General features: G+C 51.4%; 2 protein-coding genes across 7 annotated transcripts; one reads left to right on the forward strand and one right to left on the reverse strand.

Moving 5' to 3' along the window:
• Window positions 1–899: 899 nt before the first annotated feature.
• Window positions 900–24,165, reverse strand: TMEM63B (transmembrane protein 63B). 5 transcript variants are annotated; one of them, XM_017676271.3, is made up of 25 exons: window positions 23,417–23,527; window positions 20,071–20,206; window positions 17,348–17,530; window positions 16,994–17,073; window positions 16,604–16,642; window positions 15,597–15,687; window positions 14,161–14,198; window positions 13,144–13,286; window positions 13,007–13,058; window positions 12,446–12,554; window positions 11,777–11,847; window positions 8,774–8,854; window positions 8,180–8,303; window positions 7,558–7,691; window positions 7,277–7,414; window positions 6,983–7,136; window positions 5,934–6,040; window positions 5,605–5,691; window positions 5,335–5,400; window positions 3,921–4,083; window positions 3,229–3,334; window positions 2,076–2,243; window positions 1,706–1,821; window positions 1,435–1,515; window positions 900–1,140 (listed from the first exon to the last, which is right to left on the reverse strand). In XM_017676271.3, exons 3-25 carry the CDS (start codon window positions 17,504–17,506, stop codon window positions 949–951), a joined length of 2,499 nt encoding a protein of 832 aa, XP_017531760.1. In that variant the 5' UTR covers window positions 17,507–17,530; window positions 20,071–20,206; window positions 23,417–23,527; the 3' UTR covers window positions 900–948. The 5 variants fall into 5 exon arrangements, with proteins under 5 accessions (XP_017531760.1, XP_036869564.1, XP_017531758.1 ...); XM_037013669.2 differs by lacking the exons at window positions 20,071–20,206; window positions 23,417–23,527 and adding an exon at window positions 24,031–24,165; XM_017676269.3 differs by lacking the exon at window positions 20,071–20,206 and having other exon boundaries at window positions 23,417–23,549.
• MRPL14 (mitochondrial ribosomal protein L14) lies at window positions 23,641–34,251 on the forward strand. 2 transcript variants are annotated; one of them, XM_017676279.3, is made up of 3 exons: window positions 23,641–23,761; window positions 31,691–31,769; window positions 33,679–34,251. In XM_017676279.3, the coding sequence occupies exons 2-3, from the start codon at window positions 31,699–31,701 to the stop codon at window positions 34,103–34,105; spliced, it is 498 nt and encodes a 165-aa protein (XP_017531768.1). In that variant the 5' UTR covers window positions 23,641–23,761; window positions 31,691–31,698; the 3' UTR covers window positions 34,106–34,251. The 2 variants fall into 2 exon arrangements, with proteins under 2 accessions (XP_017531768.1, XP_017531769.1); XM_017676280.3 differs by having other exon boundaries at window positions 23,653–23,761; window positions 33,739–34,251.
• Window positions 34,252–69,320: the final 35,069 nt, after the last annotated feature.

Raw genomic sequence — 69,320 nt, forward strand, 5'->3', positions numbered from 1 at the left:
GGCCTTTCTCCCTGAACCTCTGTCCCATCGTGTGGCTCTCAGGGATTCAGTGTGGATCTGTGTCCCTGTCCTGCAGCCTGAGGGGTCCCACAGTTTCCTTAGTTCAGGGGGTGAAGGCAGAGCTGGCACATCAGGGGAAAGGGGTGGCAGTGTGAACACAGCAGGCCCCTCCTGCTTGACACCCCTCCTGAAGTCTCTCCTGGGCCTGTTCTCTCCTCTCCCTGATGGAGAAACTGAGGCTCCACACAATTAGTCTCTTGCTCAGGGTCATGTCACAACTATGAACAGGTCCTCCAGACCAAGAGGAGGGTGGGTGGTCCCCAGCCCATGTGTCCAGGGCAGCAGCACAAATCAGACACCGGGCACAGGGCTTTTCTTTCCATTTTTATTTTAAAGGAAAAAAAAACAGTGCAAAAACCCATTTTCCAGTGTCAGCCATGCCCACCCCAACCCTTAGGTCACCCCCCTGGCTTGGGGCCTGACTCTTCCTCCCATTCAGCACCCCTTCCCCTCTCATGCAACTGGCTGGAAGCTCCACTTCCCGGGAGTGCCAGATCCCAGGGGAACTTGGGGGGAAAAAAGAGCTGAGGGGTGGCTCCTGATCTGCCTGCCCCCCAGGTCTCCAGCCATGGCACCAGGTACCCCTCTTGGCTCTCATTAACCCTTTCCTGGCCATGTTACTAGCCTGGGGGGCCCTGATCTGGGGGAATCCTGTCCACATCCCTCTTTGCCCCGGGTCCTGCTCGGGGCTCTCCTCACTGAGGTTGGGGGTTCCCTCCCTCCCTCCCTCCATGGTGAGGGAGAGTGGGAAAATCCCCAGGTTTCAATACCTTAATGAAAGCAGGGGATGGGGGAGGAAGGCTTTAGATCTAATAAATTATTAGCATTTTAGTGTCCATGGGGGGGTGGGGTGGGGCAGGGCGTGGCCTCCAGGGCCCCTCCCTCCCCTTACTGGTGAATCTCATTCTCTATGAGGCTGTCCTCGTAAGACTGGAAGTCTGTGTCCGTTAGGCCATCAGGTGGCATCAGCAGCTCCTCATCTTGGGATGAGGATGACGGGGGCTCATCCCCAGAGCTCCCAGGACCCCCGTCCCCATCCCCATCCACCTCTGAGTCCTGCAGCACCTGAGCGATGTATTTCTGAAAGAGGAGAGAAGTGGGGTGTGAGGGTGGACAGCTGCCCTGTCCCAAGGAGGGGAGAGGGTGATGGGGGAATCTCAGGGACTGCACGGGGAGAGGCAGTGAACCTCCCTCCCTTCAGGGAGAGGCGGGTAGCCCCCAGGGAAGCCAGGTATCTCCCCACCCCACTCCTCATTGCCCCTGGGGGCTGGAACAGGCTTCCCTTTCTGGAGGACTTAATGGGACACTCAGCTTTGGGACTGAGTCTCAATCAAAGGCATCTCTCCACCCTTGGCCATGGACCAGGGCACTCACCGCGGATTTGGGGACAGCGGCAACAGCGGGGGGCCGTCCATTGCTTCTGGGGTCCACACTATCTGTCTCTGTGTGCTCAATCTTGAGGGGCCCAAAATGAGTCAGAGAGTGGGGGGGAACGTCCTCGCCCTCAGCTGCAATCATGACTCCACACCCCCTCGGCACCCCTGCGGCCCCGCCCTCAGCTCCTAGCCCTCCCCATCCCCCTGCCCACCCTGCACCCCCTGGAGCTTCTGCCCTCAGCCACAGCCCTGCTCCCCTCGCCCCATACCTTGTAGTTGTGGGCACTGAGGTATTTGAAGTGTCCGAAGCAGACGTGGCAGAGGCAGATGGCGATGGTGATGACCAGGACCACGAATGTGAACATGGACGTGGGCGCCAGGAACCCTGGTGAGGGGCGCAAAGGATGGGGCTGCTGCCTCTCCTCTGGGACTCCTACCCGGGGCCTGCCACCCCACTTCTGCCACCTTCTGATCATAGTCCCACACTCCCTCGTGCTATGGCCTCAGCCCAGCCTCTACCAGGCCCCTGGCCTGAGACCCCTGGCCAACACAGACCCTCCCGAGGCCTGCTCTGCCTTGACTCTGGATGGAGTCCCCTCTGCCCCTGCCCAGCTCCCTGAAGGGGGGGGTGGCCCTCACCCGTGCGCATGGTGGAGAAGAAGAGCAGCCAGAAGAGGCAGAGGATAGGCGCGGCCACCACCTGGTTCACAGCCCCTGAGTGGATCTTCTTGTCCAGCTTGGCAGGCAGGTAGGCGTAGTAGAGATTGTACCTGTCTACCAGGTGCTTCAGCAGCATGTACATAAGCCCTGGGGGAAGCCACATGGGCCCTGACCTCGGAACCAGAGCCGCCGGACCTCTATGTGTCTGTCACAGGTTGTCCTGGGCCTTCCGAGGTTGCTGAAGGGCTAGCTCCCTCCTGCCCCAGCCCCAATACAGGATGAGCCCCAAGCCCCCAACAAGATCACAGTATTTTGCTGCATCTGCTTCAAGCCCTTCCTTCTGAAGCCCCTCATCAGACCTATTAGAAATCCATTCATTTGGGTCAGTCAGCTTTCTCTTAAAACCCTTATCATTTTTTTCTACCCCTATCCCCAAACAGACAAGGTTAAGTTAGGTGGTAAGTTCTACTTCCCTGGAGACTGAGGGAATGGGAGCTTGCAAACGAGGACAAGGTTAGTTTGGAGCCTTCAATAACTAGGGAGGGTGGTAAAAAGTTTAGGATGTTATCAGGGGAAAAGTGGAGGCCACTAGTGGGAGTGATAGTTGGAGAGAAACTTGGCTAAATTTCAGAAAGAAGAAGGACTTTCCTACGTCACACAGCTGAGCAGTTGTGGGGTATCTCCACTGGTGGCAAGTACTCAACCCCACCCTGGAATCCAAAGGTCTTTCCTGAGTTTACAGGGCTATATACAAGTGTGTCCATGGATCCCGTCTATTAGTGTGTGTGTGTGTGTGTGTGTGTGTGAACAAACACCTCAGTGGGTATGTGATATGTGTCCAAGTCTACCCAGTTAAGTGAAGGCATTAGGTGTGGATGAGGACGGCCATGTTGGGGTGACATTGCCCAGGAGCCCAACACACCAGCTGGGTCTGGCCTGAGCTGAGATGACTTACCCCCTCCTCCCCCAAGGCCAGGCCCCAGATTGAGCCAGGGACCGGGCGGGAGGCCTGAGGGGCCAGTCTCCCAGCCGGGGCCCTGTCCACTCGGGGTGGCCTGCCTTACTAGAGTGAAGTGGGAGAGGTCCTGGGTCCCCCCGAGCAGGGCCCAGGTCCCGGCGCGGCAGAGCCTACCGAAGGGCACGATGATGGGGCAGGTGATACTGTAGGTCATGACCACCGTGAAGACGCACATCATCCAGGCATAGGCTGCGCCAAACTGGAACTCGTAGGCCTGATGCTAGGGGGGAGATGGGCAGGAGGGTGGCTCAGGGAGGGGAGGGACAGATGGGAGGACACAGGGTGGGTGGGAGAGGGCAGGGGCCAGGAACTCTGGGACCAGGAAGGGAATGATGGGGTAAAGGAACCCAATGTCCAGGGTAGGGCAGAGCAAAGCAGATAGAGAGGGCTGTAGCTGAGCCGGAGGTGGCAGGGGGAGCAGGCAGTGATGGGGCAGGGGAGGCGTCTTCGTGGGATCAGGGCTGGTAGTTGGATGGGCTTGGGAATGGGATACCCAGAGCCCTCATGTAGGGTCAGGGCACAGGGGCCCTAGGCTTAGGGACCCAGACCTCCCCTTGACTCCCATGGGAGAACACTAGATGGTCACAACTGGCAAGGGCCTTCAGGGCTATCTGTTTATCCATCACTGTACATATGGGAAAACTGAGGCCCCACCAGATGGGAAAGGGCTAGCCCAGGACCCTGGAACTGGGCTCCCCAAGTCCCAGCACCCCTGTGCCCCCAACACATTAGCACGGCTGCAGCTGTTTCTGGTTAGGCCCACCAGGGGGCGCTCTGCGGGCCGCTGCTGCCCCAGGCGGCCATACCCGCTTCACGTTGCGCCTCTCGGCGGCCGAGCGCGCCAGGCAGAGCCGGATCATGTACATGAGCAGGCCTGGGATGCGCAGCAGGTCCATGGCGTTGCCGATAAAGGCTGAGGCAATGACGTAGTTCACGAAGAAGGCGCCGTTGTCAGGCAGGAACACGCACCTGCGGGCACCAGGTGCTCCAGCACTGAACCCTTGGGGGACCCGGTGGCTGCCTGCCCACTGCTAGCACATCACACCTTCTTCCCCAGTGTGCCTTCCTCCATGTGGATGCCCAGTGCAGTCCTCAAGCAACTGTGCCCCAGCCCCTGAGCGTGAACCCCAGAGGCAGATGCCAGAGTGTCAACAGACACCTCCAACACCCACAGTGTGAGCAGACATGACCTGAGTGTGGCCCCAAAGGTACATGCAGATCTTGTGCCCCATAAAGGCCCACAGAGAGTGCTTGAGACCCCTAATGCGGCCAGAGGGCTCAGGGTATGGCTGCCTGAGATCCCCACCGCCGCCTCTGTGGAAGCCCAGAGACCCCCCCTCCCCAGGGGTGTAAGCCACAGGAATACGCAGAAGGTTCCCCATAGACCTCAAATTAAGCCAGAGTTACCCCCAGAATATACACCTCAGACACCTCCAGAAGACAAGCCCCAGAGACCCTCCCTCAGAGATCCTCAGAGTAGGGAGCCCAGGAATCCTTGCTAATGCCTGTGATGCCCCAAGTGGGAGGCCCAGATCACCACAGATGGCCTGGAGCAAGGCCCTAGCTTGTGCACACATATACAGCCATGGTGTGTCCCCCAAAACAGCCTCATAGAGAGCCCCAGGAAAGCTGTCCCATAAAGAACTCCAGTCACATCTTTGAAGAGCCCAAACTCTAGAGGCATTTCCAGACCTTGTGCCCCATAAACACCCCAAAGGGTGAGCCCCAGAGTTTACCAGGGATACTCTCAGAGCTGTGAGCCTCAAGGCCTTCCATAGACACTCAAAAGTGTGGGCTTCAGAGGCTGTCAGGAATCCCTCTAGGCATCCCCTAGTCACTCCCAAAGTGGGACTAAGACCCTACTACAGGCACCTCTCCAAACCTCCTGATGAAACTGCAGAATCCTTAGTTAGTCTCAGAAATGAGCCCCAGAGGCCCTCGTAGAAACTCCAAGTGTGGGTCCCAAAGCCCCAAATACACCGTGAGGATGACCTCAGAATCTGGTCAGCCCAACAGGCCCCGGGGACATCTCCTGTGCATACACCTCAGACCTTGTGGGTGCGACCTTCAGGATGCCCCTGACCAACCTTGGTGTGAGCCCCTCCTCCCGCCTGCTGCAAGGGTGAGCAGCTCTGCTGTGCCCTCCCACACGGGAGGTGGTGTCTCTCAAGCACACCCATCCACCACCCGGCTCTTCCCCTGGGGGCCCCAGTCACTCACTCAAACCGGATAGCTGCCTCAGCCAAGAATTTCTTATCAAAGAGCCAGCGGAAGAAGAGGTCCAGGCTGGAGAGGAGAGGAGAGTGTGGTGGGGGCTGGAATGGCCCGGAACACCCAGGGAGAGGAAGTCTCACCCATGAGCCTCTGGGGATGCCCCCAGACTAGAGGCCCCTTGCTCTGTAAGGGAGGGGGGGAGCCTGGACTGCTCCCTGTCGCCACCCTGCAGCACCCCCCAACCCCCCAGCTCCCATCCCACCCTCCAGAACCCACCTGCTCAGTCCCAGCGAGGGCAGGAGCAGCACCATGAAGATGAGGAAGGTGTAGCACTTGTGCATGGTGGTCCTGTTCTCCCCGGAGCTGGGCCAGGGGCACAGGGGCAGAAGCCAGGTGAGCCAGCTCCCACACCTGCCTCCCAGCCAGGACAGTGTCCCAGGAGGGCCCCTGGGAATTGTGGGGCTTCCCAAGGTGAGGATGCTGGCCCCCACCCCTTTCCAGTCAGTGCTGGGACAGCCCGTGGCAGGGAGCCTGCAGGGCAAGGGCTGCCCACTGGGGACAGGTGCACACCTAGGAGGGCCATAGTGCAGTGTGTGGGGTCTCACCGTGTCCAGTGGGCTTCAAAGAAGGCAGAGTAGTAGACAATGGTGGGGAGCAGGGCCGAGAAGCACCACAGCAGCAGGGTGGGGAAGAACTGGGTGATGATGGGGTTCTGCAGTGGGGCATGGGGGGACAAGTGAGGCGGGGGCAGTCTAGTGGGCCCAGTTTGTTTTGCTTACCTGCCCCTGCTCCACTGAGCCCTGGGCCCCAAGTCGGACAGTTTAGAACATCTGGGGAGGCAGGGACCAGGGTGGGGGTCATGGCTACATGTACCACACCAGGGTGAATTAGTAGTTAGCATTTGCTGAACACTGACTATATGCCAAACACCAGTCATGTACTGTACATGTGTTAGTCCTCACAACAACGTTATTACCCCATTTTATAGAGTAGCAAACGGAGGCAAAAAGAGACTTAATAGCTTACGCAGCTAGTCAGCAGTTGGGGTGGGGATTTGAACTGAGCAGTCAGGGTCTTATCTATTATGCTATTACCACTCAGTGAATTTCAAACTGTCTTCCTTCGAAATTTGAGGCCCCCTGGAAGTATGCTGTGTGCGTGGCAGGAGGGGTGAGGAGTGACCAGGTGGATGTGACCTCACACTATTGGCATCTGAGCAGACTTGCTTTTTCCCTATTGGGTTTCATGTAACGTTCCTTTTGATAAAGGCATCGGAACCTAAGTTTGGAATGATCTAGTCTGAACTTTCCACTCTTCTGTTGGAGAGACTAAGGGATGAGAAGCAGGGACTTACCCGAGGCCACACGGTCAGTTAGGACTGGACCCCGGCTGTCTTTCTTCCCTGGGTGTGTCTCTAGGTGTGTGCAAACCCAAGGGCATCCTCTCCCGGGGGGAAGGTGGCGGGGCTCCCAAGGGAAGTGAAGGGAAGAGTCTGCAGCCCATGGTTACGTGGGAGCTTCTGGGTGGGGAAAGGCTGGAAGAGCAGGACGTGAGCTAGAGGGGGCAGGAGGGCATTCTGGTCTTTCCCTAGGAGGTGCTCAGGGTATCTGCGTCTCATGACAGTGTGGAGGGCGGGGTGGGGTGTGGGCCTCACGTTGAGGTACTCCACAGGCTTGGTGACATTGAACTTGTCCATGGTGGTGATGATGATGGCAGGGGTGGTGAGGAAGAAGAGGAGGATGAAGAGGACGACGTTGATGACCAGGCAGCGCAGCCACCAGATGAAGCCTCGGATGGAGAGGTGCTCCCTGGGGAGGCAAGGGGGGTCACTCCATGGATCGAATGCCAGTGGTTCCTGGCGATGCCCAGGACCTCCCTCTCCTACCCCCTACCCACTGGAGCCCACCCAGACTCCACGAGGCCTGCCCTGCCACCCCCCTTTGCTCACCAGTAGATATTCTGGGGGTCCGGAGCATAGGACACAGTCCAGTTGGAGATATGTAGGGACTCGCTGCAGGAAGAGGGGCGGGGCTCCCCACGGCAGGTGCAGCCCTGACACTTACACACGTTGAAATCCTTCAGGATGCTGGGGGGATGGGCACCAGTTACTGAAGCACCAGTCACTGGGGACCCCACTGCTGATAGCTGGCCATGAGCACAGGGACCTGGGTGCCCTAACTGGTGACAGGGGGACAAGGGCTGGGGTGGGCAGGCAGGTGGGGGGCTCACATGGCGGTGATGGTCTCATTGTGGAAGGTGACAAAGGCCATGCCAAGAGGCTTCTCGTTCACCTTCTCCTTCTCCCGCTTGTAGTCCTCCTTCAGCTTCTGCTCCAGCTTCGTGTAGTACTCAATGGCCTCCACCTGCCAGAGGGCAGGTGGGACAGGAGCTCTGGTCAGAGAGCCAGGCTGTTCCCTGCAGCACCCGCCCAGCAATGACCCAGCACTTACTAAGGCCAGGCACTGCTGTAAGCTATGTGGTTACTCTTGTAATGTGTACAACAATCCTATGTGGTAGTACAATTAGCCCCATCTTACAGCTGACAAAGCTGAGGCACAGAGCGGCCAACTTGCCCCAGAGCTAGTAAATACAGCACAATGCTGTTCTCTTGGCTAACTTCTTCTGATTTGGGGTCCTTGCCTCCTCTGGGAGTCTGTTTACCTTTGGGTGATTATGTGTGAGGCCTGTCTGTGTGCAAGAGTTCCTGGGCTGTGGGACATGCACTGCCGGGTACATCCATCTCTGCTGTGACCTTTCTCCCCAGGACCTGTCCAACTCCTCCCCACACCCATTAGGGGGCCTGACTTCTGAGCTGAGGCCAGGCACACCCCATGGCCGACCCACCTCATACCTGCTCACAGCCTCGCACCACGCAGCAGCAGAGGTGGCCGCAGGGCTTGGGGTTGATCATGGTGGGGACGTTCTCCTTGCTCTGGAGGTTTGTGAAGTAGAGCTTTCCCCTCTCGGCCTTCTTCCTGTGGGACCCAGGTGCCCAGTCACCCACCACCCAGCTGTGGCTGGCTGGGAGGATGGGCAGGAAGCCCAGTTTGGGGATCATGTAGTCCACTCCCCATGACAGGGGCTATTGCTCTTGCAACTACTCGGGTACATGGCTCAGACATGTCCCCACCCCAGAGTCTCCCCACCTATCCCCTGAAGGCCAGAAATTCTTCCTATAGTCTGACCTAAATCTGTCATACTGTAGCGGTAGAAGAATATGTCCTCAGATGGGGTAGGAATGTTAGGACCCTTTCCGCTTGCAATAAGCTCTAACCTCCAAGCCTTGCTCTTTCCAGAACTGAACTGACAGGCACTGTAGGAGTTGAATTAAAATCAAATGCCCTGGGAAACACCTAGAAGGGGAGTCAGGTTCCTGTGTGGCAGCCCAGATGCCCCTCACAATGGGCAGGGGGCCCTCAATGTCACCTGCCCCTTCCCCCATTACCTCTCTGCATCGAGGAACATTAGGCGAGCCACGTTGTAACAAGGGCGGGCTTCAAGAACCGTGCAGTTGGGGTAGGCCTCCCTGAAACACAATCCACCATTCATTACATTCTGCAGGGACACCACCCACCTGCCCTGGGCTTTCATCCATGAGACCCCATCATGTTCAAGACACACATTTCCCATTCAAGTTCCCTCTGTCTTCACCACAAAAATAAGAGTTCCAGAACAATAAATTTTTGAAACTTCTCCTCAAGCTTATCTGAGTAGGTGCAATGGAGGTGTGGGCTGATAACCCAGGATATGAGTGCACACCCATGTGGCACTGGGGAAGCCATGGCCGTCATCTGATTCTCGTCTGGGGTTCTGAATTTTAAGCTGAGAGAAACTTACTAGTCATGGTTTCTCTCTAAACCCTGTTCCCAGAAGAACTGGTTACAGTTCAGCACTTTACCTTGACATTGGACTGAACCCAACCAACCCACAGCCGTGCCTGCAGAATGGTCTCTGCCCCAAGATGGACAAGAGATTGAACCTGAACCCTGACCTGACTGAGCTCTAACCTTGGCCAGATACTGGCCCTTAACTTGAACCCAAACTGACCCGTAACCCTGACCTAAGACTGACCCAAGGTTGACCCTAACCTTGAGTTGAGACTGATCAGAGATAGACCGTTCCTGACTCTCAGTACCTGGTACCTGGTACCTGGTACCTGGCAGGGCTCATGAGATGCAGCTGACTGACTGAGGGAGTGGTTCCTTTTTAATCCTGAACATGCATTGCTACGTGACCCTAATCCCTAATCTATACTGAGCTCCACCTTTTAAAAAATATTTTAAATGCAGGACCACCAAGTATTAAAGATGCATGAGATATGGCTCTAAAGTAGCAAGATGGACCACACAAACCGTTGATGATTTGGAAACTGCAATCTAGGACAGGATCCTTGAAAGGCACTTCCCAGGAGGCACAGACCTTTCCCCTGATGCTGTTACTCAAACCATTTTAGGGTTCCTCTTCGGAAGGGCCTTCACCCCTGTGGCAGGCTGAGCCCTCATTCTCATCTAACTAATCTCTCAATCCCTAATCCCTACCACAGAGGCTCCCTGGTTTTGTACACAGGATATCCCCTAATTCTTCTGGGTCACTCCTCCGATCCAGACAGACCCCAGAATTGGACACGAGCTCTGACCCAAACTGACAACTGGCTCACGGACTGGCTGAGGACAAGGTTACTTCTTGCTTATCACCACAAATCCAGGCCTGGGCCAAGAGCCTGCACACAGTAGGTGCTCAATAAACATGTGCCTAATGACTGTATCAATGAAATGGCTGTTCCATAATTAGAGGGCTGCGTGCCCACTGTTCTCCAAAACTCCATTTAGGACCCCAGTCTCCTCCACCTGCTTATAGGCTGACCACTAATTTTAATCACAGGCTGTTTGCTTAACAAAACCATAGACCAACCCCTAGAACAGACAATTTAGACCGTGAGCTCCCCACTGATACTCATCAGGCCTGGTTGTGTGTCATTTCTCTGGTATGAAGCACAAAGTAGGTGCTGAATGAACGAATGCTTGACTCAGTGGGCTTCACTCGCTCACTGCACACAGGTCTCTGCTCAAATGTTACCCTGTCAGGGTCCCCCATCTTCACCCCACTGGAAATAGCAACCTTGCCTGTTTCCTTAACTCAGTCCCTCTCCCTGCTCTGCTTTTCTTCTTGCCACCTACCCCCCTTGACACAGCATTTATTACTAGTTCATTCGTTTTTTACTGGCCTCACCCCACTGAACGAAAGCAGGTGAGGCTTTCTCTTTTTGTTTACTGCTATATCCTGGCTTCTACTCCAGTGCAGACACACGGCAGGTACAACATATATTTGTTATTACAGGACTTGTCTGTAAGAGCTGATGGCTGATTCCAACTGGACAGTGATATAAAGATGTCACCTAGCTCTGAGCACCCACTCTCCTTAACCTTGACCCATACTGCCCCCTAATGCTGATCACAGCTTCAACTCCAGACAGAGTCCCAAATCGTTCTCTCATACTGACCAAGGAGAGTCTGCACTTGACTGCTGTTCTGTAAGTCTTATGAGGGCAAGGCCTGCTTCTCATTGTTTTTGCCTGGGATATAGAAGGCGACTCATAAATGCATGTTGAATGAATGCGCATTCATCCACTAGTGCCGATCACAAAGCAGTCATTTTCCTGTAACACAGGGGTCCTGACCAGGCATTGACCTCCAACCTGTCCTGACCCAGACTGATGACTGACCTTAGATCCAGGCCAACTGACGGTGGACCTAGACCTCACGCAATCCTGATCCTGACCAGAGACTGAGCCCTGATCTTAAACCACCAACGTCCCTCATCAGGACCACTGGCCAACTCCTAATTTTGAGCACAGACTAACCTCAGGCCAACCTCTGATCAGACCCTGGACTGGCTCCTGAAGTTGACCTCCATATTGGTGGAGGAACTCTTTGGGAGCTCGATGATCTTCTATCCATTTTTATGACCCGCCATAGTGCCTTACACCTAATATCACTTAAGCAAGTTTCCTGAGGTGTACCCCTCCTCCCCAAGACAGAATTCCAGTGTGGGAAGAACCTCAGGGAACAGCCAGCCCGATTCCCCTGTAGAGCCACTGAAAGCCAGGGAACTTCTCCTTGCCAGTCTGTACACCCTCGAGAAGGTCACATACAGTTCTGAGGCAGCCATACAGCTCAAAGGGCCCAGGGACTCTGGGTCAACAACTCATGACCCAGCCAAGCCAGGGAGAGGCCCCGGAGGCAGAGTACTTGCGTTTCAAGTATTTCCCGTATTTCTCCTGTGGGGGCCTGTCACCCAGCCTGAGGGCCAGTCCGCCCTAGAGTCAGGGTTCCTGCTTAGTTTAACCCCTCCTCTGCCCCCACTGGCCCCAGATCTCAGTGTGAGAGGCATGTGAGGACCTTCTTGGGGTCTGCAGGACCTCGAGCTGGGAGCAGCACTGCCTACTCACTCAAAATGCTTCTTGATCTTTTCTGACTCTGCGTATTTGGAGATTCCATTGATGAAGAGAGTCCGCTTCACCTGAGGTGAGAGGGGAGTGGGTTTGCCTTCCTGAGGCTCTCTCCAGAGGAGCCAGAGAAGGCAGGGAGTGGAGGGAATGGGGTGAGCAGAGAGGAACAGATGGGGGAGAAAGCCTCAGGGATGGGCCAGGTCCCAGGAAGAGTCAGGGAGCGGTTCTAATAGAAATCAGACAGTGAACTTAATGCAGGAGCCATTTGGACCTTTGTTCCTTGAGGGGTTATAGAGGGGAGAGGAGGGGGCACTACCTCAGATCTGTAGGCCACGAGGACCTGCATGGAGTGGGCACTCGGGACCGGCCTAGTGGGCGAGTGGAGAAGGAGAGGAGATGCCACTGGTGTCAGGCACAGCCCCACCCTGAGTGTTGGGTGCCTTCCTGTACTACCTCCCCTTCCCTCCCCTCCGCCTCGGGAGGGCACTGCTGTCATCTCACTTACAGATGAGGAAACTTAGGCTTGGGAGGTAAGCTCACTTACAGGATCTGGGCTCCTGAGCTGCCCAGCCAGGATTCAAACCCAGCTGGCCTACCTTGGAGCTGACACTCCTTAGGGCTGAAGCAGGAGAGCCCTGGAGGGAAGGGAAGAGGCCGTGCTCCACTCACCAGGTCATCCTCCTTATAGCGCATCTTGGAGGTGTGTCTACGCATGCTATAGACGGTCAGCAGCAGGTACAGGAAGGCGAAGGAGGTGTGCAGCCATAGCAGGTTGTTCCTAGGAGGAGCAGAGGGGTACATGGAGACACTGGGGCTAGGAACACACTCAGACACCCAACGTCCCAGCGTTGTTACCCCTGGTACACAGCCCCTCGAGTGCTACCAGCCTCTGGCACTGACTCCCTCATATGGCGGGACCCACACTCCACATCCTCCATACCCCAAGATCTATCCATTCCAACTGAAATGTTCCCCAAAAGTCATCCCTTCACGCCCTACCCACTGGCCACACTGCCCTTTAACTGCCCACCAGCTTTCCCTGGCCTAAGGGCACACACCTCTACCTGGGCATTCCTTGGGACTGTCTGCTGGGCTCTACCTCTTCTGGCTCCAGCCTCCGCCCTCAGGCCCCCGAGCCACCTGTGCAGCCTCAGCCTCTTCTCCCCCAACACCCTGCCTTTGTTTTCCTTCCCTCCCCAAGCTGGCCTCACAGCCAGCTTCCAGCCTTACCCTGATTTCAAGTTGGCAATGGTGGTCCTCCCAAAGCTGTAGGCATTGTTCTCTGGGGGAGGGAAGAGGGAGAGGGCGGCGGTGGGGTCAGGGCACGTCCCCTCCTCTCTCCACCCCCCACCCAGGTCCTCACTGACCCAGCAGGTCCCCTGAGAAGTTGACAGGCAGCACGATGCCCACGGAGAGAACGCCCACAACAACCAGCAGCCCGATAATGTGCCTCTGGAAGGACAGGTAGTGCACGGCGTCGCCCCCACATTTGTCCCGGATCTCATCATCCCTGTAGCCACGAAGACAGAGGAACCGGGTGAGCACCAGAGCACCACAGGGCCACAGTGTGCCGTCCTTGCCCACCCCCACCCCATGGGCGCCCCAGCCCCTGCCAATCTGGCAGCAGTGTGGGGTTGGACGGGGGTCTCGGAGTCCCCAGTTTCCTGGTGGGCGGAGAGAGGACAAGGAATGGGAGAGGGAGAGGGAAGGAAGCATGCAGGGAGAAGAGGGTAAGCAGCCAGCCAGAGACAAGGAGGGGATTATGAGGGGAACAGGAAGGAAGGAAGAGGGAGGCAGTATGAGAATGTCTAGTGGGGAGAAAGGGCAAGGAGTGGAAGGTGACAGGAAGAGGCGGGAGGGAGGACACAGGTTCAGGGGTAGCAGCACCTCCTGGGCGCTGGGGAAGCACATACACGGCAGGCTTGGGGAGGGGCCGCCTGGCGTGGGTGCAGGCGTGCTGACCTGCCCAGACTTCCTGCCTCTCTCAGCGCTCACTGCCTGCCTGCTGCACACTGGCTCGAGCTCCTGACTTCTGCCTGCTGGACACTGGCTGCCCCCAGCCTGCCCTCTGCCCTTACCCGCTGGCTGCATGGAGGCTCTGAGGTGGGACTGCAGCCCCTGCTCTCATAGCAGGGCAGGGAGAGCTGAGGGCAGAACAGGCCCCCAGGCAGGGGGGTGCACGGGAGACTGTGGGGTACAGTGAGGCCAGCTGAGGGGACAGCAGAGGTCGGGACCCCAGGTCCGGGCCTCCTGGAGTAGGGTGCTGGGTTGGCTAGGAACGCTAAGGCCCTCAAAGCTGCCGGCCTCTGGATTTTGTAGGGAGATGACAGGTGCTGGACTTCCTGTTTCTTTCTTTCTTTAGAGCCTGAAGACTGTTCACTTACTTTATCCTGAAGATGGCTGTCAGCCAGGAACAGAAACCCTGCGGGGACAGAGGGCTGTCAGCTGGAGGTCCCATCCCACCACCCCTCCCTTCCCCCTACATCCCACCCGACTCCCATAATGCAGGCTGTGGCTCACGGTGGCATGGCTTCCACAACCAACCCCTCCCCAACAAGAAAGGAGCTGATCCCCAGAGAAGGGAAGAGGGAAGACACCAGCTCTCAGGGAAGAAAAGGACTGAGGCCAAACTGTTATTTACAGACTCTCATGCCCAGAGCTACAGATCCCTGCAAATACCCAACAGGGCAGTTGAACCAGAGGAGGTCCTGCTGTGTGGGCTGGGGTGGGGATGGGTGGGATTTGGGGTTCTAGGGAGGGTAGTGGGGACCTGCAGACCCATACGTAGCGAATGAGTCTGCAACATGTTTGCCAAAAGCAGAGAGGTGTGCCAAGTGCCCAAGCTCCTGCCATCTATTTTCCAGTACATCCGAGGGACCAAGCTCCCGGATCACTGTGAGCTGCCACCTCCCACCCTTCCAGCAGAAACCCCATTCAGAGCAAGATGGGGATATGAGAGGGAGGGTTAGGCAGAGAGAACCCTCCTTTACCTTCCTACCAGAAAGTCCAGGCTTAACACAGGATGGGCGAGATAGGTGTCCTCTAGGCAAGATGCAGGACTGGGCTACCTGTTGCCAATATTACCTGGGTCTGGGGACCATGTGGACACTGCCTGGCGGGGGTGATACCTTTGCTTTGCTACTTACCAGCACGAGCCCAATGCAAAAGCTGATAGGCTTCTGCTATAGGAGCCTAAGCTGGACTGACCAGGGCCCTCAAAGGCCTGAAGATTAGGGTTCTGACGAGGCCCCTCACCCTGGCAGAGTGACAGCAGGCTGGGCAGGTAATACCAGAGTGTTGGGTCTGACACGGAAGGGGGTCTAGGGACTGCTGTGCATCATCAAGTACATGCTTTGTTACAGGGGCTGCTGTCACTCAGCTCTAGTCCCTAAGCAGTTCAACTGGTCCTACCCAGCCAGGGGCCACCAGCGATCTCTGAGCGACACAATGGATTTTATATGCTCTGCCAGGCAGGCCTGGAAGGTTCATTTTTACTTCTAAAACCATGTCTAAGGAAAAAGGAGTCCTTAGGATTAATCAGGAGTAGGGGCACAGAACTCCACTGTAGAACAAAGTTTGGAAATCATGTCTGTTAGGCTTGTGCTAGTTTGGAGGCTGAGACCCCACTCAGGATTCTGGGAGGAAAAAGCCAAGATTCTGGGTCTGGGAGGTTATCCTGTGGCTCTAACACAAGCACTGCTCTTGCAGAAAAGGCCACACTTCCTAGGCCGCTGACTCCATAGCCCCAGAAGCTGGAGGCTGCTAAGCCCCCCTGCCCTGGAGGAGAGGGTGGCTGAGAAGTCGGTGGGAGGGCACTCACATTGTCTCTTTGGTCAAAGTCGACGGAGCTGGAGACAGATGTGAGACGTTCGTACCGGTCATGACTGTCCCCGTGCATAGCTGAGGCCACACTGGGGTGGGAGATGAGAGATCAGAGACCCTGTGAGTCTGAGCTCCTGGGAAGCAGGGTGGAGTGGGTGGGCTCCCATTCCAGAGCTCCAAGGGCTAGACAAGGCAGAACTGCACAGAGGCTGAAGCGCGAGGAATAGCTGCTCTCTCCCTGCCTCCCTTAAATCTGCCTCTTCCCTAAGGGGGCCTGGGAGGTACTGATGCAGGGCAGCCAGCCAAGGGAGGAGGGTGTCTTCTCCGTGGAGACTGAAGAAAGAAAGTGAGCGCGGCCTGCAGTTCCAGAGCTGGCCAGAGGGGGACGGGGGAAAACAGAGCCAATGTTAAGTGCATAGGCCAAGAGTCTCCAGAAGGGAGGGTGGTAAGGGAGCTGGGGGATGTCTCCCAGGTGGGCCTCACCCTCCCTATTCCCTGACCCCAGCAGCTGCCGCAACTCCAATGCCAGTCCTCTAGACAGAGACAATGATGTGACACAAAAAGCCAGACTTGGGGCGCTTTGGGTAGTCCCCCTCCCAGGCCTCTACAGTGGGTGAGCAGGGAACCCTGGAATATGAAGAACTAGCTGTTAAAGGACAGGAAGCCACTGGTGACACCCAATCTTGTCTCTGCAACCAACAGGGTGAGTGTACTGTGGGTTTCTGGAAGGGTGGCTCCTCCACCGCAGCCAACAAGGACCACAAAGCTTACGCACATGCTGAGGGACTTCTCCCAGGTGAAAAGCCAGAGGGAGAGATGGGGGGTGAGGCAGAGACAAGTTAGGGAGCCCCCTGTTCTGCAAAGCACACCGCCTGAGTTAATCCGACACATGAGCCTGCAGAAGAGAAAACTGCAAAAAGAAACTTGGCAGGAAAGAAGAGAAGCATGAGAGAAGAGAAGGAAAAGCTGGTTTAGTGGGGATAAGGAGGCTGGCGCCCCACATACTATTCCTGTTCCACTCGGTCCCTCTCCTGCCGCCGAAGCCTGGGGACAGAGAACAGACAGGGTTAGCAGGGGTCAGGAGAGGGTCACTGGGGAGTGGCAAGGGACAAAGGCCCAACTCTCAGGCCTTCATGTCTCCCCTACCCACTCTGGGACTGGTCCCTTTTCATCCCCCCAACAAAGGGGGATGAAAGAGGGCTGGCTCTTTCCTGTCCCTGAGGAGTGTGGAAGAAGGTGTGTGTGTGTGTGTGTGTGTGTGTGTGTAGGGTTGGGGTACAGTCCCATAGCCTTACCTGTCTGCATCTGCTCTTTCCTGTCCCTGAGGAGTGTGGAAGAAGGTGTGCATGCATGTGTGTGTGTGTGTAGGGCTGGGGGACAGTCCCATAGCCTTACCTGTCTGCATCTGTCACCAAAGCCAGCCGCCCATAGTCCCAGGCCACCTTCCGGAGGATGGAGAACAAGAACAGCAGTGCCTAAGGAAAGAAGGAATGGTTGGCAGGTAGAGAGACAATCCACCAACTGGACTAGCCAAGAGGATGGGGCAGAGGGTCTGAACCTTGTCTTAGAAGGGGATGACCCTGGGTTGGGTCAGAGGCTAGGCTAGGCTAGGTTATGGGAATCCTCCTGCAGTTAAGCCTGGGCAGTCGGGGTTGGGGAGTGGTTCAAGCTGTAGGTGTTGGCCAGCTATTGAGTTGGGAAGGGCGGGGCAGGGCGTGAAGGGCCAGGGTGGCATTCACGAGCACTCACAAGGAAGCACATGAAGTCAAGAGCCAGCACGGTGGGGACGCCCCCAAAGGGCAGGCCCTGCAGGACGGTGCTGCGGATGCGGGCACTGTAGCAGTAGTCCTTAGGGTTGCTGCTGTTGAGGGCCGTGGTGCCCAGTGTGGCCAGCAGGAAGGGCAGCATGGCTGCTATTGCCGCATGGTCCTCCTGGGCAGAGGGCAGAACGGCCAGCTGGGCTTGGCCCCCACTCCCCCCAGAGCTCCCCAGGGTGGGCCTGGGGAGGGGGCAGCACGGGCAGATCCTTGGGCTGCCTAGGTGGGTGGAAGCTCTGTCCTCCAGAGATAAAGGTCTGGAGAGGGGAGGGTTGAGTCACATGGATTTACCTTCATTGGCTCTCGGGCTGCAACCCCACCCTGGGTCTGGGGAACGTAGCCCAGATCTGGACTGGGGAGACTGGTTTTTCTGAGCTGGAAGTTGTCTGTGAGTCTCTAATGTCTACCTCCCGCCACCTCCATACACACACACACAAACACTCTTCAAACACATTCTCTCTGTCTGTCTCTGTCTCTTGTCTCCTTTTCTCTCTCAGGCAGGGGGTAGAGCTGAGCCTGTGGGAAGATGGGGAGGGGTCTTAGGCCTGAGGATCAAAGGCTAAGAGGAGGGGTCTCTAGGCCAGGGGAGGATGTGTCAAAAGCCAGAAATCTCATCCTGATCTTCTTTCTACCCCTATTAGAAAAATGGCATAGTTTCATTTGCTTAGAGTTTTCAACTCTGTTAATCAACTTTGCAATATAATTGGCTTCAAAGTAAGATGTTTAGCTTTGGAGCTGCCCCTCTGTCCTCAGAGTAGTGGTCTGAGGATAGGATCAGAGTGGGAAGTCAGTTAAAAAGAAAGACTTCTCTGTTTGTGTTACCTTCCCGGCCCCAGTCACTCCTGCTTCCCCTCATTTCTTTTCTCCTGCACGGCAACAGATACACTTTTCTTCCCTCCAGCTTCCTTGCCTCTCTCCCGCTCTCTGCACAAGAGACCACCGGAGTGGTGTGAGCACTACAACTCCCAGAGTGCCCTGCTCCTGCCCCTGGAGCAGCCTGGGAAGGCCGTGCCCTCCAGCAAGCTTTTCCATTGGCAAGGGAAGAGTGGGCGGGACCTCTTAGCCTGCCCAAGCCCACTGCAGCCAGGGTACTGCCCTCCAGCCCGGTTCCCTGCCTCTGCAGGGCTGTCCAGCCCTCCCTGATGTGGGTAGACAGGGCAGCCATCCTGAGTGCTAGGGTACTGGAGTGCCTGAGGACGGAGTCTCGCAGGGCTCTGGGGAAGCACCCAGGGCAGAGAAGTGCGGCCATGGCATCACTGCTCCACCCGCGTCCTACTGGAGGGCCCCTGGGGGCCCCTTCTGCTGACAACACTGAAGCTCTGCCTGGAGTAGGGGGGGATCCCCAGGGAAGAAAGGAAACCAGACAAAGAGAGAGAACAACAAGCCTAGAATCAGTGACTGTAACTCTGAGAATAAGTGTCTCCCAGCCCTCTGGGGTGACTCAGAGGGTTTCTCTTGCCCACCAACCCCAGACTTCCCCCCACCTCTTCCTAACGTTTCAACTGCAGGGCAAGAGGCAACATATCTCAGATGGAGTGGGAAGCTTGGATTGTTTACATATTTCATTTGGTCTCAGGGAGTCTCTGAAAAGTCTGTTAAGAATGCTGATGGAGTAACTGCCCTGTGTGCCATGCCTCCCTCCTCCTATCCAGCCCAAGTTGCCATAAATCCTATTAAGTTAGTAACTGTACCAGGTGCCACTTATTGAGTGCCTGCTGTCTTCAAGAATAACACATATGTGACTTCATTTAATCCTCAACAACCTTGAGTTGGATGTCATTTCCACTTAAGGATGACGGATGGCACAGGAACTCTAGAGAGTAAGTGACTTTCCCAAAGTCACACTGCTAATAAAATGATAAACCTGGGGTTCAAACCTAGGTCAACTTCTCCCTAGAACTAGAACACTTCAGGGGGTACCATGATGCTTTTCTGATGTGCCTAGAACAGGACTCTGCAGACTATGGAAGCTTCATAAATGCTCATGAAATGTTTTCTGGCTAGAGAATACCAGAGTACTGTGAGAAGGTATGTGTTTAGGTATGTAAGCACATGTTGACATGTATACCTGTATGTGCCTGCAAGAAGAAATTGGTGACCGCATGGCAGTCCATGGGATGAAAGGAGATGGTTGCTAAGTGCGGTGCGTATGTGGGTGTGCCTGGGAGTCTGGTTATGTTAACATAAGGTGTACGAACCTTGGGGCACCAGGGGAGGTTAAAGGTTAAAGGTAGGTATAGTTCTCTTGGGTCTGTGGTAGTTGGGGGTTCTCTGCATTAGTCTCCCTTAACTTCCAACTCCAGTGCACTCTGGAATCAAGATGGCTCATTGTCATTCCTTGCCTATTTCTATCCCCAGTTCCAAGGTTCTACTAGGCCAGGATGTAATGTGTACAAACCCCTAGAGCACCAAGTCCCCTCATCCTCTCAATAAGGGGAACTGGTAGGGTGGTGAGGGTCCAAGAAGATGCCTAGTAACTGAAACCACTATGTCCACCTGCTGCTTCCCTCTTTGGTCACAAAGCACTCTCCCTTCCATAACTGCACTTGTCTTCCCACCTACACCATGAGGAAGGCAGGGCACACTGGTGGATCAGATCACTGTCCAAATTTTACAGGGGAGGAAGCAGGGACCCAGGGAGGAAAAGTCACTTACATGAAGTCACAGGCCAGGTAAAGGGTGGAGCCAGAGCTGAGGGCCCACAGGGCTATTCCAAGCCCTTCATTGTGGGGGCAGGGTTGCTGGGCTCTTTCACCAAGGGCAGCTGCTCTCAGAGTCTTTACTGGAGCAGCTGAGAGGAGGGAGGAGAATGAGAATATTTTGGAGGGGAAGGTAAAGTGGTGGTGGGGGTCGGTTCATCCACTATGCAGGGTTGCCGGACCTAGATGTAGTGGAATTTCTCCGGTCTGACACTGAGGTTTTAGCTGGAAGTGTGTAGAGAGATTGATGGATGATTTTATTTCTAGCTAACAAAGTTGTTATTTTATCATTAAGTTTGTGTGTTTGTATGTGTGTGTGTGTGGTGGGGGTGGGGGAGTTATAAGTTTTCTTACAGAGTTATTCTAAAAGATTCAATTTCGGGCCTGGGATCACAGACAGGCAGTGTGGTCTGATAGGAAGTGAAGATGGACGCCAGCTGCATTACTATGTAGTCTGGGCCTCAGTCTTTCAAACTGTAACAAAGAGTTGTTAATATCCTGGCTCTGCACCTACCAACTTCAGAGGGACGGGCACAAATCTATCCACAGGTGAGGTTAAAGGTACAGTTGATTCTTGAATAACAAGAGTTTGAACTGCACTGGTCCACTTATACATGGAGCTTAATTGTATGCAGTTTTTTTGATAAATGTATTGGAAAATTTTGGGGAGATCTGCGACAATTTGAAAAAACATTTTCTTTTCTCCAGCTTACTTTATTATAAGAACACAATATATAAAACAGATACCTACAAAATGTATAAACTATGTTATCATTAAGGCTTCTGATCAACAGTAGGCTATTAAGTTTTGGGGGAATCAAAACTTACATGCCAATTTTCGACTGAGTGGAGGGGGAGGGCACCCCTAACCCTTGTGGTGTTCAAGAGTTAACTGTAGTAGGGAAAGAATGCATTTATCAAACACTTAACTCTCATTTTGTGCCAGGCACTCTTCTAAGTGCTCTACAAATCTCAACTCATTTACTCTCCATCACAACCCTGGGAGGACACTGAAGTACAGAGAGGGTACATAACTTGCCCAGTGTCACACGGCTGTGTGACCAGTCTGTGATAGATCTGGATATGGACCCAGGCAGCCTGGCTCAAGGCTATACTTTTACCCACTGCACTTTGCTGCCTGGCCAACAGAGTCGTCACTTCCACGAGGGAGTATGGAGCTGGGGGTTGGGTTGGGTTGGGGGCTGGCAGCCACAGCTCTGGAGAAATGCTACACCCTTTTTCTACCTGTTTGTCTTCCTCTTGCTTGTAGCTCCCAGACCCTCCACTTAGGCCTTGAGTTTGTGATTTCAGTTTCTGAGGGAGGTGTAGGGACAGGCAACAGAGCTTGGTAGTTAAGAACAGAGGTTCTAGGCTACTGACCAGGCAAATTACTTCACCATTCTGATCCTCAGTTCTTTCATCAGCAAATGGGGATAATAACTCAGTTGTGTGGTTGTTTCTGAGGATTAAACAAGATGACTTATGCAAAGCTCTTAATACAGTTCAAGGCACACAATGGATTCTAAAAAATTAGCTATTGTCAATAAAGTGTGGCATCAAAGGAGTTGGTTTAGTGAAGGAAATTGGCAGACATCAAAATAAAAGAAAACACAGAATTTAATATGATAGAGGCCCTGGGTCAGGATAGGCTTTTTAAGACCTAAGGGCTTATACTGTGTTTAGTACTCTGCCATGGAGTTGCAGGGAATGTCTCCAAACTCTTTAAACATACTGGATCCCTCTGTAGCAGGCTGGGAGGTAGGGGGCAAGGGAGGTTGATGCTATGCCAGGAAGGGCCAGAAGTTCAGAGAAGAGAACCCATTATTGATCAACAACTAGGCAAGGTGCCAGGCTCTTTACCTGTGTTATCTGGTTTGATCTCTATGATAAATCTTGTAAGGAGGTGGTAGTAAACACACTTTTTAATTCACTCTAAGGTTCAGACAAGTTACTTGTCAAGGTCACACGGCTATAGGATGGCAGAGCTGGAATTTGAACTGAGGTCTCCAAGACTGTTATTAACTGGAGAGAACTTGTAGGATGTCCAGAAGGGGGTTCTTAGCTACCCATCACCTGCCTTCTGCCTTCCACATCCCCATGCACCCACCCGTTGGCCAAGATCACTTTGGATGAGCCAACAGCAGGCCCCAGCATGTGCCACCCGGGGCATGCCAGGGCCTGGACCCTCTGGTGCCCTGGAGGACAGTCATGCTGCCAGCACACCCCTGCTAGAAACCTGGTAGACACTGACTTTCCCACTCCCCTCCTCACATATGACCGAAGGCAGGATGGGCAGAGTGGTGGAGGTGCCCATCCTCAGGATGTTGCAGACCAAGGGAGAGGCGAGAGAGTGGGTAAAGAAGTCGGGGCTCTCCTGGCTCCCTAGGAAGTGGAGTGCTGAGTCTCCAGACCTCCGCCCAGGGGACCAAGGCAGATGGCAGCACAGAGACCCAAGGGCAGGAGGCCCCTCTGACCTCTCCTCTCCACTTCCCAAGCATTCTTTTCTGGGGAACAAGGCGCCAAAGCTTTGGGACTGTCCTCCCCAGACGGTCAAGGCCCCGGGACAAAGCTCGCCCCCTCCCCCCAACAAGGCCTTTGCCCCACTCGGGGTTCCGCGTCTGAATCCTTTCCCCACCGCTCCCTCCAACGCAGGCCAGGGCGGTTCATGAATGAACTGCACTGTGTGGGGTACAAGGAGAGGACACGCTCTGGGGCCAGCCGCCTCCCTAGCCCGCTGGCCAGTCCCCAGACGGCCCGGAGGCAGCGGCCAGCCTCAAGCCAACACCGGAGAACCCTTCCCTTGCCCAAACCCCAGCCCCGGGCCAGCTGCGGGGCGTACTCGGCCCGGGAGAACAGGAGAAAAGATAAAAGAGACCGAGGGTATTTGACTTGGCGACCCTGGAATCCAAAATTCGGGGGCGGGGGAGGCAGGTTCCCCATAGCTGTAGCGGGCAGATGGGCGCAGCTGGAACCCTGGAGGGAAGTGGAGGGGACACACACCTGGACTGGCCAGGTGGGAGAAGAGTGGTGCTAGGGGGCCGCGGAAGGAGGGTCCCAACCTTCGGGACAGAGGGCGGTGCACATCTGGACTCCCGGCAGGGGCCTGAGGACTAATATTTGGCCCAGGATGGTGCGGCGTTGGGGGTAGCGCGCGGCAACACTGGGTCCCGTGGGCCCGGGCACCTCTGGGTCCCGCAGGAGGTTGAAGGGAGGGGACGCGCAGCTGAGTCCGGGGTTTTTCTTTGGGTGGTGGTAGAATCCTCAAAGGAAAGAGAGGGCCTGGGGAAGGGTCGCGTACTCACCCCCAGGTGCAGACTCGGCTCCAGTGCGGAGCCCCGGGTTGGGGCGGGGCGGGGCTGGGGGGGGGAGGGGAGTCGCTGGGCGGCTAGAGCTCCGGGTCCCTGCGGCGGCCGCGGCAGTGTCGCGGGGAGGGGGAGTATGAGGAGGGAGGGAGAGGAGGAGGAGGAGGGGCGGGGCCGCGCAGGTCCCACCCACCACGCCAGCTCACGCAAGGCGCGCGCGCACTCTCAGATCTCCGCCTACCCCGCAGGGTCCGGTGCGCAGGCGCAGAGGCGAGGCCACGTTGAGGGGAAGGCAACTCTGGGCCAGCGGGTCCCGCGGCGGGATATTTCAGGGCGGCGAGAGCGGTATGGACCGGGACGGGGATGGGGAAGGGGCGTCACACTCCTCGTTACTCCCTTTCTCCCTTTTGTCCTTGCAGTGAGGGAAGCGCACTCCGTGGGGTGGTGAGGAAAGCCGTAGTGGGAGGATAGTGGGTCCTCTGGGGGAGCGGGGAGTGGGAGGGGTACCGACGGAGAGGGGAGCGCTGTGACTCTGGCTCTCCTTCCTCTCACTCCCCGCGCGCGGCTGAACATCCTCTGGCCTCTGCGGCCCCGCGGCCCTGGCGCGCGCTCACCTGCCTTCCAGGGGATGTAGGGCCGGTCTGGAAAGGGGCGGGTTGCGGTCGGGCCTTCGCGAGGCGGCCTCGGTGGATCAATCACTCTGGCGCGGCCCCTCGAGTGTGTCTGCTTCTGTCGTCCTCTCCTTTCCCAGCTTGGGTCTTGAGATGAGTTTGTGACTCGTTTGCTTGGCACTTCTGTAGTGTGGAGAGTGAGTCCACTGCTTTCTCTGTCATGCAGAACCCCGGCTCTAGGGGGTTCCCTGGTTTCTCGTTTCACCAGAGGCTGCATCTGCTGGGGATTAGGACTGGAAAGTTGAAGAGAGAGAGGGATAGATATGTGTGTGCATACTTCTGTGTATCACCCACACTAATAGATCACAAAGGCACACGAAGTACCAACTTGTTCATTTAATTTTGGGTCCCTGGAAGGCTCTCTTCCCTTCAAACTTGAAGTGGGGTGGTTTGGGGACAAAAATGAAGTGTTGCTTCCCACAGTGGGCACTAAATGAACTTTGCCACCGTAAGAGATTGAATGGACTGAATTTGTAAAAAGGTTAACAAAAAGGTATATGACAGAGTCACCTTGAGTTATATGGGAGATTGGGAGATACTTAAACCTGGGCTGCTGGACAGAGGAGGGGCACTATTTGGGTTTGTCTGGTTCTTGTGTTTGGGCAGTGTCTCTGCTGCCTGCTGGCTTTTTAAAGGGTTCATTAGCAGCTTGTGGAATGCAACTGTCGGTTTGATTGAATGCAGTTCAAACTGAACTCCCATTCAGACTGAGTCCCATCAGTTAGTTGGAAATAAGTTTAGCGGACTGTGGTCATGATTAGAAGAAAATAAAAAGAATAGGAAATATCAGAGTGCGTTATACTTAGAGTATTGTTTTTTGACATTTTGTTCAGATGTGCACACATGTATAGTGTGTTAGGAGGTATTATACAGTGTTTCTGTGTGTCACAGAAAAGTTCACAGAAATGCCTTGCTTAGTCCCCTTTATCCTTCCGTTTGCCCTCCTCAGCTTGAGTTTTCAGTCATGCACGAGGATGTAATTAGTGTATTAGGAGTGTACAATAAAGAAGAGAGTGGGACTTGTTATTCAGGGAGGTTACTGCCCAAGAAGACAGTTCACTCTTGACTCCCGGAAATCTGTGCAGTTAAAGAACAAGGGTTTTGTTGGGGAAGGAAGTAGATGTGGCTTATTTAGGAAGGCAGAAAGGGAGATGGGGTGAAACTCTTTGGTAGACTGCCTGGTGGGAGGAGTCTTTGTAGGTTTGGATTCTTGGAGTAGTTTTGAGTAGGAGTACGCTGTTTGGGTGAAAAGGAATCTGTTCTATTCCCCTCCCCCCACCTCCTTCAATGGAATTGTCCATTTTACACTTAGAGTTTCTTGGATGTATATTTCTTATGGAACTTTTCTCATATTGTTTTGATTTTATGGTTGTAAAGCTGTTGTGATCCATTGCCAAATAGCACTTGTAATAGCTATCTGGAAAGTGGAAGTGGAGTCCAAATTAACTGGCTTTTGGACCTCTGAGGATCACTAGATGGCATTTTGTATGTTTTTTTTTTTTTTAAATAATACAGTTACGAATCTGAACATGTGGTGGATTCCTGATATATTTCTGCCGTGTCTAATTAGACTTACCACATTTTAACAGACAGAGAGTAGAGGAAACATTTAGAAAGTGTGAAATGAGAATTGAATTAAGAGCACTGTGGAATACTTTATTCTCCTAATATCAAGGGTAAAAACCTCCCCTAGAGTTCACTTTTCAGGTGGTCCTCTGTTGGGCACTGACCAGGATTATTTAGACTCTCCTCAGCATCCAGAATCTTAGGTGATATGAGAGTCCTTTGAAGCCTATCTCATGCCACTCCTGTCTTGTGGGATTATGACACTTAGACCTTCTTAAGATGAATTTTCCTATTGTTTTTGTTACTTGGATAGCTGTGAGAGAGGACTGTGATCCAGATTCCAGAAATATTGCTCTGGATCATGTAATATATTCCCTTATTAAGAAAGGTGCCAGGTAGCTTATTATTCGCTAGTGAAGCAACTCAGAGTGAGAAAATCTCCCTGCCAAAAACTTTTAAAAACTCATCTATATTTTAGAAAAGAGAAAGAACACTTTTCTATGTCTGTCTGAAGCTGAAAAATACTTTGAGGAGTGAGTGCTCTTAAAATGGAGGGAGAGCAAAGCTAGAATAGATAAAATCCACACACTGAAAAACCGAGCTGGAATAATTGAGAATTGTCAGAGGTACTTAAGAGCTACTAATTTAAATGCTTTTGTAACGAGGTGAAACAGAAGGCAAATAAATGAAGAAATACAGGACAAGCAGTCTGGAAGGTTTACTTTGTGAATCAGGAATGAGGGCCTTGCTGGTAGCCATCATAGAAGCAGCCCACCTTACTGTTGCCGGGTGCTCTGCTGACTGACAGTGGTGCTGTGAAAATCATCCCCTGACAGGTCAGTCACTTCAGCTGCAGCTTTGGTCCTAGGTGTGCTGGGGGTTTTATTGAAAAGATGGCTCTTGGATTCCTGAGCTTTTAAAGATGGTAAAGGAGCTTTGGCAGAGGAGAAAGTTACTTGTCCTGTGTGGGATGTGTTTCTGTGAAGTTTGTTAGCAGTTAAAGCAGCATCTTAGCTGGGTAGGTATAATAGAAATAGCCTTTTAAGCTTGAATAAGTGAACACGTTGCATAGCATTTCGGATTTCATTTCTCTATCTGCAAAATGGTGCTTTATTGAGTCTGCAGAACTGTTCCAAGTCCTTAGCAGATTTAAACCCCTGTAGATTGTTGCTCTTTGTTATTTGCCTTTGTGTTTGCCTTGGATGCTCAGGAATGAAACCATCCAAGAAAGTGATCTGTAGGAAAGTACTTTTGAGAATTGTAATGTGTTATACTTGTGTTGAAGTTAAAAAAAAAAAAAACTTCCTGAAAGAGAATCACTGAACAAAAAGTAATGAATTTCAAGACAACAAATAAGAGTAATTATTGGTCCAGAATGGGGAGAAACCTACAGGAGATGGAAGGGGTTGTGTCTGTGTGATGAGGCGGAAAGTCCAGGGATTTTTTTTTTTTGATTCCTCAAGGCTGCGGGGCCTCTGCTTTTCCCTGCTTTAATGAAGAAGGACCTTTATATCCTTAAACTCGCTGGAGTTTTCTTTTTTGTGTCTGGGCTTTGCATTTGATTTCTCTAAGTGTTAATTTTCTCTTCCCTAACAGTCTCCTTTAAACACTCCTTTGTAATTGTGCTGAACTTTTTGTCATGCCTCTTTTCTTTAAAACCCATTCCTCTTGAAAGCCTTTTAGAATGTATGTAACATGCTAGGCACCTAAGATGGAAATTGTTCAGGTTGAAACAATGTATGTAAATATATAGATCTGGGATACTAAGTAGACATTTTCCTGATCCTTAAAGATCAAGTAATGGTACTTTCCAGCTTTCCACAGAGCATCATAGGTGTATGTAGGGGTCTTTCTGTCTGCTTTTGCGCTCAGTCTCTGTATGTTAAAATTAGCTAAAAATGAGCTGTCAGTGCCGAGGAGGCTCCCCCAAGTCACTGGAGCCTGCAGAAGGGCACAAGAAAAGACCACTAATCTCCCAACAAGGAGCCTCTCTAGAGCTGGAGGATGAGTTGCAATTGCAGATAAATTTTATTAATTTACGAGATGCTTACTGAACTCCATTTGTGTGCATTGTGCTGTGAACAGAGCAGGCACAGTCTCTGCTTTCATGGAGCATACTTCTGTTGGGACCTATAAGGTGATGGATGCCAAGTGAAAAACTCACCTGTGTGTCCCTGTCCTCCACAACTGAAGGGAGATCTTAAAGTTAAACCAGGATGAGAAATGAGCATGATGCTTGGATTATATTAAGGAGCCCCCCTCCAACCCTGTGATTCATACTCTAAACCTGGAGGGCAATACTCAGTGTTGACCAGGAAGTGGCATGAAAAGTTATCTCTGGCACTAGAGTCTCCCAAATACCTGGCCTCCTCTGAGTGAGAGTGTTGTAGAGGAGGAAATATCACTGGGGTTAGTTTCCTGTGCAAACACAAAACTCAGAATAACATTGCTTGTGAAATGAAGCATTATATATAGACTGATCTGAAGTGAATCAAGGCCTGTGTCTACAGGATGGATTTATGCTCGGAAATAACATCAAGGTCAATCAAAGTTGCTTTGAAGTAAATTGCTGCCTCCATTACACTTTCTTCCCTGATCAGAACCAGTTATTTAGTGGTGGGATGAGGTGTTTTTCCACAGTGGGCAGTGTAGGCACCAGGTCCAGGAGATGATTCCAGGAGCCTATAAACATAGCATGGAGTAATTCTCCCACGACCTTACCATGGTTCTCTCAAAGCATGTTTATATGCCATGCCCCGGTTCCTGATACACAGATAAGAGCTCTACAGTGTCTGAATTTCCCTCTGTGCGGCCAGTGTGGCAGGGATCTTTCTTTCTTTTGGCTACCTCATTTATTTTATTTAGCAAATACTCATTGCACTCCTGCTGTGTAACTACCTGTTGGGGTCTCTTGCTAGGGTTGGTGTGGTGGAGACCACAGATTTTTTTGAAGGAATAAGGGACATATATGCACTAAGTGAATACATTTAGTTTTTTTGTGCTTTCAAGTTCATAGGAATGCTTACTGTTGTCTGTTTGATGTCTGAAGTTCTCAGGGTTTAGAGGTCACTGTCAGATCCACGAAAGAGCTAGTGAAAAGTCTTTGAATTGGGCCTTTTATTGTGAAAATGGTAGGCCCCCTTGGGGATGTGATCTTATTACTTCTTGTTTGAGGGCAGTACAGGTAATCCTCACCATCTGAGTCTGTGAGTCCTGAATTCCTGTAGTGAGTTCAGATGCCATGTTATCAAGCTCTCTGTGGTTTCTGAGTTTGTGGTAGTGAATAGCAAGAACTAGAATGCTAAGGGATATAAGTCTTATCTCAAAAAAAGATATTTATTCAGTGTCTGAGCAAATTTGGATAGTGAAAGCTGGAGCAAGGAGAGTGCCTGTGGCACAGGACACCTGATGTCCTCAGAGTGCAGGAGGGGCAGCAACTGATGTTGTATTTGTATACAAGACTTCTTGAGGAGATGTTTTTGAAGCTGGGTCAGAGTTAGCTGGGTAGATATGGGTGTGGGTTGTGGGGGTGGCTTATGGGCAAGGCATGGAGCGGAGGCCTGGGTTTGGGTTTGCACACTCAGATTTTAAGGGTGCACTCAGACGGCCCTCTGATTTTAAGAGGGTGTCTTGAATGGTGGAGTTTGTTACACCCAAGTCAGAAAAGTTTTGGGAAAGCCCCCAGGCACTTCTGCAGTTCTTGGACCAGCCTCAGTGTTGTGGAGGAAGTGGGGCAGTGTGGAGAGGCAGGGTGTTGCCGTTCTCAGGAAAGGGAATGTAGGTGGTGCTGAGTTAATCTTGAGGGTTCTGTGGAGGATCTGAGAGCCTCTTGTCTCCAGGGAGTGAGAGCAAGGGCCCACCAGCATCAGATGGAAAAGCTTGGCTGAGATTAGAGGTAACTGCAGGCTGGGCCAGAAAGACTTCTTTTCAGAGATTTTTTTTTTTAAGCCAATTTTTAGTTATTGCTCAATGTGGAGTTCTTCTTGCCACCTACACTACAAATTGTCTCCCAAACTTAAATTAGATTAAAGAGAATAATTTTCACCTGGTGTTTCTACATTTCAGTTGATTGAGCAAGCATTGAGTTGGGTTCTGAGTAAAATGTGCATGTGATGTCAGTATTCTTGATGGCACAAGTACTGTTTAACAGCTGGAAAAATAACTAATATTTAAAGTTACCATGTTAACTCTGTTGAGTAAGATCATGGGTTCAGGAAGCCAACTACTGGGATTCACATTTCAGAGCTGTGTGACCTTGGGCAACTTAACTAACTTCTCTGGGCCATGTTTCCTCATGTGTAAAATGGGACTAACAATAGTGCCAATTTCATAGAGCTTTTGAGGCTGAAATGAGATGATACTGTAAAGCACTCAGTCCAGTGCCTGACACATTATAACTATTTGTTACATTTTCATAAAAAGACAACAGAAATAGACTAGATGACCATTAAAACTGCTTCTCACCCTGAGCTCCCTCCTGTGAAGTGAGCTTTGTAGAGCGAGGCTATAGGGTGTGGTGGGATGACCCTTGAACAGAAAAGCTGGTCCACTTCTGGCACTGATTCTGCCCTTGGCTGGTTGTGGGGCTTTACACAAGTCAGTTCATTTCTCAGTATCTCAATTTCCTAATCTGTGAAACAAGACATGACTATATGATGATGACGATGATGATGATAAAGACAGCTAATAGGTATCAAGTGCCAGGCGCTGTGCTCCATGCTTTGCACAGTGTATCTTAGTGACTACCTTGTGAGTAGGTGTGACAGATGGGGAAGCTGAAACTCATGGCTGCTTGTCCAGGGTCACCTGTAAAGGTAAAGCTGGCCTCATCTGATGGTTTTTGAGTCTGTGTATCAGATGTTAATAGTTCTATAAGTTAGCTGCCTTGTTTTGCATTTAATTTTCTGGTTGTAATTACATTTTGGCCAACACTTCCTGGGTTGTCTTAAGGAAAACACTGGAGAGTAACCTTGCAATTTGAGCTGAATTATATTAGTAAGCATTTCTAGAGTGTCTGGATATACCTGTGAAAGTAGAAGAGTGCGTTTTTCCCTCACCCTCATTGAGTAAAATCTTATCTGAGGTAGTTTGGACTTAGGCAAAGCAAGACTGTGTAAATACTACAGTGGTTGTGGGCTTTCTCAGTAGAGTTCTCAAATGAGGCTCTCTGCAGCCAAACATATGGATGGAAAAACAGGCATGTTTTGCCCCTGGAATTACCAGCTGGCTGGAGGTTTTTCTTAAACATGCCCCTAAACTGATGCACAGGTGTTGCTGGAAGCTGGGGTCACCATATCTGTTGGTGCCATGGAGCCACAGGGTTGAGGTTCTGCAAGCTGGAGTCATCAGTGTTGGCTTGTGTTTGTTCTTTTAGCTCCATCGTGCTCTCCCAAACCCCGTTTTTATTCTTTTGTCATATTGTTGTTTGGGAGACTGACCCAAATAGGGACCTTGGTCGGTGACTCTGCAAAGGCATATTGGCTCTGCTTTGCTACCCTTCAGCTTATACAGGTGTTCTGGCTCTTACAGCTGGGGAGAGGTGACGTGGTGACAGACAATCTGGGTAGGTGGTCAGATAATCTACTTCCTTTTAGAAGGGAATGAGAGTTCTGGTTTCAGGAGGCACATGAGTGTCAGCAAGGGCAACAATGTGGGGATTTTCCTGTGTGGAGGGCTTGGGGAGTGATCACTGGGTGGATGTGTACCCGAGGGTCCCTCCTGCCTGTGGAAGTGATGTCATGATGAAGGCATTCTCTGTGCTGTTGTATTACTTATAGCAAGAACTGTTGTGAGCCATTCCAGCTCTCTGACCTCAGTTAATATGAATCAGCAAAATTGTAGCTGGAGTTCCATCTAATCATCTGTGTATCTTTTAACCACTAAGATTTATATTTAGTGACTAATGATCTTGGTGCTAGAAGTACCATCTCCCACACAAGTCCCCAACAGTCTTTAAAAAGCACACACACACACAATACTGGTTCCGAATAAGGACTCTGACTTAGAAATAAATCCCTCACCCCCTTTTTTCCTACAGGATTTGCCATGGCTTTCTTTCCTGGGCTCCAGGGCCCCTTCACCCATGTAAGCAGAGCACTCGGCTGGCGCTGTTTCAGGTAACTCTTCCCATCAAGTTATGAAAGCTGTGTCTTTGAATAAGCCTCCCATCAGGGCTGAGTATTACGGTGAATGGAAAGCGAGAGGAAACTCAGGCAGGTGGGCTTGGACTCAGAGAAAGCTAAAGGAATCAGATCAAGTTGGGGTTTGCTCAGGTAAGGAGGTGACCTTGATGTTGAGGGTTGGAGAGGGACTGGTGTATGGTAGATGAAACTTCCTTCCTTGCCAGACTCTTACAGTGTATTAAGACCTTCTGTTTTAGAAACAAAATCCCTTTTTCTATTTTAAATTACACTCATTATCAAAAACTCAAGCATGACAGAAGCGTGACAGTCTCCCCTCCTCTTAGATGCTAATCCAGGACGAGGAACACAGGCTGCATTCCTGTTGGCAAACATACCTCCAGTCCTGTTTGGGCCCCACTTGTGCCCTCGCTCCACAAGCATTGCCTGAGCACTGTGCCTAGGGTGGGTCTTCCTGCCCTGAAAGACTTGTCACAGCTGGTCACAGGAGCATACTTGGACACAGATAACCCTAAGAAAATGTGACAAGTGTAATCATAAAGGTGTGTATGGTGCTTTGAAAGCTGAGGCAGGAACTGCTAATGGAGGAGGAGGATGAGAAGGAGGAAGAGGACTGAAGGAGAGCAGAGGCAGCCTCCCCAGAAGGGAAGTGGGAGCAGGTCCTGTCCAGTCTCCAGGGTGGGCTGAGAGGTCTGGTGTGCTTAGAGAGCTCCAGGAGTTCTGGCCACTAGGGCACAGTGAATAGTAGGAGGTGGTAGACCTCAGAAGGCAGGCAGATTGGGGCTAGGCGGTTGGCAGGATAGACAATGGAGAACCACTGAACAGTTGTAAGTGCGGGAGTAGCCTTGGTTTTATATCGCAAAGAAAGCTCTTGGTCGGCAGGTGAGGCACCCTGAGAACCAGTTAGGACACTTAGTAAAACAGTCTCAGTGTGAGAGGGTGAGCTGCCGAATTGAGGGAGTGTCTGTGGGGTGGAGGGAAAAGACACAGGTGCTTAGTAGGTAGTATCTGGACTTGGCAGCCAGTGGATGTTGGATGTTATGGCCCAGGAGCTGGAGTTTCTTGAGAAGCCCTCATCTAGAAAGGAGATTCAGTGGCAGTAGGGAGTTTGCAAGAGGAGATGATGAGGTTGGGGTGGGACGAGCTGAGTTTACAATATTTGTAGGAGGTGGGAGTTTAGTGTGAATACAGGACTGGAATATAGGAAGACGTGCTGGAGACCAAATTTATTGGTGGGAAACAATGGAAATAAATTGTCCAGAGTAGGCATGTGGAGTGAGAGGAGAGGATCTAGGGTTGTCCCAGAGAACAGCACTTAAGGTGCTGGCTTCAGTGAATAAAAGTGCCACTGTCATCAGCTAGCTTAATAATAGCTTATCTGCCTTTGGTAGGTACTCTTAAAAAAATTCCTTTCTAGTGGGGAAAAATGCATTAAAAAAAAGATTGTTACCTTGGCTTATTTCCAGTTTCTCTTATGTTGTGTTGGGGGCTCCCTTGCAAACCTACTCATTCTGGTTCTTAGCAACCAGATAGGTGGGAATTTCCCAATAGGTGGGAAATTTGCTTTCGGGGAATAAGTTTTGTATGCTAGGCAGCAGATGAGGCCTGGCTCACAGGTACTCTCTTAATCCTCAGAGTTCTTTTGGATACCAAAGGCCTTAAGGTAAGGCTGCTGTGAAGTTTGTTGTAACAGAAAATCAGGTTATTTTTTAAACCTATCCAAACTGAGATGTTAACCAGGCAGCAGAAGTTTCTGACTGTAAGGAAGTGTGTGTTGTACACAGTGAAGTCTCCACAAATGCCTGGCTTTCTGTCAGGGCCCTGGGCTGTCTCTCTTCAGCATGTTGTTGCTAATGTACTCTCTTCCCCAAAATCTTGCCCTCAGAGGCCTCTGCACCCAGACCAGGAGAGATTCAGAGCTCAGGCTTCTTTTCTCTCCCACCAGCACCACGGGGAGCCTCAGTGCAATTCAGAAGATGACACGTGTACGTGTGGTGGACAACAGTGCCCTGGGAAACACCCCATATCATCGCCCTCCTCGTTGCATCCATGTCTATAACAAGAATGGGGTGGGCAAAGTGGGTGACCGGATACTGCTGGCCATCAAAGGACAGAAGAAAAAAGCGCTTATTGTGGGGCATCGCATGCCTGGTCCCCGGATGTCCCCCAGGTTTGACTCTAATAATGTGGTCCTCATTGAGGACAATGGGAACCCTGTGGGGACGCGGATTAAGACACCCATCCCCAGCAGCCTACGGCAGAGGGAAGGTGAGTTTTCCAAGGTGCTGGCCATTGCTCAGAACTTTGTGTGAGCACAGCCCAGGCTGCCGGCTGCAGAGGGGCTCATGAGGCAGCAGTTCCGAGAACTGCACCTTTGTGGAGAGGGAATGTGGGGCCCTGTGGTTGGGGAACAGTGTCCTGTGAGAAAATAAACATTTTCATGTGTGTTTCTTCCCAAGTCTGGGATGTGGTCATGAGGTAAATGGCACTGAGGTAGTTAGAAGGTGGCTGACTGCCACACAAGATAGGGGTCTTTGCATGGAGTAGCCTCTGAGCTTGTGCAGAATTGTCAGGCTCTGGACAACTGTTGAACAAACCAAATGCCAGTTTATAAATGTACAGTAGAATCTGTCACTTTCTAGCGAGGCAAACTTTTTTTTTTTGCTGTCCAGATTACCCTCTTTCTGTATCAGAGGGCTTGAGATAGTAAATTATTATGAAGATTACTGGGTTAGCATGAATAAGAACAGAGGGACTTATTAAATCTAGTGGAACATTGCCTTTAGGCTTTGATACAACCCGGACAGTAATCCTCTCTCTTCTGTAGAGCACCCTCTGCGAGGGAGCAAATGCTCCATGTCCAGTAGCAGAGAGCCGCCTCCCTTGCCTGCCGGGGAGTTGGCTTAGCCCTTGTATCATGCAGGTGACTCCATTTATTTGTTGGTCTTATGGGGGAGCTTTGGGGTGTCCTTTAGCTCCTTTAATGGAATCTCATCAACTCATTTATAAATTCATTCATTCATTCAAAATATCCTGGGCATATACTCATTAAGTATTCCATTGGCCTCTGAGAGGCAGAGTAGTGTAATGACTTAAGTGTAATGACTTTATAGCAGACTACCTGCATTTTAATCTTGACTACACCACTTACCACTTAATAACTTTGGACAAATTATTTAACTTCTCTGTTCCTCAGTCTCCTCACCTGTAAAATGGGGATATAATAATGGCACCTACTTGGTAGGGTCGATAGGAGAATTAAATGAGTTGGTAACTTTAAATGCCTGGCAATAATAAGCACTTGCTAAGTATTAGCCATTTTCTATTGTCATTATGAGCATGTGCTAGCCCTCGAAAACAAAGATGAGTAAAAGCAGATACAGTCCTTGCCATTGTGGAGATTACAGTGTCCCAGGTAAAGTCAACACAAATCACGTACTTATTCAAACAACTGCAAAAATCCCCAAGTGTGATAAGTGCCTATGATAGAGGGCTTATACCTCTTCAGTGGGATTGGAGGAGCTTCCCTGAGAAAGGGCTGCATCAGCTGCATTCTGAAGAACAAATAGGCATTGTTATAGAAGTCAGAATAGCAGTTATCTAGGGCAGGGAGGAGAGTAGACTGGAAAAGGGCAAGAGGGAAGCTTACGGGTGATGGAAATTATCTACATCTAGATCTGGGATCTGGGTAGGAGTTACGTAGCGTATACTCTGTAGAGAGCTGTACATTTTAGTGCTGTTTATGTACTTGTATACCTTAGTAAAAATAAGTGAATTGCATTAGCTCAGTGAAAGAGGAGAGAAATATGTTCCATACAGAGGGAAGAGCCCGTGCAAAAACCCTGTGGCAGATGAGAGTGGGATGAGTACCAGGGGCTCAAAAAGCCAGAGTGGCTGGAACAGGAGAGCAAAGAGGAAGCATGGTGTAGGATGAAGCTGGGAGGGGAGTAGGGCCAGAATGGGCAGGGCTGGTGGTGAAGGAGGGATGTAGAAGCCTTTAGGAGGTTCTGTTGACTGGGCTCAGTAATGCGTTAAAGGGTAGAGAAGGGTCAAGAATAGGTCCCAGGTTTCTTGCATCATGCCTGAATGGTTGGTCCTGCCGATTCCTGAGTTGGGGTGCCCTAGCAGAGGCCCAAGAGTGGCGGTGGAAGAGCCCCTGGGGCATCTGAATGGAAGTGCCTTTGAGACACCCAAGAGATATCCAGTAGGTAGCTGGTTATAAATAATCTCTGAAATTGGAATAGCCCTTACTATCTATTTTGAAACCATTTATGTGTATGTATATTCTTGGAGTTCTTCACAGTCCTTAGGTTTGGCAGGCATTGGTTTCATTTTTCAGCTGAAACAATGTGCTTCAGAGGTAGCATGATTTCTTCAGGTCTTCAAACTAATAGGTGGTAAAGCTGGCCAGATCCTATGACTGCCAGCTGAGGGGGCTTCCCACAACATTATGGGGTCTTCTGCGGTTGATGAGTCCTCTCCACTTCTCCACTAGCTGTGATCCTAGATGATACTTAGGATTAGTACCTTCCTGAATCCAGTGGGTACACCTTGGAGCCTGTTGCCCAGTAAACCTTGGCTGCAAGGAAATGAAAGCTCTTAGTTTTTTATCTTCCTGGTCGGAAAGTACACTGCTCCCCAGAGCTTCTCTGATAAGCTCAATTCAAGGTACCTCTGGGTATTTTAGGAGCTAACATCTCTCTCCATCTGGCTCTCTGGAAGGGCCACTAGAATTTGTGGCTGACATTTTCTGCTTCAGTGGCTGACCATGGCCAAGAGGAAGAATCACCCCAATGGACCTGCTTTGCCAGTGGTGAGTGTGTCTCAAACTGTAGCAGCTGGTACTCAGCAAGCTCTTAATTTTTCTGCTCTCTGGGCTGCTTCCCAGGGGCTGCAGGAGGAAGAGACCCCTGTCCTCAGGCAAAGGAAAGGCATAATTGTCAGTCTTAGTCTGGCACCACCGGCCCAGGGGCTGGGCTTGTGCTCTGATTGGACCTGCTTGACTTGAGCTGCCCTCCAGCTTTGAAGGTCACTTGCTTTCTGGGGTCCTCCTCACTTCTTGCTCAGCCCTTAGTCAGCAGGCAATGTATTCATCCTTTATGAGTTGCTCTGTTGCATACCCTCATCTGCCTCCCTGCTGTTGAGATTTACCCATGTCATTCAAATGACTGTCCTCATTGTCCCCTGGTCTTCCATGGGTTTAAACACTCCTCCCAAGGTGTCCTGTGCTGACCACTGGGAAACTGTGGTTGCCACAGAGGCGGGTGGCTGGAGCTTGCTTTCCGTCTGTGACGCAGGCCCTTGCAGCACACTGCCCAGAATAGCCTCAGCTTTGCTGCTTCTCCAGCTGCACTATCACTTTGCAAACTGGGATCTAATTTGCTGTCTACCCTCCCCACCCCAGTCTCTCAGCCAGTACCACTTTCTTTGCTCATGAAATATTTATAATCACAGATTATGTTTCCCTATGAGTATAAACTTGCTTTTGTTTTTTCCTTTCCGTGCCCTTAAGCAGCTGCTCCTGACCTGTCACAGGGCCTCCTTCTACGGGTTCATAGACCTCATCACAGTGTCTGCTGCAGTGTCTGGCTCCGCCCATGGTTTGACCCCCTCTGCTATATCAAATGTGGTAGAAAGATTGGGAGTTGTCGTTGGGAGACCTGGGTTCCTATTGGGCCTGTGTTGCTAGCTAGCAATGCAACTTTTGGCAAGCCACAGCCGCACACAGTGAGCTGTGCGGGGGCTTCGAACTCAAGGGACTTGGTCGACAGGGTGCCTCTGGAGTAGACTAGGCATTGCTCTGGCTACAGCCCTCGCCCCCACCACCTTGAAGGGTTGCCCTTAGCTACAGATGGGGACCTGGCCAAAGAATTCAGAGATCATCCTGTCACCATCAACACTCCTGGAAAAACTGTGAGCAGCCAATCACCTCTGGCACGGTTGGCCAGGCCTCTGGATGGCAGGCAGTTCTCTCCCAGGCTGCTTTAGAGGGCAGTGACATGCCACTGCTAGGCAGAATTCATCTGTGGCTTGCCTTTGTCCTGGGTCAGAGCGAGGAGGGGAGCCCTGCCCTGGCGTGGGGCTACAGTCCTCCACACTCTGGCCTCATGTGGGCACAGCCTCCTTGGCTTCCCTGCTGTGTCCTCTCATGCCTCTCTCGGTCTCTTCTCATGTTGTCTCATGTTCTTTCTCAGCAGCTGAGAATTCTTGTTTTTTGACGAAAATTGCATGATATTGGAATCAAATGCTTTACTGAAATTCAAATCTGTCCTTGCAGCTGCGTTTCTTTCTATCCTCTGATTTTGTAATCCACTCTAACAAAATGGTCTGGGGATTTTGTTTTATTCTTTCCCACCTGGAGGATGGTTCTTGGCCACAGTTTAGTTCCTGCAGCATTTTGGACACTTGCTGAATTGTTTTCCCAAGTATTAGTAATTTTCCAAATTATTTGGACTTCCTAGGTTCAAAGTGGTCATGAGCTTGCTTCTCAACTTTCATCATCAAGCCAGTTTCTTTATGATATTTTAAAGCCAATGGTTTGTAGCATTAAGGAACAGTGATAACCTGTTGTCATTTCCTTGATATTATGACAGGCTATCTTGTAAGACATACCACAAGCATTTTTTTTAAAAACAAAAATGATTTAAATGTTTTAGGAATTTCACAGGAGCTCTTTATGACTGGAATACCCCTAGATATTAGGAAACCTTGATTGACAGTTAATTTAGGCCAAATGTTTATGTGCCAAGTGGAGACAACTCTTTGTCAGCCGGGACTGATACTCCAGTGTGAGACCAGAGCCATCCTCCCTGCTCTCCACTCTCCACTCTGGGGCTCCCTGTTGCTTTGTACCAACTCCTAAGGGCAGAAGGGCTGCTGCCTGCACACTGGACAAGGAGAGACAGAAAAAGAGACCTTCTCTTCCCAAGGCCTGCTGTGCCTGGCCTCCTGTGGGTTCCTGGCCTGACAGTGGGCTGTCGCTGCCTCATTCCTGCAGGCTAGCCAGTAACCCAGTGCTCTTCCTGGCTGGCACGCAGGGGCCAGGGAGCAGAACTTTCACTTGTCCATCTACCTCCCTGGCACTGTCCTTAACCAACTATGTTAACTCACTGTTTACTGGTCAAGAAGAAGGAGACCATTGCTTGAAATTAGGTTTTAGGGTTGTCTGGATTTGTTTCTCCAGGCCGGTCCCCACAGTACACTAACAGTTGAGAATTCGTTACACAACTCTTCGTTTAGTTTGAGCATCCTTTGCTGCAGATCTGTCCCAATTGCTTCTTGGTGGGTAACTGCTTACAGAGAGACAGTCTGTGTATATATATGTATATATATTTCTTTTTCCTTTTCCTTGTGCTGCATAAAAAAATCCAATTTTAGTCTTACCACTTCTTTTATTTATAAGATCATGTATTTATGTTTTTAAAAAGCCTGATGCTGAAGTACTTCGGAGTGAAGTGTCATGTTGTCTGCAGTGAATTATCAATGGATGAATCTAAAGGAGGAATGTATGGCAACTGTACTATTTTTTCAACATTTTTAGGCTTGACATTTCAAAATAATGTTAGGGATAAAAGAAATACAAAGGAATTACTGCTTAAAAAAAAAGTTCTGATGATAAAACCAAATTAGTGTTTGAATTACATTCCTGCTGGCTGGTGCCCAGCTGAACTGTGGCTCCATGCTAGCTGATGGGGTTCTGGACACCCCAAATGACGGGAGCCCACTCACTGCTGCCACTACTCTGGCCCCTGGCTCATCCTTTCTCACCACTCCTCCCTCCCCCCGTGGCCTAGCATGGGTCCCAGTCATTCCTTCTAGTTTAGGAAAGTGGCCCTCGTGTTCCTTTTAACCCAGTGTTCCCAACATCTGGCACATAATAGGTATGCAGTAAATGTCAAATTAATACATTATTTCTGTTCAAGTTCGTGGTGAGCTTTTAAAAGAGAGGAGAACTTCGTGCTTCCTAAGTAGTGTTATTCTAGTGTCTACTTTGAGTTGTCCCCGTTGTGACATGTGGCCTGGAATGTATAGGATGCCTTTCTCACTAAGGGCAAGGGCATGTCAGCACTAATCCACCTATGGCTTGAGTTAATTTCCAAACAATACTGGTATGGTTTGAACCTTTCACTGCAACCATGTAACTTGGGGGCTGAGGAGCCCCCGGATGCACACATGAAAGTAGCTGATTCAGGAGGAGAACTCAGATTTCCTGCTTCCCAGTTCACTTTCTCCACCTCACAGCATTGCTGAGCACTTTCTCTCATCAATGAGTTTAAAAATAAGATGAACTTTATGAAAAACACTTTGGGTGGGGCCAAACCTACCCAGCTTGTAGGGGTAGAAAGCAGCATTGATTGGAGGGCTGGGAGGCTCCCAGCCACCCTGGGCATGACATTGCTTGAGGTATGGCACCTGGCAGTGTGGTGTGCAGATGATAAATGGGAGGGAGCGGGCACACTTGCGCTGTTACGGTCTGAAACCTCTCTGACCATCCATTCCCCACTGGTCCGAGAGCTTCAGAGCCCACCTCACTGCTTTCCTTCTGAGTAGCGGTGCTTCCTCAGTGCGGTCCACCTGATTTCTGAATTCCACTGCTAGTAAACCTCTACCTCTGTGCAGCACTTTCACTTTCCAGAATGCTCTCACCTTTGTCATCTTACCTCATGCCTACTGCTAAGGTTTCCTCCAGCCTTGAACTTCTGTTAGCCCAGCCTTGACAACTCCGGGTGGCAGGTGGGGTTGATGTCCTTACTTTATAGGTTGAAAACCGAGTAAGTGTGCAGTGGAGTTGGGCCCAGTATTCTTTTTATTGCTCTGTGGGGCCCTTGCTGTGCCCAGTTAGGCCCCTAACACAGCACTTGTCACACCACTCTGTAATTGAGCAAGCCCCATGGGCTCAGGAGCAGGGTCCCTCTTGTTCACTGCTGTCTCCTAGGTGCTCAGAGAGTGCACAAAAATATTGAGAGCTCAAAGCTTTAAATTTGGACTCAATTTAGGAGTCTGTACAAATATGTAGTATAGAAGTTGGCAAAAATCAAGATAGTTACGGAGTATTTCCAAAGACTGGTGTTGGGTAGGGTTGCATATCTCCATGTAGATCTTTCCCCAGTGGGTTAAACCCATAGGATGCCCAGTGTTTCCTGATCACAGGGTATCTCCCCATGCAAAGTCTCAATGGATAACCCTGTTAGACGGGTTCACATTCATGTCCAGAGAATCGATGTGTGCTCTTTTGGAGAAAACCCGTGATGAGGTGTGGCTGTTGGCCATACCTTTTATGTCTCTTTCCAGGATTAGCCAGGTAAAAAAGGAGTCTTTAACTGGAAACTTTGTTTCTTTCTCTTCCAAATATAAAACACTGTACCCTATCTAAAATTTATTTCAGTCACACACAAATTTTAATACCTTCAAATGTTCGGGCAACAATAAAAAAGACAGATACAAGGTGGTTTATGAGGCAGTTGTTTCTGTGGGGGTTTCAGAGGGCAGCAATCCTTTTAGCCTGGGTGAATAGCTGAGGGATGGATGGAAGGGGTAAACAGCTTAATCCTTGGCTCAAGTTCATTGGGTTTAAATAATATCCTTGGAAGCAATCAGCAGTCCTCAGGCTTAGGTAGGGGCCAGAAAGAAAGGGAGTAAGAGCAGAAAAAGGAAGAGATGTATGAGATGGAAGTGACAGTGTGTCACCATAAGTTGGCTTCAGTGTTCTTCAGGCCCAGGCTGTTGGTTGCTTCTTGTAGACAAAGCTTTTCCACCTTCCACTACTGTTTCCTGTACCCCCTTCACCCAGAAGGAAATTGAGTAGACAAGCTTACTAATAGGCTAAACTTGAATTTTTTAATCTTCACCATGTTTAAAAGAACGCTGTTCAAGGGATAAGGCAGTGGCTCAACTGGGGACACGTCAGTGTCTGGAAACATGTTTGTAACAGTTGGAGGCGGCCACTAGGGATGCTGCTAGACATGCTATGATGCACAAAACAACCCCCACAACAAAACCTCCCGGCCCCAGGTGATGGTGCCAAGGGTGAGGGACCGTGGGCTAAGACTTGGCAGGACCAGTCATGTATAAGGGGACAGAGGATATCTGGGAGTCACAGTGAACCACTGGTTCCTAAATAATAGTATAGAATTATAGGAATGAGACCCACACTAAAATCAATGAAACTTTGCACCTGACTGTTGCTTATCTGCCTAGTGCCCTGACTTGAGCCCTAAATGTAGAGCAGGTAATAGGTAATTTAGAAGGGCTGCCACTTATCAAAGGGCTGAGAAATAGAACTGAGTCAAGCCCTTCAGTGGACTGAGGGATTTGACTCACAGAGGGACTCGGTCTACATCAGAGCTCTGAGCAGGGGGTTGAGGTCAAGGCTGTAGTTGGGCTCAGCCGCTTGCTCGTGGGTTGGGTCACCTTGGGTAGTCACTTTCTCACAGCTTTGGCTCTTGCCCTGTCCTCACTGTCTATGACTGTCCTAGCAGCAGCACTGGCAAGCTTCCTACCTTACAAATCTCACAACTTTGGAGTCTCTGTTGGGGTTTTCTTACATTTCCCTGTCCATTTTTAGTTTTCACAAAGTGGCTGCCCACTCTTCCTGTAGTAGAGTGGTATTCCTCCTCCAAAAAGGGCCCCACCACAGACTTGGCCCCTTGCTGCCTACTTCTCTGATAATCTAGCCACCCCTTGGAGGCAGCACTCAGTGTAGATATCAATGTCTTTCAGCCTGGGGTCTGCAGTCCTTGGGAGTAGGAGCAGAGAAGGCAACCCAATGGAAGGCTTACTTTGTGCCAGTTTTGTACCAGGTGCTTTGCATATTCTCTTCCAAGTAGTCATGATGGCATGTGCGAGCATCGTCAGGCCCGATGTATGAGTGGGAAACCCAGACTGAGAGGAGCTGGAGGACTGGTAGTCAAAAGCAGGCCCAGCTGACCTCATAGTTCCTGTTTTTTATGCTGCACTGAGGTGCAGTGGAAATATTTCTTGGTAACGTGCCCATGGCTATTAAAAACGTCTTCCGGAAGCATCAGTTGGATGACTGCTGCAGATACTCTCAGTGGCTTCCAGTTTTCTTCTGGTCTGTTCCTTCCAGCCAACCAAGGGCAGCGCTTCCTGCTGGAGTCCTGCTCCCTGCTTTATTTATCAGTGCTGTTTCCTGTACCTTCAACTGGAGCATCACTCTGGCCAAGGAATTGTGCCTCTGTCTCCACTCTGCCCAGCATGCAGGCCTCCCCATCGCTGCTGCCTTGTCTTGGCTTGCTGTGCGGCTCTCAGTACCCAGTGCCAAGTGGGTTCTCAATGTTGGCTGAACAAGTTAACAAACGAAAAGCCCAGGTCCTTTCCCTGCCCCCATGAAAGGCTGCCTTTGCTTCTCCAAACCCATAACTCAGCTGGAAAACCCAGGCCAAGGAAGTCTTGTGGAGGCCAGCTAAACAGCTTTGCTCACCTGGTCCCTTCAGCATAGAGGTGGGGTTTTGTCCTGCTCAGAGACCTCTACTCTTTGTTCTCCATCGCCACCCACTCAACTGCTGCCTTTACACCTTGCTGAGCCCATAGCTGTGCCCTTGTACAGATTTGGCTTGGAATCTTTTCTCCTGGAGAGGTGGTCAGTCATTCTAGAGCCCTGCTCAGACATCTCAGTTAAATTTTGATCAACTTTCATTTATTGAGCCTTGGGTTGGACACCTTAATTTGCCCCACAGTGTCCCTCTTACCCTTTTCTGCCCTGGTCTGTGCCCAGGAGGCTGACCTGTATGGACTGCATCAGGGAACTCCCGTGCCCTCTGACTTCCAGTTGGGTTTGACAAGTGGGAGGCACCAGCAGGGGCTCGCGGAATAGGAGGAAAGAGGCATTTGGGATATTTGTCACTGTCCCCCTCTCTTTGGTCCTGCAGAGCTGCCACATCCCTCAGCTGTATGTCACAGCTCCTCATGGCAGCTCTTGCCACATTCCTTCCAGAGGTTGTAGCCCAGAAAACTGCAGTACCCACGCCAGCCCACACCTTTGTGAATAGTCGCTTTGTTAAAACCCCTCAGATTAGGTAACTGGAGCGACCTACCTGTTACCTGCTTGGACCCTGCCTGATCAAACATTTACTGTGTGAACCCAGATGGGCAGAATGTGGTCCTACCCTAAAGAAGTTCCTGGAGGCAAGGGACTTGATTGGTTAAATGCCTGCCACCCAGCCACTAGCCTGGGGGACCCAGAAAGGCTTCCTAAGGAGATTCCTGGAAGCTGGAAAATTAGTCGGAGTTAGTCAAGTGACAGTCTAAAGTGGGAGCACACCTTCGCAGCCAAAGCCAGAGGCATGACACTGAGTGGGCTGTCCTGGAACCCGGCACCAGTGAGGGTTTCTGGGGACAGCAGTGAGTGTGGAGACATGCCAGCTGCACTGGGGCTGGGACTTAGTCCTCGGCACTGCCCTGCCTCAAATGCCTGGCTTCATCCCAGATATGCATTCATCACAATCATCACTGCTGTGCAGAGGACCTCTTGGAGGGGTGGCGTGAGGGGCCTGGCAGGTGGCAGGTAAATCAATATGTTCAAAGGATAAGAGTACCAGCTTAGGGCAAGGCAGGGCTGAAGAATGAAAGTCAAGAAAAATTTGAGGGGAAATAGTTATTTAGCAGAGAGAAGAGTCATGTTGGGAGACAGGGCAGCAGTCCAGAAATTCCAGTTAGTGCCATCAAGCTATCTGGGCATAGGCTATTGGGGGTGAGCTTTGCACTCAGAGGAACTTCGTGGTGGGAAACAGTGAAGGGGGCAAAGTAGGGACAGCCAAGCCCGAGGCAATCTGCAGGCTGTGCCCCGGTGGCAGGGAGGGAGCTTGGCCAGCTTTGGGGTGACTGGTGGCCTGGGCTGAGGCAGGGAGGGGGAGATGCTGCAGCATCCCAGGTACAGCGGGGGGTCTGTGCGGAGGCCTGGTCAGACTGCCTCATGACTAGAGCCTGGGCTTGCCACCCCTCTGCTTCTCTCAGTCCTGCTGCTTCTCCGATGGTCCTGGCACTCACGAGTGGCCCCTCCTCTGAGCTGCTTCCTTGAAATCAACTGCATTGGTGCATCCTGCACTGAAGTGAGTCTTAAACCTGCTGGGCCTCCCAATTGTTAAACTGCCCCAAAGGTGGCTAGGGCAGGATCTGGTGAATGTTTGCAGGTAGAAGGAGGCGAGGGTGCCTCCTAGGTCTTCCAGCTTGGGAGGCTGGTGGGGCTCCTGGGAGAAGAGAGGGAAGGGAGGAAAGGGAGCTGTTTTCTGGTTGTTGAGTTGCAAGTGTTTGGGGGACAGTGGGCTGCACTGAACACAAGGTCGGGAGAGAACAGAGTGGGAGATCTCAGAAGCATCAGGACGCACGTGGTTCTTCACACCCTGAGTTCCCCCAAGGAAAGGAGAGGCGGAGTGCTGGGGAATGCTAAGAGGCAGGTGCAGGAGGAGGCAGCTGGAGGATGGAAAGGGAGCAGGGGAGCAGGAAGGTGAGGTGCGAGGAGGACACGGTCAGCCCATCAGACGTGGCAGGCCCTTTGGAGTGAGGTCAGCAGAGGGCCAGGTGAGTGACCACGTGGCTGCCACTGGCTGCGAGCCAAGCCGTGATGGGGTGCGAAGGGGATGGAACTGAGTGGACAGTCGCTGGAAGTGTGGAGGGCTTCTAAAAGAAGCTTGTCTGCGAGGGAGGGGAGAGATGGGCTGCTGCTAGAGGCGACAGGAGTGTCCAGCTGGGAGTGACCTGCAGTTTGTAGACTGACGGGTTCTCCCCTAGTCTGGGAGGGGGTCTTTGGTAAGATGTTAGCATGTGTTAAAATAAAAACATAGAGAACGGCCTTGAAAATTCTCTGAGCAGACAGAACCAAACAGTTTAGTCATACAAGCAAACCCTAATTGAGCTTATTTTGCAGGACTAACTTGACCTAGGTCATCTCTTGTTTATGCCTCTGGAAATCATAAGCAAAACTGAAACTGTTCCCAAGGTTGATAGGAGGTAACCACTGACCAATTCCCTATTGTTTAAGAAAATTCTGATACTAAACAATCTCTGAAGAATAGACAGTCACTGCCCACTTACTACATAAGCTGTTTGATAACAGTACACCCTGAGCCTCAGTCCATGTTTGACTGGAGTGCTCCCAGTTTGCAAACTGGCTCTTCAGTGTATGCACAATAAACTTTTACCAATGACTGCTTTGGTGATTCATTCGTTTTTCTTCTGTTGTTTCTGAACTTTTGGCACCTGGTGAGTCCTAAGAGGTCACTATTACCAGCATGAGAAGACCCACTAGCATGGTCTGTGTTTTACTCTGCAGGCCTTCCAGTGATGCCCAGACCCAAGGATGCTGACCCTCTTGGGAAAAGAGAGGAGCAAAACTGCCTGATGGAGAGCAGGGCCCTGGGTGGAGGGGGGCAGAGACCACAGGAGGGACAGATTTGGGGTTCATCTGACTTAGACTGAAAGATGACTTGATGGGGAAAGTACACAACCATTTGGTGCTACCCCAACGTGGAGAGACTGCATTCCTGAGTAGCTAATGATCATTTGATGGTGCCTTTGTGCCCTTTCAGATGTTGTGAGTGTTGCCCAGGGGTTGTAGCAATAGCAATCACATCTAGTGAACACTGCCTGCCTGCCAGCTGCTCCTAAGCATTTCGTGTGCCAGTGTCATCTTGTCCTTCCAGCACCTTAGGAGGTAGGTTCTGTTGATCTTACTGGGTTTTGCTCTGTGCTCCAGATGCAGGACTAAAGCACAGATTGATGGAGTAATTGTCTAAGGCTCCATGGCCAGGAAGTGGTAGAGCTGGGGTGCTTAGCCCCTGCAGTTCTGTTGGAGAGGAAACCCCAGCAGAGGGTGAAGCAGGGGTGCCTGGACAAACGGGCACCTGGATCCCTAAGTGCTCAGGGAGGTCAGTTTGTGCATTGGTGGGGCCAGGGCAGGGCACTGAAGTTCACTCCAGAGGCCCTTGGGAGAGGGAGCTGTCCGCTGAGAGTGGGCATGGGGGTGGGGAAGTCGGGGATCAGCTGCCCAGAGGGAGGGAGAGTTCTGAGGGTGGAAGAAGATTCATCAGTGAGCAAGGTTGCTGGGGTTTCCCGCCTGTGTATGTCGGGTGGGTGGCTGTCTGGCAGGGCTCAGTGGCCATGCGAGGGCCTGGGGCTGTGGGCAGAGTAGGTGGCTGAGGACGTCCCGGGTCAGCGTCTACAGGGCTCTGGGGGAAGTGCTCCCTCCCAGGGCTTGTGGCTCCTGTTCTTGTGGCCACGCAGAGGGTTGTGCGTGTGGAATTATATGAGCCCAACTTCAAAGGCCAGGGAATGGGTCTTTTTCTGTCTCTAGCACTTGGTTCAATGCTGGCACCTGGAGATATTGTTGTCTTGTTTTTGTTCATGAGTTCCTCAAGGACGGGGGCAGTGCTTGACCCAGAGTAACTGATTGCCTATTTGTTGCCTCAGCCTGGAAACTCCTCAAAGGAAGACAGGGCTCTTGCCTCTCAGGAAACCCTGGTTCCCTTTGTTCTCTGCCTCTCCCAAAACACCTGCACACACACACACATTCACACATACATGAACTCACACTCACATGAACGCACATACATACACACATTACTTCAGTCAGCACTGCCGCTGAGCAGAACCTCTGTAGGCCAGGGCCTGTCCTGGGGCCTCCCAGTGGCATTGCTGGGGTGTGACCCACAGAGGCTGTGCGCTAGAGGGGGTTGTCCAGCAGGATTCATCCAGGAACAGAAGTGTGTTCAAGACCCGGCGGGATTAGAGGAGGGCAGAGTTAACTCTGTCCTGGAGCCACAAGCCCTGGGAAAGGGGGCACTTCCTCCACCAAGCCCAGCAGATCCTGATCCAGGATGTCCCCAGCCACCTTCTCTCCTCCACTGTCCCCACATAGCACAGCCTTTCTGGGTCACACCACAGCAATGTCACTGGGAGGCTCCATGACAGGCCCTGTGCACATGTGTGTGCATTCATGTGAGTGAGTTTGTGTATGTGTGTGTGTGTATGTGTTTGTGAGTATGTGTGTGTGAGTGTCTAGATGTTTTGGGAGAGGCAGAGACCAAAGGGGAACCAGGGTTTCCTGAGAGGCAGGAGCCCTGGGCCTTCCTTTGACATAAGGGGGGTACTACTTCACTTTGAATAGTAGAAACTGAGGCTCAAGAGTTAATGGCCCACAGCAAGGGGTGAGTCAGGATTTTGGCCCAGGTCTGGCTCCAAAGGTCCTCTCAGCAGTAGATAGAATCCTTGTTGAGAAAATTGCTGAGAGAGAGGACACTTGCTGCCTACCTTGTCCTTTTGAACGCTTAACACAGTGTCACATAAAGGCAAGGAAGCTAACATGGGTCAGTACTTCTCAGTGTCTATGAGGCCCTCTGAAAACCTGTGAGGGTTAAGGACTCTCGCCAGAACAGTCCATACAGGCACACATAGATAACTTTGGGTATGATTTCAGGGGTTGAGCCCCCCAAGACCTCTAATGGCTCCCAGGTTGAGAATTCCTCCTGCGAGATGTGTTCATTAACAGTGTGACAGATGAGAAGAGGTGACTGTGCCCTGCACAGGATGTATATTACAGTGCACAAGGAGTTCTGTGTGGATGTGTTCATTTCAGCCCCATTTTTTAAAAATTTTTCTTTATTTAATGAAATGTACATCACAGTGGTTCAATAGTCACCCTCCCCCTAGCCCCACCCTTGCCCACTCCTCTCCCCCTTAGTAATTGCTAGTCACTTCTCAGTGTCTGTGAGTCTAATACTGTTTTGTTCCTTCTGTTTTGCTTTGTTTTTATATTCCACAAATAAGTAAAATCATATGGTATTTGCCTTTCTCCTCCTGGCTTATTTCACTGAGCATAATATCCTCTAGATCCACCCATGTTGTTGCAAATGTTAGGATTTCCTTTCTTTTAATGGCTGAATAATATTCCATTCTGTATATGTACCACCTCTGTATCCATTCATCTACTTATGGACACTTAGGTTGCTTCTGTATCTTGGCTATTGCAAACAGTGTGGCAATAAACATAGGGGTGCATATGTCTTTTCAAATCAGGGATTTATTTTCTTCAGGTAAATTCCTAGGAGTAGAATTACTGGGTCAAATGGTATTTCTATTTTTAGTTTTTTTGAGAAACCTCTATACTGCTTTCCACAGCAATTGCAACAATTTGCAGTCCCACCAACAATGTAGGAGGGTTCCTATTTCTCTGCATCCTCACCAGCATTTGTTATTTCTTGTCTTTTGGACAGTGGCCATTCTAACTGGTGTGAGGTAATAGCTCATTGTGGTTTTGATTTGCATTTCCCTGAAGATTAGCCATGTGGAGCATCTTTCCATGTTTCTGTTGGCCATTTGTATTTCTTTGGAGAAGTGTCTGTTCAGGTCCTCTGCCCATTTTTTGATTGGGTTGTTTGTTTTTTGGGTGTTGAGGCATGTGAGTTCTTTATATATTTTGGCTGTTAACCCCTTACCAGATGAGTTGTTTTAGAATATATTCTCCTATACTGTAGGTTGCCTTTTTGTTCTGCTGATGGTGTCCTTTGCTGTACAGAAGCTTTTCGGTTTGATGTAGTCCCACTTGTTCATTTCTTATTTTGTTTCCCTTGCCCAAGGAGATGTGTTCAGGAAAAAGTTGCTCATGTTTATATTCAAGAGATTTTTGCCTATGTTTTCTTCTAAGAGTTTTTTTGTTTCATGACTTACATTTAGGTATTTGATCCATTTCAAGTTTACTTTTGTGTATGGGGCTAGACAGTGACCCAGTTTCATTCTCTTACATGTAGCTGTCCAGTTTTGCCAACACCAGTTGTTGAACAGGCTATCTTTTCCCCATTGTATTTTCATGTCTCCTTTATCATATATTAATTGACCATAGATGCATGGAATTTCATCCCCATGTTTAATAGTGAGAATTGGAAACAGCCTGAATGACCATCAGTGGTGGGCTGGTTCAATAAGCAAAGCCTATCCATGCCATGGAGCAGTTCCAAGAAAGGATGGCATAGGATGAATAAATGCAGCTCTCTAAGACATACTGTTGAGTGGGAAAAAGCATGTTGAAGACACACACACATCATTTATGTAAAATAAAACAAAAGCATTCCACAATACTACATATTTCCTCTACATGTAGAAAAATGTATGTAAATACAAAGAATAAAGACTGGAATGACCTCCAGGACACTCTCACGGTGGGGGTACTTTGGAGAGGGTAGAAGGTTCTGGTATAAGATGACACACAGTGCTTTAGTGTTTCTTAAAAGGAGAATATATTGCTGTATTATTTGTATACTTAAAACTAATTTTAAAATGCAGCACACACACTGGACATATATGGGAAGGAAGGAAGGAGAGAGGGATTCTGAAGGTGGTTTTGGGTAAGGGAAAGCCTTCATGCCAGACAATCTTGTATTCCAGTCCTGGCCTTGACAATTACCTGGGCAAGTCACCTTAACTCTTGGAGCCTCATTTCCTCTTCTGTGAAATGGGGATGAAAACGTCTGCCTTGCAAGGTTCTTGTGAGGATGAAGTAGGATAAAGAACTAGCACATAGTAGGTGCTCAGTGAATCACAGCCATTATTGTTATCTCAAATCTAGCCCCCAAAATATTAGAGCTTTTACGAGGTGATAGGGTAATGACTTTGGGACCATATCTGGTTCAATCAGAGATGATTTTCTGGAGGAGGAGGAGTTCGAGCTACTTGAATGTGTATAGGACAGAAGGCAGCAGTGGATCAGAAGGAGGGCTGTGTGCAGAGGCCAGTAGGGGTTATATCTGTGTGCCTGATATTAGGAGTGATATTATTTCTCTCTATATTATAGACAAGGATACTTGGAGAGTCTAAATAGACTGCATCTAAATAGACAGCTAGGAAGCACAGAACTTATCACACTGAAGGATGGGTTCAGGAAAAGAACTGGAAAAAAGGCAGAAAACTGGGGTAGTTCTGTAGGAGGGGGATGAGGGAAAGAATGGGCTTTGTCACCACCAAATGACTCCTGATGACAGGGATGTGGGACATTCCATGGGCCAGCATGGCCTTGATGAGCACTCAGTAGAGGTGGGTGAAGCAGGCCAAGGGGAGACAGTAGGACCTGTGTTACAATCCCAAGATGCTCTTGACAGAGGCCTCCAGGGAGGGAAGCCAGGCCATGGTCCAGAAGGCCAAGGCCAGGAGTCTTTCCCCAGGAACTCTCCCAGAATTGAGTGAGTTGAGAGCTGGTTGGTGGGACTGCATCAAATTATAAAGTCAACACGTTGTACCTTGTGACCTGGCAATTCCACTCCCTAAATTTTCAGCAGGGCCACAGGGGTCATGTGAAAGGATGCTCATGGCAGAATTGTTCAGGGATGTTGGAAGGAACATGGGTGTCCATCACCCTAAGTGGGTAAATAAATGTGGAGCATGCCCACCAGGGACCAGCAACATGGACGGGTTTTAAAAATATGGTGCTGAGTGAACGAAGTAAGAAATATATAATGTGCTAAGCATGAACTAAAAAATACATGCACTTTTTTTTGCAAGAACCCATACAAGTGGCTGGCTGTGGGGCAGGAGTGAAGAATGGGAATGAAAGCGAGACAAATACAAAGGGCTGTGGTGAAAATTCAGTCCCCTTGGAGGTGAGAAGGGAGGCCACCGGCCAGTCACACCCACATTTCTGGGTGCATTGCGACATCTAGTGGGCATGAGGGCTCCCAGCTCCCCCAGTCCAGGAGCTGCTGCATGACTGTGCTCCAGGATAGGGAAGGGAAGACTGGCTAGGGCTGGCTGTGGGCAGGGTTCCAGGCCAGAGGTGGAGCCCTGCACAAGTGCAGGGATGGCGGAAGTTTCAGGTAGGCCTGCCCTGTCTCCTAGAGAGGCGAGCTCCTCACTGCCCACTCTGGCAGGCAGGCAGGTGGTTCCTGAGGGCTAGCGGCTGAACCCAGATACCAAATCCCCACACACAGCCCCCAATCCTAGTAGGAATCTGAGCATCTGGCAGGATCATCCTGAAAGCAAAGAGGGAAGATGATGGGCATGAACGCAAAGCCCAGGCTGATGAAGTTCACTGGCACCAGAGCCTGAGGCTGTTGGCTAGAATGGACCATGGACCCAGGGCAGGCCTATGGGACTGATGGAATGAAGCAGGGTGGCTGCAGCACCCCATTCTTGGGGTCTGCAGGAATATCTCCTTATCTCCTGCCTGAGCACCTCTGCTCTCCCAGATTCCCAGCAGCCAGGGTGTGGAGGTGACATGTGTGATGAGGATGACTGTGCCCTGGTCTGGGAGGAACCAGCAGTGCAGGTTGTCCCTTGAGTTCGAGGGCCCTGCCTGCCCCATCCCCCTCTGCAGCTTCTGACTCACCGCTCCCTCCTGCTTCCTTCTCTCCTCTGCACCAGACTGTCCCTTCCCCCAACTCCAGCCTCTCCTGGCCTCTGCACCAGGTTATCTTCCTAAAGCACGAAATGGCTTGGCCTGTTGAAGAACCTCCCTTCGCTTCTTCTTGCCTGTGAGTCAGTTCAGACATCCTTGGTGGCATTCAGGGTCCCTTATGACCTGGCCCCCACTACCTCCTCACACCTTCTCTGTGACCTCTGTGCTCCCCAACTCCATTGCCTCTCATTCCCCAGGTGATGATCCCTGCCTGCAGCGTTTGCTCAAGCTGTGCTCCTGGCTTTGAATGCTCCTGCCCACTTCTCCACCTGGTAAATTCTGCCTCATGCTTCAAGGCCCAGCTCAGTTAGCAACTCCACAAAGACTGCCCTGCCAAACTGGCCACCCTCACTCTCCTGTCATTAAATCAATTGTCATTAATCACTTACCAGTTAACACATTTTAGAACTGCCAGCTCAGTTGTCTTACCTGCTACCTGGGGATAAAGTTCTTACTACCCAACCTAAGTTCCTCACCATGGCCTGCAAGGCCTTCCCTGACTTGTCTCCTCCCTCTCTCCCCGATGCTCACCTCACTTCAGCCACACCAGCCTCCCTGCTCTTTCTTGAACATGCTCAGTCCTTTCTTGCCCCCTGGCTTTTGCACCTGCTGTTCCCTACCTAGAACACTCTTCCTTCTCACCCTCCTCCACTCATATCCAATGTCAGCTCCTCCAAGAGGCTCTCTGCAACCACCCTCTAAATTGCCAGGCCCTTTCTGCTCTGGCGGACCTCTGTTTATTTTCTTCTAGGGCTCACTCCAATCTGAATTTTCCTGCTTCTTGATGTGATTGTCAGCTCCATGGGGATGGGATGGGGCTCTTGTCTCTGGGATTATGGGAGATGAGCAGACTTGAGAAGTATTAGTCCTTCCCTGCTTTTTCTACCTGCTCATCTGGGAGCCCCAAAGGGCAAGCATGTGCCTCCTTCATATTTGCTTTCTTAATGTCGTGCACTGGGCCTGGCCCAGAGTGGGTTCTTAGTCTATAATTGCTGTCTGCCAGCCCATCCTTGTTCTTCCCTTCTTTTCCCTTCTCCTCTCCTCATGGGCTCCTGATGGTTTCTAGTGCATGCCAGGTTGGGCCTGGCATCTCACAGAGTGGGGGTGTCCCGGAGCAAGCCCCAGGTCTCTGCCACTTTGCTTCCAAGCCAAACAGGATTTTAAATGAGGAGTTTGGGGTTCATTCCTGGCTTCATTACTAGAGGCCTTGGCTGTGCCTTCAGAATTGTCCTGGATGGAAGGACAGTGACCTAGAATGGTCCAGCCTAGCCTAAGAGACTTGGAGAGGGCCAGGAGAGGGCCAGGAGGCCCCAGTGATGGCCATGAGCCCCTCTCAGGTGGGGAAGCTCAGTCTGTGAGCCGCCCAGGATGAGTGTTGTCCACACAGTCTAATGATACCTCATTTGGTTCACAGGAAAACTGGCCCCTGAACATGGCTTGTCCCTCCTTAAACTGAACTAGAAGTGTGGCAAGTGGGCAGCTGCGGTGGCTACATGTCACTCACTCTGCAGCTGGAGGAAGGGCCTCTGGGGACAGGGTGCAGGAAGCAGTCAGTGTCTTGGTTTGCAGAGGCTAGTCTGTGAAAATGTGGCTCTCAGCCTGAAATTGGTCTGCTGCCATGGGGACAAGAGGAAGGGTCTGGAGAGCACCACCCGGCAGAGATGGACCCCAGGGTCTCCACCCTCCTCCCACCCGCTGAGCAGGATTCACTCCTGCTGGAAGAGGGGGACTGGGCAGGGTGGGGAGATGGGATGGTGGGGGTGGGAGAAGGGGGTATAAGGGCTGTGCTCCTCAGATTTGCCAAGAAAATTTCAAAAAGTCATTTTGGGAACTAATGTAAAGGTTTCTGGTATCTTATTTTGTCAAGTAAGGATGCAGGCTAATTAAAAAAATTAATTTCCTATCAGTACATCTTAAAAAAATGAACCTTTCAATAACAAAAAAAATAGGAATAAAGAATAGTTAGTGTTTCTCTAGAAAGGCTGATAGACATTTTTTTTTTTACAATCTTTTTTTTGGGTATCATTAATATACAATTACATGAGCAACATTATGGTTACTAGACTCCCCCCATTATCAAGTTTCCACCACATACCCCATTACAGTCACTGTCCATCAGCGTAGTAAGGTGCTGTAGAATCACTACTTGCTGATAGACATTCTTATACTGACATTTTGAGCTGTGGACAAGTGAGAACGTGGTCAGGGACCGTTCTTGGGAACTGTTGGCTTAGGGGTGTGTGCGTGTGTGTGTGTTTAGGAAAATGGTATGGACACAAGCAGCTGCCTAAGTGGGGTGATTGGTGGGAAAAGGGAGTGCTCCTCCATTCCAGATATTTCTTGGATGAACCCAGAAATTCCTCACTTTCCTATATCACTTAGGCTTTCTGTGGATTAACTAGTTTTCTCTTTGGGATTTGCAAATATCCCATAGGCAAGGCCCATCCCAGTACTGCTGTGTGTGTACAAACTCCAGGAAGGTGTTTGTCCAGGTAAGATCTGGTTGGGTTAAACATCAAGGACATGCATGGATTAAATGGAAGGAGAAGGACCAGCCCTTGCTGAGCCCTCACTGTGCGTCGGGTACAAGGCTTGGGGCTTTTCTGTGTATGTAAACGGTTTGGATTCTCCCAACAACATGGGGAACTGTTGCTTTTTCTCTCTATTTTCCGGACATCCTGAGGCCCAGAAAGGCACAGTGTGTGTCCAAGGTCACACAGCCAGTGGTGGAGCCAGCAGTTACATCCAGGTCTGTCTGAACTCAAGGCCAGAGCATTTTATTTCTCCAGTGGGCCAAGGCACAAAAATGTTTAAAAATGATAGATTTGTGTTTTGTTTGTTCTGTCTATCCTGAAACACTGTGGCTGAGTGTGTGTCCGGCTGCTCGCAGGCCTGTGGAGGAAAGAGTCAAGAACTGGTCTGGTCCAGGCTCTGCCTTTAAGTTCCTTTTTAACAATTTGTGGTGAAATGCACATAACATAAACTTTACCACTTTCACCATTTAAAAGTGAGCAGTTCAGTATACTGAGGTGTGCTGAGCTCAGTAGCATTTAGAATGTTCACACTGTTCTGTAGCCATCACCACCCTCTAGTTCCAGGCCCTATTAAGTGGTCACTCCCTAGTACACCCCCAGCCCCTGGAAACCACCAGTCTACTTTCTGTCTCTATGAATTTACCTACTCTGGACATTGCATATCAACGGCATCATATTATATGTGGCCTTTGTGACCAGCTTCTTTGACTCAGCATGATGTTTTCAAGGCTCATCCACGTTATAGCATATCAGTACTTCATTCCTTTTTATGGCTGAATAATATTTCATTGCATGGCTCTACCACATTTTATTTATTTATTTATTTATTTATTTATTTATTTATTTATTTATTTATTTATTTATTTATTTATTTATTTATTTATTTACTTATTTATTTATTTATTTATTTATTTATTTATTTATTTATTTATTTATTTATTTATTTATCCATTGATGGACATTCAGGTTGTTTCTACCTTTTAGTTGCTGTGAATAGTGCTGCTATGAAAATCCCTGCCCAAGTTTCTATCTGAACAGCTGTTCTCAGTTTTTTTGTTACATACAAGGAGTGGAATTGCTGGCTCACATGGCAATTCTATGTTTAACTTGTTGAGGAACCGCCAGACTGTTTTCCGTAGCAGCTGCACCATGATACACTCTCAGCCACAGAGAAGGGCTCCCATTCCCCCACTGCCTTGCCAACATGTATTTTCCTTTTTATAGCCATCCTGTGAGTGTGAAATGGTATCTCTTTGTGGGTTTGGGGTGCATTTTCCTAATGACTAATAACACTCATCAACTTTGCCCATCACTCTTCTCGGGGCCTCAGGCAGGTCCCCACCTTCTCTGTGCCTCAGTCTCATGTCTAAATCAGGATACTCTGTCTGGGGTTGTTGTAAGGATAAAATGACTGAGTCATGAAAAGAACTTAGCATGCGTGCTGGGTATGTAGTGGGGCTCCCAAGACCATTTCAGGCAGCTCCAGGCCCGTCCTTGTTCAGCTAGGGGAGAGGCTGGCTGCTCTGGGACCCTCCTGGGTCTGATGAGCTGAGCTTCTGCAGGGTAAGTGAGAAGGCCTCCTTCTGCCCAGCAGTCCCCACCCTTCTGCCTCCACTACCCTGCACTCCATGGGGAACCAAGACCCTTCAGAGGCTGGGCTAGGGACTGATTTCTGGTTACCCCAGAAGGTGTATAGAGTGTAGCAGATCTCCTGAGACCCCTTTTCCACTGCTGTATACCCTCTCTATCCTCTGGGTTCTTTCCCTTCTGTGTGCTCTCTATTGGCAGACTGCACTCAGTTACTGGAGCACAGTGGAAGTGCCTGGAGGCTTATTCCCCCAAGGTGGCCCTTAGCCAATGACTGGGGTATGGTGAGCGAAGGCCCAGCTCTCTTGCCTGGCATGGGGACAGTGCCAGACCCAGAGTCCCCTGTGGCACAGGCTGAAGTATCCTCTGCACCCTGTTGGCTCCCCCTCCTGGACTGCTTCCCTAGTCCTCTCCAGTGTCCCCAGGGAGCACTCTCTTAGTACATACTTATTCAGGAGTCCCCACCTCAGGACCTGCTTCTGGGGAATTAGACCTAAAATGTGGAGCACCTACTGTGTGCCAAGCCCTTTGGAAATGCTGAGCTAGACAAAGATTAAAATGATTCAGTTCCTTCCCCAAAGGAACTTAGAGCCTGGCCAGGGCTGGTTCTGATAGCAGTAGTAATGCTAATTGCCAACTTGCACACCTACTATATGCCAGGCACCAGGCTACATGCTTTGCACATATTACTTCATTTAAACCTTGTAAGGGGATAGTATTATCATCCCCACCTTACAGATGAGAAAACCGAGGCATGGAGGGAGGCTAACTAATATGCACAACTTGGAAGTGGCAGCACTCACTTTGAACTCTGGCTTTGTTTGCCTCCAAAACCCATGCAGCTGTCCACCTTATTATGTGCCATTTCTTTGCAGAGGGACAAGCTTCCAGCAGGAGAGGAAAGAGGCTGCCCCAGCTGCTCCCATTCAATAGAGGACAGAGATGCCCTAAGGCTGTGCTGTGACTGGTTGTGAGGGTGTTTCACAAGTAATTTGCTACTGATCTTGGTTAATTTTCTGTGACAATTTTAATTAAGAAGAAGAAAAAAAGTGAGTTCCATCCCGTCTCTCTGATACTATCATTCCCTGCTCACTTACCTTCCAGTCTGTTTTCCTGAGCAAGAAATGAACGGAGGTCCTGTTCACATGTTAGCACTGGCCATCCCAGGGGAAGACCCCTCCCACAGGCTGCTGCCTTGCCTGGTCTCCCTGCCATCTGAGCTCCAGGAGGCAATGGCGGGTGGGAGTGGATGCCTCAGGCTCCATGGGGAAGAGAGGCATGGCCATTTGTGTCCCTTTGTGATAGAGGCACCCCCATCCACATCAGCAACCACCAGAACCCTGGGAATTTCAGAATACTGTCTCAGGAGAAGCCAGGCCCTGGCTCTCCAAGAGTGTAATGCTGGTGGCTACGAGCACAGACTCAAGGCAGTCTTCCTGGGATCAAATCCTAGCTCTGCTGTTTACAAGGTGGGTGACTTTGGGAAAGGTGTTTACCCACTCAGTGCCTCAGTTTCCCCATTTGTAATGGGGAGACCATAAAAACATTGGACTCAAGATTGTTGTGTGGATGAATTGAGATAATATGCATATGGCAGGTAGAACACTGCCTCATACAGAGTAGGAACCAGGCAAGTGTTGGCTATTATTACCGTTGCCATACGAGGGGAGTCCAGGCCTGGCTAAGACTCCTGACTTAGGAGTCACCCAGCAGCCTGATAGAGCCCCTGAGTCTGGACACACTCTCCCAGACAAATGCCCTGGACCCCTCTGTGTTCCTGGGGGGCAAGATAAGGTCTTCTGCCTCCCCGTCTCCCAACCCTCCCATCCCTGTGTCGTGTCTCACCCATGCAGGGTTCCTGCTGCTCATCTGAGTCAGAGGCTCTGGGAGTGGGGCTGGGGGCTGGAGGGGATGGTCCCAGGGACACCATACTGTGCTCCGAATGAGGGCACTCTGTCTCCCAGCTTACAGGCCTCATGGTGGGGTGGGGGTGGCAGCTGGCTCAGTGTTCTGCACTTGTGAATAGGCCAGGTCTGCTACTCCTTAGTTGTGTGACCTTGGCCAGCTCCCTGCCCGGTCCTGGTGACAGTATGAGCAATCATGAAACATTGCCTCATTTAATCCCCAAGCTCACTGGTGATTCTGGTACTCATGATACAGACATAGAGGTAGAGACAGCAAGAGCTGAGAAGAATCAATAAGAACAGAGAGACTTGGTCAGGGAGGGGCTGGGCTAGCGGTGACTTCTCCCCGCTGATAATAGACAGACTCCCTGGGCGTTTCCTCTGTCCCAGTCAGGTGCTGTTCAAGGTGAGAGCCTAGGGGCACAAGCGGATGGAGCCACCCAGAGTTGTGGTCCAGTGCCTGACCCATGGGCCTCAGTGAGGAGGGCCAGGTCCCGGGGCCCAGCCTTGGTGCCAGGACCATGCCTCTGTCCCACATGTGGCCCCCGGCCAGCCCAGAGGGCTGAGGGGATGCAGGAAGGCCTTGGCCACACAGAGGGCAGAGGGTTGTGTCTCCCCAGTCAGACTGGAGGCACCCCAGGATCAGGGGCTTGTCTCCCCGCATGGTAGACTTTCTTACTGGGAATGTTTTCTTTTTTAAGGTCATTTTATAGAAGCTTTCAAACATATACATAAGTAGAGAATGAAGCATATTGAGCTCCCATGCACCCATCCCAGACCCAACAGCTCTCAGTTCAGAGCCATCAGGTAACATCCTGCCCACACCTTTAGGGGTTTTGAAGCACACCTCAGACAGCCTATCAGTTCCCAGATATTTCCGAATGTGTGTCTGAAGATAAAGGCTGTCTTTCAAGAGAAGGGGAAAAACACCCTCTAATTATAGAGACTTTTATGACGGCAAGGACTTGCTTCTCATTTCTTCCTTGCACCCATCTCGGCTAACCCTTTTGCTCTACGTTTGGGGTTCCCTCTGCTTCCATTTCCAGGGCACGAAAACCGGGTGGGGCTCTGAATATGTAGCAGACTGACTTGGGCCAAGACCCATCCCTGCCAGGGGGTGCAGGGGAGAGGCGACCTCTGAGGTCAGTGGTTCTGACCCTCTGCACACAGGCTCCTGGCTCCACCTGTGGCCCTCAAGGGCTTAGTTAGTCTCATTCAGTTCCTGGAAGGCTCTGGGCCTTGCAAGCCTTTCTGGTTTTATGTGTTTATTCCTTTTCACCCCCTTTCCACACCCATCCCTTCTCCTCCATAGTATTTGATGCTGACCTTTCTGTTAGTATGTTTCCTGCAAATGGGCACTCCTGTTTTGTAAACATCTTTGTTTGTTTTTTTCACTTTGGTGAACGTCCTTGTGTTGTAGCTCTCCTTCATTCAGCACTGCTTTAAAAACCTAGCCTTGTTGCTTCAAACGACTGCATTGTACCCCATGACTTGCAACCCTACAATTTTCTGCCACCCCCCTACCATGAATGAGCTGTGTGACTCCCCCTACAGCCTGGCCTATAGGAACAAGGCTGAGATTCCCCAGATGCAATCACTAGTGGAGTGGCTGGGTCACAGGTGTGCCTGTATTGCATTTGACTAAGTTCGGCCTGAGTCCCCATGGGCTGCCTAGCCTACATCCGCTGAGCAAGGGGCTCTGGGGCCCCCACATCCCTGCCAGCACTGGGTTGTATCCAGCTTTCCCATTTTGCCCATCTATGAGAGGGGAAGTAATGTCTGGTGATTTTCAGCACCTCTTCTCATGCTTGTTAGCTTGTGGGGTCTTGTCTCTAACTGCCTGTTCCTGTCTCTGGTCCATCTGGGGTAGGGCAGTTGTCCTCTGCTGCTCTGTGGATGTTCCTTGTATCATCTAGTCTAGATATTAATCCTTTGTTGGTTTTGACATGGCGAGGATCCATCATTATTCTGTCATCTTCAGACACTTTGAAACCTAACTCCTCTCCCTCCTGCCTGCACCCGGCTCCTTTCTGAGTGGATGGCACAGCTGAGGCCTTCTTGCTGTCTCTGCCCTTTTGGTAAATGCCAGGCGTCTGGGACAGGGTACAGCCTGCACCAGGAACTTGCTCTTAGCATGGGGCTCAGGCATGGGGGAGGGAGAGACTGGCCAGGGCAGGACAGCAGCAGCCCCAGGGCCCATCCCTACCCCTCAGGTGCCCTTGCCCCTGGCAGGTCTGGGCCTAACTTGTCAGGGTTCCTTTGTTCCACACACACCAGTGCTAGGCTGGATCATAGTGTTAGATGTGAGGCCTCTAACTTGACTAAGAACCTTCCCCAGACCTCAAAACTCCAGTTCAGTGAAGGGAATAGCATGTCCACTGACCAGGGTGGTGGCTAAGCCAAAGCCTCAGAGAGAAGGAGCTGCAGGACACAGCTTGGACCTGCCATTGATGGTCAGGGAGGGCTTCCCAGAGGAAGTATCTTTGGTCTGGGCTTTGGAGGAAGCATGAGCTTCTCAAGGCCTCAACAAAGTCTTAGTTAAAGCCCTGAATGGGAATAGCAGTGGAGCTTTTAATCTTCATTTCCAGGGAATGTGATTTCTAGGTCATTCCTTTTTATGAAGTTGAGGGATGTTTGCCCTGGTGTCTCCTTCTGAACAGGGGCCGGGCTGCCTCCCAGGGAAGAGGAGCCTAGCTTGGGGATAGCAGACCTGCCTTCTGTCCTCACTCTCAGAGGCAAATCCCTTTTCTTCTCTGGACTTTGGCCCCCTAACGTGAACGATGAGGGTAGGGGTGGAGAGCAGCTCTCCCAGGACCCCTCAGGACCCCTGGAATGAGTGCAATGCCACAGTGACTGTCTTACCCTCTTCTTCACCCCTTCATACTGCAAGGGACAAGGGCACTGAGGCCCTGGAGAGGTTGCCCAGGGTCTGCAGCCCCAGGGCCGCACCCCACCCCATTCTCTCTGCTCTGTAAACCCTCTTTATACAGCTTCAGGGCAGGCTTGCCTTATTTTTCAGGGTTTGCTCTCAGAGCCTTTTTTGACTTTGCTCATAACAGCTTCTGTGAATTGAGCCGGTCCTGTGTGCCGGGTTCTACACTTGGTGTTAACACCTATGGCCTCATTTATTCCTCACAAGTCTGTGAGGTGGGGGCTATTATTATCCCATTTTGTAGAAGATAAGGGGTTCAGAGAGAGAAAGCCACCTGCCCAAGGCCACCCAGCTTATAAGTCGCAAAACAAGGATTCCAGCCTAGCTCTGCCTGCTGCAGAGTCCGTTTCCCAGTGTTCTCTTCCCATTCCAACATTCTCTTCCCTCTCCTAAGTTCCAGCTGCCCTATAAGCATTCCTTGGCCAAGCTCTCTCCTTACTTGTCCTTTATTCCAAAACGACCTCACACAGACACCTCCACCTTTTCCAGATCCACTCCTACTTTGCCTCTGCTGCCTCCCACAGTCCCCTTTCCTGATGCCCCCCCCAGACCTCTCCTTGTTCCCCTGCATCTTCCTGGAGTGTGCCAGGGGCTGGGTGCTCACAGGAAGCCAGTTGATCCCCAGGGCTCCTCCTTCGGCCCCAGTCCCACAGCACAGGCTGACTCTGAGGGAGGCTTGGGTAGGGGTCTGGGCTTAACATCCCAGGAAGTCACCTGCCTTCCCGGGGTTAAGCAGGTCAGTCATGGAAGAGGTCACCCTCTAGGGCCCAGCCAGGCTGGAGACTGAGGCCCTGGCAGCTGGCCTGGCACGTGCCTGATGTGGCCAGCAGGAAGGGTATGTGCTTGTCCTGCTGGAAGCTGCTGGGTGATCAGAGGGAAGTGAGGGTCTGGGATACCCCATCTCCTGGGACATGCAGGACACCTGGGTGTGTGCATGCAAGTTCAGGTACCTGCATGCAAGTTCAGATACCAGCTGGGATGGCCTAGGGCATTGCGAGCCTAGCCCCAGAGGAGGGCCGGTGGAAGTTCTGGGTTCAACACTTGACTCCTCTGCATTTAGCAAATTCAGCATAGTGTCTGGGGCCCAGCGGCCCTCTGACCTGTCTTCACTACTATTATTTTTATAGTTAGGCACCTATATCACATTTTCTTTCCCCCTGGGTAAAGCCCATCTCCCACATGGAACCGGCTGGTGGAGGGCCCGAGTGGGCATGTGAAGTGAGCACTGGCCTGGGCGGAGCCCTGCTCCACCTCCCTCCCATCTGCAAATCCCTCCCACCTCCAAGCCTCAGCCTCCCCCACTACCCCTAACAAGGAAGGCCAGCACCACCTGGGATGGCTGTCATCCTCTGAAATGATGCAGGGTGTGCAAGCTGTGTGCAAATGCCATAGTGCAAAAAGCATGTGGGGTGGCGTTGCTCTCAGCATCTTTTACTTCTACCCGGCATTGTGCGAGGCCCAGGCAGGGAGATCCATGGACCCCCGACTGTTGGTTAAGGATTTAGCCTGTGCTCTTGGAAATGGATTAGGTTGCCTTGGCCTCTGAGATGTAGAAGATGGTTAGGGGAGGTTCACTAGATGATTTTGCCAGTGAATGACTACATGAAGAGACATCCATCTCTGTAGGTGTTGAGGCAGAAGGTTATCCCCCATTTGGGAGATCGTGGGGATTGGGCGGGATGACTTTTGAGGTGACTTTCCACTGCAGATCCTTTCCAGGTTCTGCAACTTGGGTTCTGCTCTTCTGCTCCCTTTTCAAGATCCACTTGCTCCCAAGCCTCCCCACAGCTGGTGCTGGGCTGGGTACAGTGCCTTCTGTGCCCACACAGTCCTGCCCTCAGGGGCTTCTGGATCAAGGGATGGGAAGAGGCCACAGCTAACAGAACTGAGGCCTATATAGGACCTAGGTGATGTGCCACAGGTGAGGCAGGGGTGGGGAGGACATCCCTTGGGAGGAAGGTCAAGGCCGGGTGTGTTGGGCAGCACTACCAGGGTCTTTGTGGATCATCCTGGAAAGCTTACTGGAGGAATCAGTGTTGAATCTCAATGTGGGAGCCTCTGGGCTGCCCCTTGGTCCCAGGTATCATAGGCTTGTAGTGACTAGTATGCACCTGCTCTCTACTTGCCCTGCCATGCCTAGCCCATGACCCTGGAGGGCGGGAGGGAGGGGTGCCCTGTTGTGGGGACAGAGGACTCTGGCCAGGTGAGCGTGGGAACTCCCAACCCTGCATGTTTCAGTTCTTGCTGGCTTACTCAGGCGGTCTCTCAGAAAGCTGGGGCTTCTAGGTGTGGTTTTCATCCTGCATGACCTTGGCCAGTTCTAATCTCTTAGAACCTATTTCCACCCTTGCAAATGAATGGTTAGCAAAGGTGATCACCCAGGCCCCCTAGTGTCAGGATCCCAGATTGGGGTCTGCAAGAAGCAACCCAGCCAGCCCAGCCTGAGACCCTGTGCCCTGGGCTGAGCTGGTGTGTGTGTGTGTGACTTCTCTCTTTGCAGCTGCCACCTCCTGGAAGGCCTTTTGGGAGCTGGAAAGTATCCCCAGCAAAGTTCACTCCCTGGCATCTGTCCTTCCCTCCCCTCCAGGTCCCTCTGCTCCATTTTGTCCCCTCAGTGTTACATTCCACAGAGGAAAGTGATCCCTCAGTCAAGGGCGGGGGAGAAGCCTGCACTGCCCTGGGAAGGATCACGTAGTCCTTAGCCCTCTCCCACCAATGTGCTCCTCCTGCCAAAGGCCAGGGTTGGGGGATGGTGGTCATGGCGCACCCCAGCCTGGAGGGGTGGCAGGGCTTCTGGGACTGGAGGCTGGTCAGTCCTTCCCTCTCCTGGGGTTAGGGGTGAACAGCATTGAGCTTCTAGTGGGCCCTCTCAGGAGATGGCTAGGGGCTAGGCTCTGGGGTCTCCATGTGCCCGGGCCCCCCTACCCCCTCACTTCTGTCCTGACCCTCCTGCCCAGGCTGAAGCTCCTCAGCCCTACTAAGCTGGGGATTTCCTCAGGCTGAGCCAACCACCTGACCCTAATTATGATGCCTTCTTCCTGTTGGGGTTAAGCTCCTGGTGGCTTTCCTGCTCTCACTGCAGAGGCCAGGCCTGGGGTCAGAGATTCAGGTGGCTCAAGCCTGCTGGGTGCCCTCTGAGAAGGGCTGATGGACAGTATTCACCCCAAGGCTGGGAAGGCAGCTTGTCCCAGGTGTCTGGGTGGACAAGTCAAGATGTCCAGGGAACACTGGAGAAGGGAAGGGTGGTTTCTCTGGCTAGCCATCAGGACAGCAGGGAGCCCTGGAGACAGGGGGGAGCCCTGGGAAGTTGACCTCTGGAGGGCAGGGAAGTCTTAAGATAGGAAACTCCCAGAGGTCCCATTCTCAACCCTGGCTTCATGTAGAAATCACCTAGGAAGATTTAAAAAAATACCCATACTTCAATCTCACTCCTACTGATTCTGATTTCATCAGCCTGGGCCGGGACAAGCATCAGTATTTAAAAAATTCTCCCCAGGTGATTGTCATGTACAGCCAGTTTGAGAATCACATCTCTATCCAACAGCCGAAACCCAGCCAGCAGAAGGCTCTGGAGGGAGGTTACTCCATTAGTTGAGCAAGACCAGGTTGGACCTTGGGGCTTCTAATTCCAAACGGCCCACTCTCTCTTGACCTCCTCTGTCCCCTGATGGCTTGCTGGGTGTCCTATTAATTTAATCATTTGGGCACCTAGGAGCTGTGTGACTGAGCAAGCTGCTTAACCTTGCTGTTCCTGGCTTCCCTATAGTGATAATAGGTCTTAGTGATAGGAGTTGAATGAGATGATGCCTATATAGCACGAGGAGCAATTAGGGAAAAGGTAGTCATCCGCCTGCCTTCTGCCTGGGGCCAGGGCAGGGGCTGGGCGGAGGCCTCCCATCTGGCAGGTGCAGCCCTCCAAGCTGGAGTTGCTCTCAGGTGGAATGGGGAGTGGCTGCTCTAAGGCGGGATGGGGACTAGCCATCAGGGAGGTTCCCCGAGCCCTGAGAGGGAGTTGGGAGGTGCCAGAAAATTGCTGTAAAGAATGGTTCCCTCACCCACTGGACATACCCCTCCTGGTTGAGGGTGTGTGACCCGAGGTCTTGCAGTTACAGAAGAGGCCACCAGGTGTCACCATCAGCTCGTGCTTGAAGTAAAGGCAGCTCGGCCTGAGGGAAAGGGTTGGAGGAGCCCTCCAAGCTCACCCACTCTCATCCAGGCAGTGGGTGAGTTTGGAAAGGGGCCCAGGCTGGTAGGGTGGCTGTTAATTTCTGTAGGAAGGTGCTCTGCAAAGGTTCATTTGTCTGCTTTCAGAATTCTCCTTCCCATGCCAACAGCAAATCACAATTTGTCAGTTTATGAGGTACTTGCTACACACAGTGGGTAAGAATCTTCCTGAACACGCACTGTGTGCCAGGCCCTGTACACAGTAGGCCGTTCTATATTCACAACCTTGTATTGGACGAACGTTTATGAGTCCCACGTTACAGATGAGGGAACTGGCTCGATAGTGGCTACGTGATGGGCCCAAGGTCACCTAGCTGGACAAGGATGGAGGCTGTCTGGAGACTAATCTTTTCTCCCACACCAGGCTAAATTCCAGAGAGTTCTAGGATAGGAAACTTGCAACTTTCTACCAGGGTGGTAGAGGATGTGGCAGGTGGCAGCCCTGTGTGGCGCTGCAAATCAGGAGCTAGGTGGGAGCTCAGACAGACCATGCTCCCATTGGGCACAGAGGGAGCCTGGAATGGGTGGGTGTGGGGTTTGTGTGTATGCTGGGTGTTGGGCAGGCTGCAGACAGGGCAAGAATGAGAGGTCCTCCTCTCTGCCTGCCTTCATACTCCTGCAAGCAAATTCCCCACCCCAGAGTTATTTCAGTTTCCTCACTTGACAGTTTTAGGGGCAAACTTAGTTCACTTGGCACCCTGTCTCTGCCCCCTCCCCCTTGCCAGGCTCTGAGTTGACTATTTATTAGGAAAGATACTAAGATGGACAAGACAAGCCATCACCTATCCTCAATCATCCCACCTTAAGTGTAGACCACTGGTCATTAAAGACTTTTTTGATCATATCCTCTAGCAATAAAAAAATGTTGAGCATGCACCTGTAACATAAGCATATTTTTATACTGTTTACCTTGTAAAACATATTCACACTAAATGAAAAACAAGATGAGATAAAAAAAAGATGTCCTAATATTTTCCTCCTGCACCTCTGTACCCATTTATGCATGGCAGTTTAGACCCAGCTGCTCCAGGAAATGGGAGGCTAGAGTCAGTCCACTCCCCTCAGGGCAGATGTGTGGTCAGTGTTCCAGAACATCCTTGCCCTTGCCTAGCAATGGAAGGGAGAAACTTCAGGGATAGCAGGTGGGAGTGTAAGCAGATAGGAAGCATGAACACGTCCATGTCTGGGGAGACCCAGATGACCTGCACAAGAAATGGGTTTTTATTTTAGATCCTGATGCTGAAGGTTTTGTGATTACTTTTCCTACTGTCCCAGGACATACAGAACCAGGACATTGTGTTCCAGGTAATACCTAATTTCAGGTACTTTTGGTGGTCCTATTCCAACAGTTTAAAACTTCCTCCCCTCTCAGAAGTTGGGAAGCACTCTGCTACTGCACACACTTGGCACGGGGAGGACAGCCCAGCTGGGGAGGCACCTGGGTGCCCCTTCCTCAGGGGCTTCATTCTTCTTTGCCTCTCCTGGGCTGGAGGCCCCCGTGTGCCCCTTGCCTGGGCAGTTCCTCATGCAGGGCCCAGCACCTCGGGGCCTCTATGAACATGGGGGAGAATGGGCAAGAGGCCTTCTCTAGTATACAGTAGGAAGCCCCTCTATGAGGCCCCCTTACTCAGAGAAGTCTCAATAGAAGCCCCTTTCCCCCTACTGGAAACCTGGCACCATGCTGGAGAAGGACCAAATGGCTTGTGAAAGCATTTGTAGCCCCTGAGTGTGGCTGCCAGGGCGACAGCCATGATGGCTGGCCTCCTGTGGGTGCCTTTGTGCGCCGTGACTGGGTGTCTGTTTCTGCTGTCACTGGGCGCTTGTTCTGTGGGGTGAGGGGTGTGGGGGTGGGGGCACAGCCTGTGGCTGGGCACGTACGTGAGGCTGGGCACGAACAGCCTCACCTACCAGCCCTACTCCTGCCAGGTACAACCAGCTGCTGCGGCCGACTGCCGACCGCCTCCTCCCTTCCCTGGGCATGGCCAGGCCGGGGGGCAAATGACTTGGCAGGCACCTCCCCTCACTTGGACCCACTGGGGCAGGGCTGGCTCACCTAGGGCACAGGCAGGGCTCCCAGCGGGATGGGTGCTCTGCCAATCCCTCTCCCGAACTCCTCACTATGGGAATGGAGGAGGATGAAGGAAAGGAGGGTGCTTGGGGCAGAAATATGCCCCCTCTCCTCTCCCAGACTAGGTAGGCAGGGCAGGGGGCAGAAGGAAGGGGGAGTTTCTCTGTTTGGGGCCAGGAAATGATTTCCATGCAAATGAGATGCGAACTCCTTAATGAGTTTGCAATTAGGAGAGGAGGCTGCCAGGCCCCGGTAGTGCCTGCGGGTTTTATGAATGGGCCTGCTGGGGGGAGGGGGGCGGGCCGGCGCGCCGGCCCGCCCCCAGATTTCCCTGCCGCTGCGCCCGCGACATGCCGCGCCGCACGTTGCTGCCTCCGGCCCCGCCACGACCTGGCCCGTCACCAACAGGTCAGCTGCTTCAGACGGGGCGCGGGACGTTGCCTGCCAGAGTCCCCGCCACTCCGCCGGCCGGCGACGAGTCGGGCCGACGACACGCCCTCTGGGGCACGGCAGGGGCTCTATCATCTGGCGCCCCATTCTCCGTTATTGGAATGGTTTCCTGAAGCAGGGGACTGAAGCTAGGTTTCAGACCCTGTCCCCTTTAGGATGGGCAGCCCCGGGGGTCACTTAACCCCAGGAGCGGAGTGGGCCCCTAACGTGTGGAAGGGCAATGACCTTGGGAAGGCTGGAAGCACATAGGTGAGAGAAGAGGGTCCAGTTCCCATCCCGGAACCCGCTGGCCCTCTCCAATCCTTGTCGTGCCAGTTTCCACCTGCCTGACCTCAAAGCTTGCTCCCACTACCCCAGGGCACCTGCTTTTTTCTCTAGGGCCACCCCAGTCTGGTCTGGGCCTTGCTCTGACCTGGGGCCAAAGAATGGGTCACCTGGGTGGGCGAGTGTGCTCAGGTCAGCTCTGGAAAGAGACTCACCAGAGTTTGAGAGTTTGAGCCTTATTAGGCCACAGACTCCCTCCCCTTCCCTCCCCCATTGCTTTCAGAGTAAATTAACTAATTACCTCCAATTAAAGCACCATGCTCTCTTTTCCCTTCTGGGCCTCATTCCCCGCCCCTGGGAGTCCTCTTCACCCTGGCTGGGTCTGGAAGGGGGCCTGGCCAGTAAGGTGCAAGTCAGTAAATCTGTGCGTGCAACAGGGAGGGAGGGAAGGGAAGAAGCCCGAAGTGCCATTTGCTTCTTGGGAATGGTCCAGGCAGCCAGGCCTTCTGCTTTCCTTGGGTCTGGGGACTTGGGCCTCTGTGGGGCCTGTGAAGGTTGGGAACAGGGGCTGTCTTTGGAGGTAAGATCTGGGCGAAGGGCCTGGTGCTGAGGCCCTGAGGGTTAACCTGCTTAGGAGAAGCAACTTGAGGGGCAGGTTCTAGAAATTGTCAGTCATTGGCGGCACCTGTTACCTCCCTCACCCAACACACCTGGGGAGAGATTCCAGATGCCTGGGGGTCCACCTAATCCCTTCTCTCTTTACCCTCAGCTTCTCCCTCCACTGTAGCAGGTGAGAACCCCTTCATTCTTTTCCTCCTGCCCCTTGGTGGCCCTGGGGGACAGGCCCTCATGCTAGCATGGCCTGCACTGCCCTGGCCCCGCCCTGGCCCCACGTGTGAGACGTGATGGAGAGAGAGGGTGCCTCCCGGCTGGAGGCAGAGTAATGGGTTGTTGACCCAGGTCTCACTTCTCAGCGATCTGGCCTTTCCTGAGACAGGGCTGTACCACAGCAGACTGTGACTCAGGCCCCTACCCCACCTTGAGCCCTGCCATGCCAAGGACCTGGGCATGGGACATCCTTGTGTATATAGGGTGGGGGTGGAGGAAGAGATTTGTCAATTGCAGACTACTCTCTGGTCGCACCTGCTCTCCCAGCCCTGAGGGGCCAG

Source organism: Manis javanica, chromosome 16 (genome assembly GCF_040802235.1).
Source record: "Manis javanica isolate MJ-LG chromosome 16, MJ_LKY, whole genome shotgun sequence".
Classification (NCBI taxonomy): domain Eukaryota; kingdom Metazoa; phylum Chordata; class Mammalia; order Pholidota; family Manidae; genus Manis; species Manis javanica.

Bases quoted from the DNA above. Each gene is read 5' to 3' on its own strand.
- TMEM63B (XM_037013669.2), bottom strand. From the start codon at position 17,506: ATGCTGCCCTTCCTGCTGGCCACACTGGGCACCACGGCCCTCAACAGC. The intron at 14,199-15,596 runs GTGAGTGCCCTC...CTGTCCCCGCAG, and splicing joins ACTTTGACCAAAGAGACAAT to GGTTTCTGTTCCTGGCTGAC. The intron at 1,822-2,075 runs GTGAGGGCCACC...GCCCCTCACCAG, and splicing joins CTTCTCCACCATGCGCACGG to GGTTCCTGGCGCCCACGTCC.
- MRPL14 (XM_017676279.3), top strand. From the start codon at position 31,699: ATGGCTTTCTTTCCTGGGCTCCAGGGCCCCTTCACCCATGTAAGCAGA. The intron at 31,770-33,678 runs GTAACTCTTCCC...TCTTGCCCTCAG, and splicing joins CTCGGCTGGCGCTGTTTCAG to AGGCCTCTGCACCCAGACCA.